Source organism: Grammomys surdaster, unplaced genomic scaffold (assembly GCF_004785775.1).
Source record: "Grammomys surdaster isolate TR1022 unplaced genomic scaffold, NIH_TR_1.0 242, whole genome shotgun sequence".
NCBI lineage: Eukaryota > Metazoa > Chordata > Mammalia > Rodentia > Muridae > Grammomys > Grammomys surdaster.
Window position 1 is genome coordinate 8,587,842 of NW_021604687.1, and position 70,513 is coordinate 8,658,354.

General features: G+C 47.2%; 1 protein-coding gene across 1 annotated transcript; it reads right to left on the bottom strand.

Moving 5' to 3' along the window:
• Window positions 1-25,764: 25,764 nt before the first annotated feature.
• Window positions 25,765-60,735, bottom strand: Cnpy1 (canopy FGF signaling regulator 1). Its single transcript, XM_028774779.1, has 4 exons — window positions 60,661-60,735; window positions 34,008-34,211; window positions 32,222-32,318; window positions 25,765-28,421 (listed from the first exon to the last, which is right to left on the bottom strand). Exons 2-4 carry the CDS (start codon window positions 34,149-34,151, stop codon window positions 28,384-28,386), a joined length of 279 nt encoding a protein of 92 aa, XP_028630612.1. The 5' UTR covers window positions 34,152-34,211; window positions 60,661-60,735; the 3' UTR covers window positions 25,765-28,383.
• Between the last annotated feature and the right edge of the window lie 9,778 nt (window positions 60,736-70,513).

The following is a 70,513-nucleotide window of genomic DNA, read 5'->3' on the forward strand; positions in this document are numbered from 1 at the left end:
TGGGAACCCCTTCTTTTGCGCCTTGGTTCCATCCCTGCGGAGGGCTAGGCTGTATTTAGGCCCGGAAGTAGTGGAGGGGGCGGTGAGCCACAGAGGGGTGCAGCTTGAGGTCCCTAGGACTTAGGGGCAGCAAGGGGAACGGCAGGGAGTGCTGGTGCGCAAGTTTGCAAGCAAAGCCCTTAGCGGCTCACAGTTGTACGGCTGGAACCCTGAGACGACCATGCCTGTTTTTATTAATAACCTCAAATACCTCATTATGCTTATGCTGCCTGCCCATAGAAAAGAAAAGGGCATTCTTGAAATCACCGGAAATGTAATAATATTCATTAAAGTAATTCCTAATTATATGATTTAATCAAGCGTGGTGAGCCTGCGCTTTGCTCTTTCCTGAAAGAAAAGGATGGTGTTATTGTTGGTGGTGGTAGTGGCCTCGTCCTGGCCGCCAGTAAAACTGCCAGCTCCTCAGCAGAGGCCCAGTCCCCTCGGATGAATTTAAGGGCACCCCTCTGGAAGCAAGGTTCCCTGGAAGGTCTGCATAGTTTCGAGGACCCGGTAAGGCTCAGGCCTAGTCCCAAGCAAGGCCTGGGCTCTCCTAAAGAAGAGCAGAGCTTTCTTTTGGCTCTAGGGACCATTTGTGTTCCCAGGGGAACACCAGGGAAGCTTTCTGGGAAAGCAGAACTTCGGGTCCCGCCCCCTCCAGGATTGAGTATGGGGCCGTGCCTGGAGCAGAAACAAAGAGTAGCAGAGAGAGATCCTGCCTCCCGGCTGGCTTTTTACCCCCTCAGCCTGGAAAGCGTCCCAGAGAGCCCTTTCCCCCGTCCCCACCCCCAAGATACAGAGAAGAGCTGAAGGCCCAGTGGCCTGCGTGGCTGTCGGGCCCCACACTTGTTCTTTAGAGAGACGGTTAGATGGGCAGCTCAGGCAGGAAGGGTCAGGCCCCACCCAGCCTTGGGTCGTCTGTGGGGTTCAGGAATGGTGGCAGTCACTGTTTGCAGGACCGTCTGGGGGCGGCGGAAACCCAGACATGGCCGCTGCTTGCTGCTTGACTCGTCTGCCCAGACCTGAAACTTGGCCGCGTGGTCCCAGCGCGTTGCCTGCGGGAGGGGCCGGCTTTTCCCCTTTCTGCAGGCTCATTGGGGTTCTCGCCTCCCGCCAAGTCCTTTGTCTGGATGGGGGCTGTCAGGCTCTGTCATCTTGGCTTGCCCTCCTCCTTTCTCCAACCTCTACCCCCTCCACTAACTTCCTTTTCTCTTTTCTCTCCTCCTTGGATGGATAGTCACAGGCCCCAGCTGCAGCGCAAGGAGCTTCTGTCCCTCCCGATGAGTCCTCCTGCTTCCCCGCGGGTCGCTAGGACACCCCTTAGTGCCCCGGAGTTTTGCTTCTTTAGACTAAAACTTGTCTTATGGTTTTGGAGAGCTTTGCTTTCCATTCTCAACAACAGCAATACACCGAATTAAGGAAGTTGGAGGCGTTAAGAGAAAGGGCACAATTACAAACTCTTTGCAAAATTCTGCTCCTGAACCATCCCGCTATTTCTATGGACTCCCCCAATTTTTATTGCAGCAAAATGACAACATCTTAACCAGTTTTCTGCATATGTTTCCTATGTTTCAAATACCCACAATGCCGTGCAGTCATCACCACTGCCCATCTCCAGAACTCCTGTGGCAAAAAGAAAACCAGTCCTTGTTTCCAGCTGTCCTTCCCTTTGTCACCCTCTCTTTCCCTTCAGTCTCTGTTCCATTGCTGTCCGAGCACCTAGAAGGTGGGGTGGTAAGGTATCCTGCATACCACTGCCTACAGGGGCTTCCAGGGCTAAGACCTCCACCCACCCCAGTAATGCTTGCTTGTTGGCATCTGTTCACATAGGGAAAGATTGAAACCTACAAAGAAAACATAAGGCTGGGCTCCTACATGTGCCCTGGGGACCACTTGGTTCTGCTTCTCATGCAAATACTTCTATCATGTCCCTAGTGTTACAAGAAAGGTGGTTCTAAGGAAAGCAACAGGGTTTTGTTTTATTGTGACTTTGTTGTTGCTGTTTTGAAGACAGGGACCAAGCAAATTGTGTGTGTGTGTGTTGCACACATGTACACACGCATGCTATTCCTGTGCTCTGCCACTGAGCTACACCTCTATCCCCAAGTTTTGACAGCAGATACCCCTGTGTTCAAACCCCAGCCCCAATGCTTACTTTCTGAGGCTAGTGTGTTATAGACTCCCGGGGAGTAGAGTCATTCTTTCTCAAACGGAGAGAACATCTACCTAATGGGTTCCCTGCAAGGGCTTTTTGTGAGCTAATGAGCACAAAGGCCTGGTGTTGAATAGGCACGGCAAGCAGGAGGCTTACCGGCTTACCGTCCTCTGCTGGTGAGTCCCTGGGCTTGCTCACAGCTGCGCCCTTCCAGCGCAGGTGCCTTGGTGCTTCAGGCACCCACTTTTGCTTGCTTTTGCTAACCAATTCGACATCTGTGCAGTCGTCTAGGCAAAAATGGAGAAAGGATAGAGACAAGATGTAACAGCCAGGAGAGGCATGTTTGAGGATAGTCTGAGCTAGTCAATAAAAACTTTCTCACAGAGGAAGAGGCAGAAAGGGGGAAGGAGGAGGAAGAGGAGGAGGACAGGGGGAAGAAAAGGAGAAAAGAAAAAATAAAATGGAAAGAAAAGCCCACTTGGTCATAGAAAGCGGGACAGGGACAGAAAGTACAGGAATATGGTAGGACTTTCTAGCACTTTCCAGAAATATTTTTTTCCACACACAGTTTGGGAAACTGCTATTTGTTTTCTGTGTGTTTTTTGTATAGAGTATGCTCTTCCTTCTGGGGCATTATTTATTTTTGAGCCAGGCCTTCAGGTATCCCAGGCTGTCCTCACAATCTCTATATAGTCGAAGAGGACTTTGGACATTTGATCCCCTCCCTCTATTTTCCAGTGCTAGAATCAGGACCACCACAGCTAGGCTATTTGGTGCTGGGGATGGAACCCAGGGCTGTGAATGTAGGTAAATGTGTCTCTTGAGCTACACTCGAACCTCTACCCTAGGTTTTTGTTTTGTTGTTTGTGTCGAGGGAACCTATGACTTTCCTAGTGTTCTAAGAACCTCCACCCATTTAGCACACACTAGTGCCATCTCAGCATACATATTTCCAACACACACACACACACACACACACACACACACACACTGGTCTTGACTTCAGAATAGGTAAGACACTCTGGGCTTCTATAGCAAACATATAACTTTTTATGCACCTTGTTTTATGGTCCAAATGATATTTTCTTCCTTGAATAGAGGTTGCTATGGTAATGAGATCAACTTCACCCCAAACACAGAAAAGAGAACCTCCCATTCCTAAGCCCCAAACCAAGGTTCCTGACTGAAGGTCATATCTAACCCTTGCTTGTGGATGGTAGTCTGAGCACACCCCTTGCATCAGGCCGTTCCACCATGTGACTCTTCCCACAAGAATGAATGGGCATCCTTCTGACATGATGAGTGAAGGCTCTAACCCTTTTCAATTAATTGATGTTCCTACAGCTAAAAGCATAACAGGCTTTGATTACATGCTAACTAGAATGGAGCATAATCCTGAGTTAATTACGTGGAGATAATTTTATAATTATATCATTCTGTTTAAGAAGCAATGTGTTGTTAACTTCCAATTTTAACAGGAGTGACTACTCAAAAGAAAATAAACTTAAGCCCACAGCTGTCGAAGACTTCTCAGGCTGGGTCTTGGCTAAAAGCAAGCAGTGGTCACCTGTGCGAGAGAGAAGATAAAATCACTCCCCCAAGGAACCACAGAAGAGGCTTGTCTAAGAAGAGTACTGCCCAGTACTGCCTTTGCCTGCTCCTCAGAGCTCACACTGCCTTCTCTTCTCTTCTCAGCAGGTTGGATGTGAATCTCCCAAAGGGATGTTGAGTCCTGGGAGAAGAGCAGGTCTTTGAGGCACTCCAATGAGCTATCAATGGGATCTGAGCAAGGACTAAAGGTTAGGGTCCAGGCACCCCACAGATGCTCCATCTCCATTTCTTGCAGAAAGTAGCTGCCACAAACTGTTAGACCAGGCATGAAGGGCATACCTGAGACATCCATCTGTCCTCCTTCCCACCCTCTAGACATACCAGAAGAGGCTTTGAGTTGTATTGGAGGAAGGTGACTATATCAAGTGTCATCCTCCTCGGTTGACTTTGGGCTTCCTCTGATGACTGGCTGACCTTTCCAAGCAGTTCTATGGGACATGAAACAAACTGCCACAATATGGTAGGTGTGGTCACTTGTGAATGAGGGAGATTGGAAAGTACTCCCTGGGAGATTTTCCACTCAAGCTCAAGGCTTGTGTGAGCATAGTTCAGTACCACCCTGCTCCCCAGTGCTAAGCTGCTCATCTTTGTTTGTATTCTGGCAGAGAGAGAGAGAGAGAGAGAGAGAGAGGGAGGGAGGGGGAGAGAGAGAGAGAGAGAGAGAAAGAGAGAGAGAGAGAGAGAGAGAGAGAGAGAGAGAGAGAGAGAGAGAGAGCGAGTGCACCTGGCTTAGTTGTAATGTTTTGATTTTTCTTTTAAGGTGATCAAAGACCAATTAGACTCAAGAATTTTTCTTTACACTTTCTTTACACTTCCTGCTCATCTTGTGTGTGGAGAAAGTGAGTGAAGAGGTGGGGGTGCCCTGTGAAAATGAGAATAAGCTTGTAACATCAACCCACAGAAGTCGCAGGCCCGAGCCGCTCACGGACCTTACACCCAAGGCCCTTATGCATGGTTCCAGAAGGGACATGGTATCCATCTCCTGGGCTTGGTAGAGGTCACACACACCCCTCCACACAGGTAAGAACAGTTATGTAGCCAAAGCCAGAGCCGTCCTCGTCGTCTGTTGCTTTCCCTCCCTGAGGATTTGTAACTTCCCCATCCCTTCCCCCAACAGGGATATTTCCATTCGTACTTTTTTAAAGAAATGCTTCCTGGTCAAACTTGAATATGCAATGAGGTGCTGAGGCTTTGTGGCGGAAATATAATTAAACTGGTGAAAGATGTAAAAGATGAAGAATAGGATGACATCAGACTGATTTCACACTTGGCAGTCCGATAGCTGGGCCCAAGCCCGGCTTGCCACGCAAGGCAGATCAAAGTGCTCTGCCACCACTAAAAAGGCAAAGGGAGACTTAAGTATGCTAATCCCCAGGACAAATATATTTTAATCTTGTTAGAATACAAGTTAATGCCGCAGTGCAGCGGCTGAACTTGGTCAGGCAGTAGAGACCCATTTTTATCTTAGCTATGAATGAGGTGAAGCTCTTGGTTTTATTCATCAGTAATAAAAGTACATTTACAAAATGAACCTCTCTTTGGACTGTGTCACCCCCAACTTAAGCTTCCCTGGCCAGGGGCTCGGTTCCTGGATCTCCTGGACAGGTCTAGTCCTTAAATGGGATCACCTCTCCACAGTCTTTCTGCACAGAGTCCTGACAGCTCAGCTCATTTGGTGGAAGAGAAACAGGGAAACTCTGAAATTAATTAAAAGATCTTCCTACGCCATCCGTTTCCCTTTAGGCCTGTGGTTTGACAACCAGACCAGTTCCTCCTCTCAGCTCTCACTTTAATTTTTACAACGTCAATTTTCATTACTATTAATTATTTGCTGAGCTCCGACTGTATATTTGGCGTGGCCTGATTATAGCACGACGCTCTTAGGTTTAACCTACCCATGATGGTGAGTGTGATGGTCTATGTGTGTGTGTGTGTATATACTCTCAGTCACACAAAAGAGGGGAAAAAAATCTCCTATAATGCTCCCTTTGACACACAACCACGAGTAAATGACTGTACAGAGTACAGATGTATCTAACAGCTTGTCTGTGAGGCTGAGAGAGGGCGGCGCTGGAGCTGAGCTGTGAGGTCACGGAAGGTTAAACTGCCCTGCAGAACCTGCCTGCTGAATATTGCTAATGGCAGCCGTCTAAAAGGCAATTTCTGTCTCTCTGCTCAGGGGTGTGTTAGAATTCCATCCGCCTCAGGCAGAAACCTGGCTTCCCCGACTGGGAGCCTCTCCTCCCCACAGCCCACAGCAGTGGAGTGGGGAAGGCAAAGCAGAGACAGGAAATCTCCTGGACCTGCTGCAAAGAGGCTGTCTAGCTGCAGGGAGAGGTGTCAACCCCCACCCATGCCAGGTGTCCACAAAGCACAGGGCATAGAATTATCTAACGGCAGCACTGGAGAGCAGATTTCAAAGTGCTTGGGGAGGGACACTTAAAGGAACCAGCAAGCAGAGATCTAAGAGAAACCCACAGCCCTGGTCCTGTCTGTCACCTTTAAAGATATCCCAATGCTTGCTTCTGGTGTCTGCTCCCCACACCAGCATTTCCAGATACTTTTTAAAAACATCTGACTGGTTTGTTTTTGTTTTTTGTTTGCTTGTTTGTTTTTGATTTTTTGGTTTTTCGAGACAGGGTTTCTCTGTGTAGCCCTGGCTGTCCTGGAACTCACTCTGTAGACCAGGCTGGCCTGGAACTCAGAAATCCGCCTGCCTCTGCCTCCCAAGTGCTGGGATTAAAGGCGTGCACCACCACCGCCCGGCTCCGACTGATAGCTTTGTTGTTTGCTTGCCATACTAGGGTTATAAGCCAGAGCATCACACATGCTAAGTGTTCTGTATCTGAGCCACAGCCCAGCCCTCCTGTCTTAAGTAGTTATGGTACCTAAATTGTACTGAGTTCTTGCTACGTGCCTGGGTACTCATTCACCAGAACTCCTATAAACAGTGCTATGGGTTAGAAGACTTGAACATCAATAATTCATGCCCTTGTTCTGGAGGCTGAGGTCTGCCTCTCCTCCTGAGTTCCGCTCGCTGTTGCTGGCAGCCCTGTGTCCTTGGCTATGAGACTCATCATTCTAGGCTACCTATGCCTCTGTGGCCATGTGGCCTTGTACCCAACGGGTCTCCTTCATCTGAGAACACCTTCTTAGGAGACCACCCATTTTAGATTTACTGTCCCTTCTAACTCCACATGACCAGCTCATGTGCAGCTGCCTGCTGTGTGACATCACTCTTAGACTCTAGCTGGAGTAGCGAGGAGTTATGTCACCAGTGATATGTTTGGGCCCAGCTACGCTACATACATGAGTTCTGCAAGAGAAACTGTCCCAAATTGTCTGGAAGAACAGCCAGTGCTGTTAACTCTCTCCAGGTCCCATTGAGCATCCTTTTTCATTTCCTGGGATAGTAAGAAAATATGGGCTAAGGCACGTTCCTGTGTGCCTGTCCAGGTGACTAGTTAAAAATCTAGCCCTTGGTAGGTTTGCCAAGCTATGTCCTTGTCCATGGCTGTGCCCACCCCAATAAAGAAATGTATTCTGCTTTGCACTGAAATCCAACTCAGTCACCAAGATTTGTCCTAGCTGTGACTACCCAAAGGAGGAGACTTCCACTCATTTGCACAGAAACTATGCAGGATGCCAGAGAAGGCTAGGAGAACTCAGTAGAGGAGGCAGAGAAGATGCAGGCTCTGCGCTGAAGAGAAGGGAGGACCAGTGCCTACTTATTGAAGACAGAACCAGAGCACATTGTGACTGGGCTGGAGAGACAGCTCAGTGGTTAAGACCACTCACTGCTTTCGAAGAGAACCGGGGTTGGGTTCCCAACACCACACCAAATGCTCACAGCCATCTCTTATTCCAGCTCTAGGGGGGGGTCCTACAGCCTCTTCCGGCCTCTGTAGGAACCTGGACTCATGTGCACATACTCAGCCTCTCTTCCTCATACAAACACACGTGTAATTTTTAAAAATAAAGCTTGAATGATGTAAATGTCTAAAGCTGTCTATTGACAGTTATTTTTTTACACAATTTAAAATAGTGTATGTGCAAAATTGTGTCTGTGTGGCTGTGTGTGTGTGTGTGTATTTTTCTCTTCTTTTTCTTCCCACTTCCCCTTTTTGAGATTGGTCTCATTATGAAGCTCTGTCTGACATACAAATTTCTATATAGACTAGGCTGGCCCCCAAACTTAGAAATCCTCCTGCCTTTGCTTCCTTAGTGCTGGGATACAAGCCCTGTGCTACCAAGTTCAGCTTACACACCTGATCACCGTCCATCATAGAGAGAAGTCAAGGCAGAGGTAGAGACTGAAGCCGAAGCCAGGGAGGGGCGCTGCTGACTGGCTTACTCCTCATGGCTTGCCCAGTCTGCTTTCTCATACCACCCAGGGCCATCTGCTCATGAGCGGTACCTCCCACAGTGGCCTGGGCACCACTACATCAATCACTAATCATGAAAATACCCAACAAACTTGCCTTCGGGTGATCTGATGGCGGCAATTCCTCAGCTAACGTTTCCAATGTCCTGTGTCACATTGACAAACAAACCTGAGCTGCACAAATTTTTGTGTTTTGGTGAGCAGTATCGGACAGAGGCAGTGCTTGGGTGGCCCAGATGCCAGGGTGATTTTTGTGACACACACTTTAGCCTGCCTGCACACAGGCCACCCAGCTATTCCCTTACAGGTGAAGCAGCCCCCCTACCCTCCCTGGTGCTCAGCTCTGAGGGCATTGGATGCTGAGTCTTCCTCTAAAAAAAAAATTTTTTTTTATGCTTCTGGGATTTGGAGGGTTTGAAATGGTCACATGACATGGTTGTTTCTGCCATGAACACACTACAGATGTGGCTGCCTATGCAAGACCTGACATATACAAGAAAGTCATGACTGTAGGAGGGACCTGGGTGGGAGTCGGGAGATGAGGTAGGGGAATGAGGTTGCGTGTGAAGACAGTACATGTTATACATGTATGAAGAGCATGACAACACGTGTCATACATGCATGAAGAGGACAGAATCTGAAATATTAAAAATGACAAGAAATGAACCCTGCTCTGGCTTCTATTTAAGGTCCCATGGAAGTCTGATGCTTGATATTTTGAATATTCTGATTTCCCTTATACTCTTGGCCAGTCACGAGAGCTCCCGGGCAGGTTTCCTATCGTCTTTCTCTACTGGAGGCAGTGGGTTCTCTCAGGATGTACTATGAGAGGAGCCAGATGCCAGGGGTCTCAGCAGAAGGTCAGAGAGATCTGGGCTGCCAGGGACAGGACCTAGAGCCATGCCCAGGAAGGACCAGGGGAGGCTCCTTCCTGGTCACTTCAAGACAGAAAAGGATATTGTCCTGCATGTGTCACTCAAACTGAAGCTCCTAGGTTCCTTGGTTTCTATGAAGCCCAGATTTGAAATGTAGGGCTGGTTTCCTTGTCACTTCCTTGTGTGACTCGCTACCTCACCCTACCCTGTTCTGGGCCCTGTGGCATCTTTTCCTCTTCAACGTATGGATTTTCCTCTTGGTTAGGACTTACAGGTCTTCAACATGTTCCCAGTGGAGGATGCTAATGGCAGCTCCTTCTGAGAAGCTGAGGCTGGGCCAGAAGGCATCGTCAGGATGGACTTTTTGCTCTGTGAGTCTGGCTTCAAGCTGATCTCTCTTAGGACCAGATCTAATAGGGAGGTGACTTCTGTCTTCCCTCCGTGTAGCGTTTTGTATCTAGTGATTGTTATCCCTGAATGGGACCAAGAACATGGCATGTTTGTGACTAAGGTCTGCCTCTCCCCTCCACCAGCCCAGCTCATGGACATGCACAATGGACAGCCCTCCTGAGACCTCAGTGAGCAGGCATGGTGATACTCAACATGACTGTGCCACCAGAGATCCCCCTGATCTGCACAGAACATGTCACTTACAATATGCTGCCTGGAGTATGTCATCCCAACATGCCACCTCTCACTTAAAAGAGGATGACTTTACTGGGTCACTCATATGACCTAGGCCACACACTGGACTTCAGAAATGCTAAAAGAGGCCAACCACAGCAGAGGCCTGGGCACCAGGGAAGAGCTGAAGCAGGACAGCTCCCTGGGACCTGGTAACCTGTGAGCTCACAGTTCACACACAGACTTATCCTGGGCTTCTAGCATAGATGATGTCTCCCCTGTGAGCAAGAAGCTTTAGGAAACCCCACCGTACAGAGAAAGAGAATCCTGGGAGCTTCTGAGACATCTGCTGAGATACAGAAAGCCTCCTGCCCCCACTCTGAAAGTCCTTTTCTTGAGAGGCAGATTAAAGGGGTTCGGATGAAGCAGATGGGCCTTAAGGGCTCTGCCCCAGGGTGCTGTAGGCTGCACCCAGGCTAAGGAGTGAGGTTGGTGGAGAACCACTAAGCCAGATTAGGCACCCTGAGTGCTCCATCTCTGAACTGGTGGTCAGCTATGCATGAGTCAGGAGGTATACAGAGGACTAGTAGCTCACCCAGGACCCTCTTAAGCTGGAGGCAGAGACACTTGCAGGTTTTAGAAAGAGGCCATACAAGGAAGCTGACATAGGCCAGGTGGCTGACAATGACTGCCATATTGTCAGGGTCTTTTGACTTGTTAGGCCTTAATCCCTGGAGGCCCAGATAGACACTGGAAGGAGTAACACCTCTTTGCCTCATGGCCAGCATCTGTATTTGGGCTCAGATTAAATGAACATGTGCTGATCTGTGAAATTCTTCTAGCCAGCACCCTCTGTGACCGTACCTGTGACTTGGCTTTATGAAGCCAGTGGATCAGTAATTATTCCTGAGGCTGGCTTTCCCTCCCAAGCAGTGTAATTACAAAAACTGACCTTCCCCGAGCCTAGAACCTGCCTGCAGGATGGCCCTCCCTCTCCAGAAGCACCTCCAAGTTTTACCTATACCCAAGCCGTCCAGACTCCTCTGTCCCTCAAACTATGACTGCTCAAGATAGCTCACATGGGTTTCCAGCACAGGATGCAACCTGGAGGGGACCTGAGTTCTTTTCTACTTATTAAACCCATCAGACAGACACTGGGTCTGTTTCTGGTGTGCCCAGCACTGAGGATCAAGAATGAGTTATTGTTCCTTAGCAAAGGAGCTTTATTCACCTTTATAAAACTAATTTCTTGGCTGTTGCTGTGAATTCCCAGGACATGTGTTCACACCATTGCCAAGCAAGAGCTACTGGGGGACTGGCTGGGTGTCTGGGTGGAGGGGACTCTTCCCAGTGAGGTGCTAAATCTCTGAGAGACAATACAAGCATCTGTTCACTGCCCTTCCCTGTACCCCATCTGATGCTAGGGAGACTGAGAGGGGTTACTAGGGCCAGAATCTGAAGAATAGCTGTGCGACTCTGGGAATGTTCCTTAGCCTCTCTGAGTCTGTTTTCCCATGTGTAAAATGGGAGGAGTATTCATGTTAGGGGTGTGTGTGTGTGTGTGTGTGTGTGTGTGCGTGCGCATGCGTGCGTGCATGCACGCGCACCAGAAGACACCCTTGGGTAATCTTGTTCAGATACATTCCTCTGTAGGAAAAAAAAAAAAGACTGCCCCAAACTCACCAAGTAGGCTAGTTTGACTAGTTACTAAGCTCAAGGGACTCTCCTCCCTCCCCAGGGGGACATGCCACATGCCCAGCTTTTTGTTTCACATGGGTTTCGTGGTATCTGGAGATTCTTTGCCCTTGTACAACACATACTGTACTCACTGAGCCATCTCTCCGAACCTCATTTTTCATTGCTATGACAAATACTTGAGAAAACAACTTAAAGGAAGTGTATGTTTGGCACATGGTCCATAGTCTTGGCTCCACTGATTCTGGTAAGGTATGGATCTATCTCATAGCCAGTGGTGCCAGAAGCATGTGGAGAGAGAGGCTACTTATTACTTCATGGCAGAGGGGAAGCAGATTGGGGTAGGAAAGCTCCCTCCACCCACAGACCCTCCCTAAGGCACCTATTTCCAGTATCCAGAGCTCGCCTCTGAGAATACCCTGCACTGCCCACAATAGTGCCAAGCGTTATTCTTGACAAGTAACCTACATCCATGAGCTTGCAGCTCATATCCTAACCAAAGTGAGAGCTTTTCAGCCATGGGAGGAGGGGCTACCCCAGGTCAGCCGACCTGCTTCAGAGATCTGCCTCCAAGCCAGGCTGGGACTCTTGCCTGACCCAGATCTGAAGCCAGCTGCATCCAAAGACACCTCCATCCCGCCCCACCCCTTCTGTGCTCTCTTACCTGGGTCTTCTACTTCCTCTCCTGCAGGTCATCTCATGGCTCCTGGCTGGTTCAGTGAGTTCCTCCATTCCCCGTGACAATGCCTGAGACCCATCTCTGCTTGGCAATCAGTTCACTGCTTTCTAAGAAAACATAGGAAGATGAAGACAAGCTCTAACAGCCCTGGAGCTTTTGGATGGCTTTGTGTCTGTGGATCACAGTGGTAGCCGCGTAGGTCTGAAGCATGAGGATGGCACACTGTGGAGCAATCCAGTGACGCCAGCATTCTCAGCCTCTGTATGAACAGAGTGACTCTTGTTCATTGGTAGGGCCTCACGGCCATCTACCAGCTCTACCAGAGCCACTTCATCTAGACACAACAAGAGGACAAGCCCAGGGCCCATGGTGTGGAACACTGTGTCTGCCAACCTTCTAGGTGATCTAGCCACCCACAACTCTATAGCCTACTAAGCAGCTCCACTCCATAGTCCAGCTCCTAAGGCCAGAGAGAAGACTGTAACTTTAAGTTTTGCAAAGTCTACTTTTAATGATGGTTCTTAAATGCTTTAATCTTCCTCTAGCTCACCACCCACAAGAGGTAGTGGGAAAGAAAGGATACAGGGGAAGTAGATCTGTTTAGAAACGGTTCTTTGGAGTAAATCCTAGCTCTGTTGTCAGGAAATCAGACATTCATTTCATAGGTCAGCAGAGGTAGCTCGGTCTACTCGCTAAACACTTCACGGATATACCAACGGTCCAATTAAGTAGTGTCATGATAGCAGCAGATGGCATGACCTAGCAGGAACAGCCAGGCAGGATTTAGACCAGCAAGGATGTCAGGAACAGTTCTAGGCTGTTCCTTTCTCTCAGTGAAGCGAAGATCAGGGAAGACTCGAGACCAACAAGCACTGCACAGCTAGCTCTACTGGCAAGCCAAGCTCAGCTTCCTTCACTGGCCATCGAGTCCTATTTATAGTCCCTCCAAACTCATGTGTCCTTCATGGACGGGTCTTGCCTCAGCACATGAGTCTGTCTCAGCTGACATCACTCTTCCAATCAGCCCAAGTCCAGGGAAGCAACAAGAATCTGCAGCACATTACCAGTTTTGTTTTGTTTTGTTTTTGTTTTTGTTTTTGCTTTTTTTGTTTTGTTTGTTTTGTTTTGTTTGGTGTATTTCTCTTTATGGAGTCCTGACAAACAGCCCTGGACTACAAAATGTAAGGCAGACCAACACATGTGTGTCATTAGCAAAGAATCCTTCATCATGTGTCCTTACACATGCTTGCTTTAGCAGAATATTCTTTCAACTGTGTCTGCTTCATTGAAGCATTCCTTCACCTGTTTGCTTTAGAAAAATATCCTTTCACTTGTGTCCACTTCAGGAAGACACTCCTTCACACGCTTGCCCCAGCAAAACACCATTCAACACTTTCCAAAGAACCCTTAAATTTCCACTTGAGAAGGCATCAGGGCAGACCTATACAATACCATGTAAGACCACCAAGAATAAATTTGCAGGACTTTTGCCCAACCCTAAACCCCCAGGGGCCTGTGGGCTACAGCGGGAAGAGGGAGGAACCACCTCCCTGATCTACTCCTCGCTTTGTCCTTATTCACTGACATAATTTACCCACACTGTGAGCCAGCCAGAGTGAGTGTGAAGGCAAGTCCCCACCTGTGTGGGTGTCACTGTCTTCTCACTGCTGAGCTGTGTGCTTCTCATGTCAAAATCCACACACTACCAAGCCTACCATTGTAGTGATTTTAAAGAGAGCACCTTGGTAATTTCAAACTGTGACCATCATTGCCACCCAGACTGAAGCTCTCCGCTTTCCACCTCAGCCTGACACCCAGCCACTCCAGGGCCCTCTGTGAGTGGAGTTATGCTGGCTGTCCTTTGAATCCAATCCAACCAACTTCACTAAGCAGTGCAGATGGACTGGAATCCAGTTCCAGCAGAGCCCAGGTAGCAGCCACTGGCATGTGTCTAAGGACGGAGCACTCCATACCCAGGTGTGCCTCAGCTTCCTTGTGTGTGCAGGAGGGATGATGAGACCTACCTGTGGAGACTAGAGGGGTGTTCTCACTCTCTCTGTCTCGGTGTGTATGTGTGTGTCTGTGTGTATATGTATCTGCATATATGTATGTCTCTCTCTCTCTCTCTCTCTCTCTCTCTCTCTCTCTCTCTCTCTGTGTGTGTGTGTGTGTGTGTGTGTGTGTGTGGGCCAGAGACTGATATTCTGACCTCTCCCTTTATCACTCTCCATCTTGGTTTTTGAGATCACATATCTTACTGAGGGTAAGCTCCCCAATTTGACTATATCAGCTGCCCCGGGAGCCCACTTGTCTCTGCTTTTCCAGCACTGGAACCACAGGACAAGCCTGCTTTTTACACAGATGCTGGGAATCTGAACTCAGGTTCTCACTAAACAGCAAACACTTCACTGATTGAGCCATCTCCCCAGCTCCTAGAGGAAAACTCCCTCCCTTTCCTTAGAAGACTGTCCTGCAGCCCCCACCTTCCCTGGGCTAGGAGAATATGACCCACCGCCTGCACCCCCATCCATGTCTCTGGATGCGCATTACCAGGACACTCAGAGTGGAGGACTCACCTGGACTTGAGCCTCAGTTTGTTTCCCAGGGGTTCATAGAGGCCAGCGAGGGGCCGGGCCCCATTCTGCATATTCTCCTTTGCACTACCAAGGGCAGTGTTTGCGTAGGAATTGGTCTTGGGTAAAGTACACTGGTCATCAGGTGAACCGGTCTCCTTTCCCCCTGAAAACTAATCTTTTGGTCCAGGGACATGCTGCTCCAGGGAGGCAGTGGGTGGCCTGTGGCTCCGACAGGTATCACCAAAGCTCTTGCCCATCTGAGCACAATTCCCATACTGTCACCAGGTGCTCACCCATCTGAGCCTAGGCTTCCTGCCGTGGGGTCCAGTTGCTTTGGGTCTTATCATGAGTCCTGTGGACCGCATCCTCCTAAGGCCTGCGGGACATCTCCCCAGATCCACGCTATGGCTTCACTGAGATCTGCCCATCGGGTTGGTCTTCTCATTGCTCTCCTTCCTCCCCACTACTCTTCCCACAAGCCCCAAACAGATGCCTATCCCCTTCCTGATGAGGGTGCAGTGAATGGCTGCCTAGACAGTGCAGGCTGCACCCTTTGGAACTGTCCTGGACCCCCAATGCTCCTCAGGTATGTTTCTCCTTCTGATGACCCACCCTCACAATCCCACATCCACTCCCTGGCTGTGTACCATCTCTGGTTCTCAAACACTAGCACAGAGGCATTGGGATACTCCCCACCCCAGAACCAGGTCAGACAGACCTAAGGAAGATCCTGGCCATGGTCTGTGTTATAGCCTGGTTGTAGCATCAGGTCAGTTCCTTGGCTTGGGTAGGGAGTCTCATGGGCACCATAACACCAGCTTTGTGGTTCCTCTGGGCTAAGTGTTCAGCTCCTTGGGATGGAATTTGCTTCTGCCCTTCTAAGGCCTGTTCCACCAGTGTGGAAGCAGGACCCAGTCCCTAGAGGGACTTAAGAGACTCTTGTACTTAAGCAAAGCATGCAGGGTGCAGCGACTGATTAGAACTTCTCTGAGATTCTAAGTGTATACATTCCTGTTTGGGATCCTCTCATCAGGGACCTGGACCTTACAACATCATTACAGCAGAGCTTGGGGACCCTCGTCTGTCCTGGCAAGCTCCTGAGAAATCTCTTGAAACCATGGCGAGGGTCTGCAAGTAGAAGCAGCTGTGAGCCGGGGGTGGGGGTGGGGCACCTGTGCACTTAAGGAGTCATTTGGACCGGAATACCAGATGACCAAAGGTGATGGAAAATGTCTTATTTGGGTGACATCCAGAACCACAGGCTGTGTTAGGTTAGGACAGGGGCCTGCTTCTGGGGACCATAGTAGCAGATGGAAGGAAGGTGGTAAAGCAGGATCCTGGGAGGGAAGAGCTAAAACAAAGCATGGTGGTTGAATTTGGAAACATCTGGGCTCTTTGGCTATGTCCTGCTCCTCGGTGGGGGTTGGGGGGAGGCTGTGACCCTTTTCATTTGCTCAGGGAGCAGCATGGGGCACTGGGCACCCTGGCAATGAGCAAGAATGGCATTTTGGGCTGTGTCACTGGTGTTCAGAGCTCCATAGGAGCAGGTTCTTCCCAGTCACAGTCCTGACTGGTTGGGAGACTGAGGGCTAGGGTGGGGTGGGGTGGAGGCAGAATCTGTGGGGATGAGGAGCTAAAAGCTGGGGCTCCTTTCCCATCCTCTGCTAAGACAGCACTGTCAGTACTCGTGGCTAAGAAGTCCTCAAGGAGGAGCAAGCTGTGCATGGATGCTGTGCAGAACCCTGAAAAAAATCAGTGCTGAATGGCTGCTAGGCCTGCATGCATGGCTGCGTCTTCTGTGCTGAGTGTGACTTTAACAGGGGAAATGCCACCACCCAAAGAGAAAGGGAGGCCATCTCTGGAAGAAATTGCATCCGGTCTCACAGGAATTGGGGCCGGACTGTCCCCCCTGCCTGCATGCTCAGTGGGGACAGTGAGACTCAGGAGAGCAGGGTAGGGGAAGGCTAGGGCATCAGAGCAGAGAAGGCCTGGGAAGCAGTCTAATCAGAAAGGCTAAGTTACACTCATGGGCAGAGGCTAGCACTCTCCCATACGCTCAGGATCAGGCAAACTGTTTTTCATTCAGACATCAATATCTGGCATCTGTGTCACCCACAATCCTAGCTCCAAGTGTCACTAATGGCAAGAAGGGGTTGTTCCATGTATCTGAAGCTCCCAGTCACCCGTTGGGTCTGCCCAGCTTTACAGTCTCTGGCAGCTCAGTACCTAGGACTCGGTTTGGTCTTGGTCGCTGAAATAGTTTTCCTTTGTCTCCTGGGAGCCCCAGGCTGCTCCTTGTTGCCCCTTCCCTAAGGAGGGAAGCTGAGGCAGAGCTACAGACACAGAGCCCCGCTTCCACGCCTACTGTTGCCATGGCTGGCTTCAGGCATCTGGCACTCACGGAAACACGGCTGTGGGCTCTGTGCAGAGGCCAGAATGGCTAAGGTGAAAGACAGAGATTGCTTAAAGTGAGCAAACAGTGTAGCGAGCGCTGTGGAAACAAAAGGAGAGTAGGGACTGGAGACACTCCATCAAAGGCTGGAGAAGGAGGGGGCAAGACTCGGGACAGTGAGGAGTAAGCAGTGAGAAGGGGGAGGCTGAACGGCTTCTAGAAAGGGCTCCTGGGACTGGTGTGAGCTCCACGAGAGGATGCAAAGAGGTAAGGTAGGAGCAGAGCCTGGGGACAGGATACCCAGAGCTGAGGCAGGAACATAGAAGTCGGAGTGTGAAGGGCAGCTGGTACAATGTTTACATAGATTATGAGTAACTATGTATCTATTGATGATAGATAGATAGATAGATAGATAGATAGATAGATAGATTGTGAGTAATTATGTATCTATAGATAAATAGATAGATAGATAGATAGATAGATAGATAGATAGATAGATAGATAGATAGTGAGGGCTAGAGTCCCAGAAAACCCATCATTGCTAGCTCTCTACCTAACCATGGACAACAAGGTATTGTGATAAAGACACCTGGAGGAGAAAGGGATGGTGCAGAGAGAGGAGAGAGCTGATGGGGTTGGGGTGGGGTGAGGGAGCAGTCCAGTTGGACACAAGAAGCAATCCGAGCTTCAGGTCTCTGCATGCTTACCCTCTCCTCACCCTGAAGGTGTGGCTACACATCTAGGGTAGGCAAGGAAGAGGCCATTCCACCACTGGTAGGAAGACAAATAGAGTCACACACAGTAGGACCACAGCAAGGCTCCCCTGGGAACCGGGAAGAGTAGGAAGGTATAGCTGGTCCTTGCTACTTTGTGTGTTCTTCTTTTTTTCTACCCTTTATCTCCCACCCCTAGTTTCACCCCTATTACTAGATAGGAGAGAAAGAAGGATAGAGGGGAGGGAAGGGGAAGGGGAAAGGGGGAGAGAGAGAGATCCCTGAATCTAATTTCTTTTCTGTTTCTTCTTTGAGTCGGACTACTAACAAACTGCAACCAACCCCCTGAATGACAACTACTCACCCTGCCTCTCAGGTCCCTAGTATTTACATATTTTCCGAAAGTTGCCAGAACTACACATGTCACACAATTGCAGAAACGATCTGCAGTTGGCAAAACCAGGCTTCTGCTAGAGCACAAGATAAATCATAGTCAGCTGCTGCAGATAGCCAGAAGCAACCCCACATCTCCACACCTGGGATTAAAATGAAAACACATTCTTATCATAATTCTGTTTTTTAAAGAAACAGAAATTCTAAAATTGTCACTTCAGGAAGGAACCCTCACAGTACAGAGGCTGCAGAGCAAAGTGCTTGGGGTGGGGGTGGGGGACTCTCCTAGAAAAGAGAGAGGAGGGCTGCCCACCCCAGCACCAGATCAACTGGACTTGTAAAGTACTCAGGAAGTGGGGGTAGAAAGGTCAGAAATTCAAGGCCATCCTTGGCTACATAGTGTCAAGTTATTGGCTGAGGGAGAAACCATTCTTCTTGCAGACCTTTCTAAAACTCTGTGTTAAATCTGTGTTACAGTAGCCTCCTTTCCTCAAATCCTCTTGTTTTGTTTGTTGTGTGTTTGAATTTTTGGTTTTTGTTTCTTTGAATTTTTGTTTTGTTGTTGTTTTTGGTTAACATATGATTTCAGGACCCAGAGTCACACCCCCCTTTTCCATGGGACTGTCATAAGTGGCACCCACTGTTCATGGTCATATAGAACATTTTCTTTCCCAGCTGGTTGCTGGTCCAAGACATTTCTTCCAGCAATCCATTATTTATTGCCCTCCCAGAAAGGAGCCCTGGGACGGCATTTGCGGGGGCTTGCTTAGCTAAGAGGCGGTTTCAGAGCCCTTGTGATTAGATAGGTTTGTGTGCCGAGTAGATGTTATCAGTTATTTTTGTGTTTCCTGAGAGTCTCTCTAGAACAGTGCACGGTCTTTCTAGAATAGTGCACTTCACCAGCAACACTTGTCGCGGCAGCGAGAGTATTGTTAAATCTGTCGGTAACTTTTGGGAGCAGTCCCACTACACTGCTGTTTGTTTTAGGGCAGGGAGCTCCTCAGAACTCATCAGAGACATTTCTTTTAACAAAGAAACTGCACAGAGAGCAAGCATCTGTGGAGAACTCAGCCACAAGTGGGACACCTGTCTTGTCACTTCCTCCCAAGGATCAGGGACCACTGTAGGAGATGGGACAGAAAGACTGTAAGAGCCACTTAGATACTGGGGAGGACCAGAGTAAAGTGTCTTCTGGACATCACAAGATGGCTTCGTTCATTACCTCACGGCAGCTAGAGTTGCCTACATGAGAGACCAGGCCAGTCAACCTTCCAGCATAGACAGGAGAGGGCTCATGAGCTGCCAGCCCTAGCTGAAAAGCTTTGGACAGTTGATGGGTTCTGGGTGAGAGCAATTTTTTAAGGATGTGGCCCCTGAGAGGTGGACCATGCCCTAGCAGATGGTCCCACACCTAGGAGTTTATGGGCAGCACAAACATACTCAACGGGCTATAGAAAGAGAAAGAAGAGGAGGAGGAGGAAGAGGAGGCAGAAAAAGAGGAGGAGGAGTTGGGAAGAGTAAGGGGGCAGAGGGTAGATGTAGGAAGAAGTGGGGAAAGAGTGAGAGTGATTATGCCCAGAATACATTATATACAAGTATGAGATTCTCAATGAACTAATAAAAACATATTTTAAAATGAAAACGAAAATAAATGAGGTATGAAGCTTAGGGAGGGGAAATCTAAGGACTGCAGGACTGAGCGTATACAGAAGCTTGCCTGGCTGTGTTACCCTGGACAGCAACAGATGGCCTCTGTGTTTTAGGGCACGACACAGAACCCCTAACTTCTATCAACTCAGGACAGGCCTTTTCTTATCAACCAGCCCTTTTCTTGTGAAAGACACCAGACGGGAGAAGGACTACTCGCAGTATCCGTGACCCTGACCAAGTTACTTGCAGTGTATGTCTTCATGCTCCATTGCAGGTGTCTCAGAGGCTGTGTTTACTCAGCACTGCTTAGAAGTTTGTTAAGGACAGCAGCCTTAGCACTCAGAAGGGCTGAGAAGGTTGGGTGGGTGTAAGCGACTACTGGGAGGTTTGCTGAAGGGATGGCAGGCTCTCCAGTGTAGTGAAAGGAAAAAAGCTAGTTCACAGGAAAGTGCCACCGTGTAAGCGGAACAAACAATAAACAGAGACACCTGACCTGTGGAAGATTCTATTTTATTCGGAGTGGTCTGTCTCCATGGGGGTCTGCTCTTTGGAAGATGTGGCACTGGGCCTGCTTACCACCATCTGGCCACATCTGGTCCCAGTGACTCTAGCCCTCCTGTACATCCCAACCAATCGTGAAGGGCTGGCCTTCCTCTGGTCAACAGACAGGCTCATGTTGTTGTCTTCAAGGGTGGTCACCTGTGAACAAACCCCGCCTGATCTGCTTTAGTGACTGTCGGCTGCACTGCAGATGCCCTTTCGTTCTTAAGGAAAACTACAGCACCAACATGATGCCTCTTGATGTCACAGTGTGGGTATCCTGGCATCCACAAGCCCCAGGGACACCAGCATGCCACTACACTTACAGGGCTGGGACCCTGGAGGCAAAGAAAGGGACCCCAAGCCTGAAGTCTCTTTCTGAGAAAGGATGTCCAGCTTTGACTTTAGCTTCTTATCTGGATTTAGACCCTGGCCTCCATAGCCACAAGATGATTTTAGTGGTGTTTCCACACAATGTTGTCATGGAGATGAACTGGGATGGTACCATGGAAGAATCTGACTGTTCATAGCCATCATGAAACACTGAGAGCCTGAGTACTTTAAGACACTCAGGACCACCTAGTGGGGGCTCAGGACTCTGTGGTACCTTGTCCTTGGGCTGAGGACAGGAGACCTCTCAAACAGATTTGTCTGGCTATCCTCTTATCATGGTGTTCTTCACTTACAGGCATGCCAGGTACTCGTGGGGGACTGCAATGACGTCATGGTTTGCCCTCAGGCTGGATCTCCTGAGATCCTGAACAGGACTGCAGCATCTCACCTACCACGCACTCCCAGGCAGCATCTGCTCCTTTGCAATGACATCGGAGGGGAGCTTCTGGAACTTGCAAAAAAAAAAAAAATGAGGGAACAAAACATTAATCCCTTTATTGTTTATAAGAAGGAAACATTGAAAGCAGCCACAGTAAACGAAGTCAGAATGCCAGAGCCGTTGACGGTTGTGTTGTGAGGCACTGAGAATTAATTTACACACGCTGAAGAGATGGTAGAAAAGGCAGTCTAATACACACAAGCACATGTGTGTGCTCCTATATGAGAACAAGTTGAAATAGTCCTCTGGGTTATGGGATTTAGGAAATATTTTGTCTGCTTTTTAAAATCTACATTTTCTAAATATATGTGCTCCTCTTTGCTTCTAACAAAAATACACAAGTGTTTGCTTTTACGTTTTTTTTTTTCATTTTGTTCGGTCTGGTTCTGTTCACTTTTATTTGTTTGGGTTTTTTTTGGGGGGGGGGTCTAGGGTCTCACTATACTTCTAAGGTTTCTCTCAATCTTGAAATGCCCCTGCCCCAGCTTCCCAAGTGCTAGGACTACAAGTGTGCATCATGCCTTACTCTAGGCTTTATTATTATTATTATTATTATTATTATTATTATTTGTCTAAGATTTGATTATTGCTTTAAACATTTTAGATCTATTTTATGTGTATGAGTGTTTTTGCCTATAAGTGTGTGTGTGTGTGTGTGTGTGTGTGTGTGTGTGCATTATGTATGTACCTAGTGCCTGTGGAGGTCAGAGGGGGTGTCACAGTCCCCGGAACTAGAGTTTCAAATGGTTGCAAGCCACCATGTAGGTTCTGGAACCTGTACTCAGGTCCTATACAAGAACCCACTCACCATAGTAGATACTCCCATGGCCTAAAGGGGACAGAATGACCAGAGGTCAACTGGCTACAGGCCCCGAGTCAGACAGCCATACATGGCAGACCAGCTAGTCAAGGGGTTTTGCTTCTCTTCTGTGCTCTACCCCGTCAGGCTGTGAGAGTCTTAGATCAGGAAGGAAACAGCCTCTTCATTCACAACTGGCAGAAAGGGACCCACCCTCCCAACATGGAGCTTATGCTGTTCTGTGTGATTCCTTCGAGAGGCCTGGAACCCAACACTTCTCATCTTCCTGGAACCCAGACTTACCTGGGGTTGGGGAGCCTGCCATGGAGCCCAGAGGCATACATGTAACTTGACGTTTCAACCAGTATGAAGCCCAGCAAGGACAAAGCCTGAATAAGGCATTCAGGGTTAAAAGACAGGATTAAGGCAACCTCTCTTCTGCCTGCAGCCCCTGCTCTCTCTGGTCTCATTCTCTGCTTCTTGTCAGAACCAGAGATGCCAAGGGTTTGTCACCTCCTCATACTGGGGTGCTCAGTAAGCTGTTGGTCACTTACCCCTGATGCCTGCATCCCGAGAGGGACCAGGGCTTCTCTGGAGGCTTCTCACAGCATTCCAGCTGGCCATCCTTCTTGCTACAACCCAATCTCCACCTACCTCTCTCTGCCACATCACTATGGATCTGGATCAAGTCCATCTCAGCGGAGTTCCTCATTGCTGAGTCTCTCCCCCGAACTCTGCTCCTGCCTGCCCTCACCTCCCACAGCAAGGCTAGCATACTTGGGTTAACCAGAAGACTCCCGACCCCTGGAGATCTTTTCTCATCCTGGACCTAGCATGGACATTACAAGACTGGCTGCTTTTGTGATCAAGTAGCTGTTGGGACAAAGGGTACATTTTATGTTTTTGAATGGTGGACACCTGAGATCTGTGTAGAGGATTGGGTGAAGAGAGGAGAGGCGGCTATTCTGAACCAATCATCTACCACGCAGTAACCCAAAGTGAGCTGTCTACCTTGAGATGCGGATCCCCTTCATCCCATAGTTTTGGGGAGAAGCCCTTCTCCAGATGTGGCACAGTGAATCTTGGATTTACAGTGCAGCCTATGAGAGGCGCCAGAGGTGTGCACTGGGGATTTGAGGTGTAAATCAATAAGAAAGTAATGGGAAGGGACCCAGCCCCCAACTCATCACTCTTCCTTCAGATAAGGCTTTGTCTGAGCCACGATGCTCCCTTGGGACCCTTATTGACCGTCCAGAATAGCCCCTGCTCAAGGACACAGGCTGCTCAGAGGGGGCTGAGGGTTGGTAAGGAAATCCAGATGACCCAGAGAACAAATAGGCAGACCTAACTCCTTGTCCACTGTCCCCATCTCTGCCTGTCGCCGCCCTTGACTCCACTGTGTAGAAGGCATGGCTGTGACAGACCTCCACCTCTTCCAGCTTCTTGCCCTGACAGGAGAGTAGAGCACAGGAGGAAGTGGTTTTGTCTGGGAGTCAATCATCGGGAACCATACAGAAAGAATGGGAGTGGAGATTTGCCTGGAGACCCACTCACTGGGAGAGAGAAGGGCAAGACTCGGAAACAATGTGAACCTGTATTCAGGCTTTCAGTTCCATGCTTCCCCCCACACAGCCCCTCCCCTGAGCTCTGCCCCCTCTCTGCTGGGTCCCTGCTAGAGGGCCTGGGGCCAGCATCCACTCACTCACCTCTTCCCTCCATCCCAGTGCTGCTCAGCTGAAGAAGGACTTTTCGATCCCACTGGTGGGTACTCACAAGAAGCTTGAGCCTCCTGGTTGGCTAAGAGAGATGCACCACTGGTCCGTGATTAGGTATGGCATGAGCCTTAGTCCAGGCCAGGTATGGGTTCCCAGGCTAGGACCCACTAGGCGAATGATAGTACTAACTGGCCATCTCTTCTCCCCACCATTTGGAGTGTCACTTTACAAAGTATGCATTCACACTGGACACATTAATGTTAGGCTATTCTTAATCAGGGTTTTGATTACATTTAAGGCAGTTGAAGCATCTGTTTTTTATTCTAATTATCTGTTACCCTGTGTGGGACCTGCTTTTGTATCAGAGTTCCCATCTTAATAGACCTTTTGTTAACTAGGAGCAAAGAGTCTATTTCCTAGTGTTGTGCTTTCTTCCGAAACCCAGGGGTGTGGGAGTGCTTCAGCCGTGTCTTCCGGTGAAGAACAGCAGAGCCATAGCGAGGACTCCCACAAGCTTGGTGACTGAAATCTGTTACTGCAGTGTCACTTTGGGATTACAGTCTCCCTTTATCGGCTGATTTCAGACAATGCACTGTGGAGAAATCCCCACTCACTCTGAAAGCTGCTGAGGCAAACCATCACAGAAAATGCCAGGGGTACGTTGTGCTGCTTGAAGTGCCAGCCTTGCTATCATGATGTTTAAAGTTAGCAACAATCGTTTAACTTCTGCCTTATAGGATCTGAGTCCTAGCCATGCTCAACTGGCTGACATTAGATGTTCATCCCTCACCAGGGGGAGATGAGCTTCCCCTAGAGGACACGTCAGCCCCTCAGCAGCTCTTTGGGAGGAATATGCACCAGCCAGGTCCCTGCTCTTTCTCACTCAGTGGCTGGAGGGAACAGGGCCATCCACTGTGCCATTTACTTTTCTGGTCAGGCTTCTGTTTTGTGCTATGTTTGGAGGACACAAAAGATCTGATAGGATCTGTGTCCCATGATCCTGATGCAGTACAAGATTCTACCTTCCACAGAACTTTTGTTATTTAGCAAGTTAATGTTTGAAAATATTTTTGTAGCTATCTTACTGTTGAGATGGGATCATTTCTGTTGTAATTTAAAGTATTTTTCTCTTTGCAAAATGATCTTGAAGACAATTCTTCAAGATGAGAAGTATAGGAATGCTGTGTTTTCTGCATGGACTTACCTTTCCAAGATACCATTTCTCCAGGATCTTTCTAGGGTCATCAAAGATCCAAATATGCTTCCCCTCTCCCAGTTTTATTTATTTCTCTGTGTATTTTAACCTTTATATCTAAGATTCTTTCTACTTATGCATTTATCTACCCATCTACCCACTAATCTATGCATTTGTCTACACTTCCACCCACTAATCCATCCATTTATCTACCTACCCACCGACCTATACGTCTGTCCATTTAACTCACCCACTGACCCATCTATTTATCCATTCACCATCCAGTTACCTACCCACTGACCCATCCATCCATCCATCCATCCATCCATCCATCCATCCATCCATCCAGTTACCTACCCACTGACCCATCCATCCATCCAACTACTCATCCACTCATCCATCCATCCATCCATCCATCCATCCATCCATCCACCATCCAGTTACCCACTCACTGACCCATCCATCCATTCATCTACCAAGCATCTATCCACTACCCATTCTTCCACTCACTTCTGGACTTCTCAGAGAATCAGAAGAGGAGCAAGACTGTCTCCACACACTGCCCTTCTAAGGCAAACCTCCTGCCAGTGATGAAGAAACAACAGGAAGTAAATTAACCAACATTACACAAAGATCATCACCTTTCCCACAAGACAGACGATGACAAAGAATGACTGTAACCCCTGCCTCACACATGTCTAGGACAGGGCAGGAAGCACTCTAGCAAGACCATGCCATATACTGCAACTTTTCCCAGATGATTCTCAGGCCATATTTCAGCTTCCTTTGTTGCATTTGATCTTTTCTATTCACCGTTTTCCTTGGTCTAAAAACAAATCAACTTATAAAGAGAATTATACTGCAGTCAGGAAGTTATAACAAAACCACACTGGTCTCTTATAAGTATAGTTTTATTGCAATAATTTAATGTTCTTCACTGTATGTAGGTACCAAATGATGCCGTGTTCTATTGATTGGCCTTTTACATTTCTAAGATTAGCTCACAAGTTTGTATCAAGTTTAAGAGCAGACCGACAAACATATACAAGATTGACTTCCCCCAATTCCCTACCATAATCTGAATGCTGAGACTGATACACAGTTAAACTTTTGTTGTTGTTACATGGAACTATGCGTCAGACTAAGGATGGGAGCCGAGAAACATGTCAGAGCTCCTGCTTTGGCTGTGTCTTAGGACTTGCCTCAGTAAAGGTAGATGTTTTCTGTTGGTACTTTGGCTCAGTTCTCCTCTGTACTCTCCAGTGAAATGGGTTCAGCAGTCTTGACTTGTTCTGAGCAAACAGCAACTTGCAAAACGAAGATGTTGTTTTGGCCAGTTTGGTGTGTGGATTGTGAGAATCCAGGCTCAAGCATGGAAATGCAGCCTTTAACGCAGGTTTCCTCTTCCTGACTTTCATTACTCACCCTGTCTTCCCAGGAACTTTAATGTTTCTGTTGTTATTGTGTTATTATTAATTTTTTGACCCAGATCTAGGTTGATTTTTGTTAACTCTAAGAAATGTTCATCTTGTTGCTTAGAGGTTTCTTTCATTTGCTTGCTTTCAGTGGTGAGTGGTTTTCTCTGGCTTTTCATCTTACTTTGTATTATTTGGTATCATTTTAAAGTCAGGAGAATGGCAGCCAGTACAGCTTCTCTCTCCTATGGCTACTTCCCATCAAAGCAGGCATCTCACAGGAAGCAGGCAGAGAGACAGTGGTTCCAGGTAATTCTCAATCGAACCAAGATTTAATCAGCAACTCAGTAAGCTATAGGCATTTACACGAGCTCAACAAGCTAGATATGGAAAATAATTTCAAAAAATATGAGACATGAGACACCCAAACCACTGTAAGATCTAAGACCCTGCTTGGTGAGAAATCCAGGACAATTTGGGAAGCCGAGTGTCTGACGATCTATCTGCACAAAGGTTCCTGCAGGTGAAAAGCAGCCTGATACCGGAAGCTTCTTCACAGTCCACCTTCTCAGCCTTGTTCCCATAAGGGCAAATCTGAAGAAATGGGACCCTAGTGTGCATTTCCTAATAAAGCCCAAGTAAGACAATGCTAAAAAGACTTCCTACCTCAAATGCCGAGTTAATCTTACAGGTTACAGAAATAAGACACAGGGACCATGTCTCCCCTCTCTTTTTGTGATATCTCCCACTATAGCTCAGAATATGCTTTAAATAATGTTTTTCTTCCCTTCTGGGAGGCTTTGCCTGTCCTTGTATCTCTTCTTCCTTGTCTGTTTGGAGCACAGAATCTCAGGGTTACAGAGGACTTGTAATACAACTAGCCACAGACACATTGCAAAAGCACACGCTTTCTCAGATTCCCAGATAAACAAGTGACATTAGGAGTTAAGACTAAGGGGAAGGAAAACAATAGAAATCTCTTCCTTTAATTTGGTAAAATTTTACAAATATAAGGAGATATATATATTATATCTGGCTGAGGAGCCCAATGCATGACCTGAAAATAGTGTCATTTCTGGATGGTTTAGTAAATAACCATTTTAGCTCTTCTGGTAAAATATTTGCCTATTACTCATGCAAGTTTCAATGACAATTTCTTTAATTAAACAGATGTAACCTGTACCCACACACACTGAATAATTAAAGTTCAATTCCACTGAATGCAAATTTAGCAGAGACAATGAGAACACCCAGGAGAAACTGTTATTACATTTTGTTACAGTAAGTATGGTAAAGGTGGATTTCCCTCCACATCCAAATATAAATACATAAATAAAAGTCCCATAGAAGAGAGATAAATCAGCCAGTAGGAAAATCTACACACTATGATCAGTGAGGAGAAAACCAAGAGAGATTCAAGCAAGACAAAAAATATGTTCAGTGTCACATGTTTTGAAACCCACTATGCAATACCCTTCAGAATCATCTGAGCTCAGGGCATGGCCAGGAAACTCTGATGTGATGGCCATTCCACTGTGAGAAGTATTCACACTCTTTTATCTGTTCTATTGAATCTTAGGGATAAAGTTCTAAATTTTAAGAGTTTCCAGATCTGTAAATCCCATTCCTGATTGAGAGGGGTGGCTTTAAAAGCACCACACAGAAGCTTCTGGAATAACCAACCCATGGCATTAGTTGCAACCAAATGCCTAAAATTTGTGGCTGGTCAAGAATTTGAGAAATCAAACTGAGTTCTTCTGAAACTGCAAACCGTGTATGGACGTGTCAGGCACATTTGCTTGGACCCACCCTTAATTCCCTACTGACTTCAAGAAATAGCTTCACCCTTTTCCCACGGCCAGATTTAATGCTCTATTGCCAACTCAGCTTCCATCCAAATATGCAAAGGGGTGTTCTGTCTTATAAACTTCTCTTCACCTAGAGAAGACCTGGGGGTTGTCACAATGCCAAGCAAGAGATTTTCAAACCAATATCACGCATGAGACAAGTACAGCAGAGGGAGATGAACTTCCTTATCACGGCAGTCACGCGATGTGGAGGCGCACAGTGGCCTGTCGGGCTGACTCCACTCCTCTCACCCCTAGGGTTCAGGATTGTTGGTAGGAGTGCCACACAGATCTGGAAAAAGAGTAACGCTGTCACTAACCAGTAAATCCCAGGCCACTGAGCCATTTTCTCTTCACAGAAAAGTCCATGACAGCAGCAGCATGTTTTAAAGGTTTTTCTTATTAAAAAATGTAATTATATGGAAAATTAGAAAGGAACACATTTCCAACACCTGCCTGGATCCCAAGCCCAGTTTCCAGAACGATTCATGAACCAACCCTACTGTTCTCATCCAATCTTCCAGTCTTTTTTGAGCAAGCATCATTCCAGGCCTCCACAGAATTGGGGGCATTAAGGGAGATGTACACAGGGCATTTCACAATCAGAATGGGTGAGGATGCTGGTGTGGAACTCGGGAGGCACTAGCTACTTTGATTCACATTGCTTTCCTTTTGAAAGCATGGGTAGCAGTTCTATTTAAGAAAGGCTGTTACATAGTCCTTTATGTGTTAGAGTCTATATCTACCCTCTTGGGTTGAGAAGTCAGACAAAACTGAAGATTCTCGCTCACTTAAATGTCAGCTAGCCATTTCTAGATATTTGCTATCTTACACCAGGAGTTCTCTTAATATGTTTCTAAAGGTTGTGATTGGATATTAGCACAGAGTGATCAATATAGAATATATTTATTTATGTTTCCAAATAGACCCTTTCATCTCTAGGATACAGTGTAGCCACTCACAGTCCACAGCCTCATGTTCTCCACCTTTATGGACACAGGTGTATTTTTGAGTCATAATCTGTATTATATCATGGTTTTAGTCATTTTGATTTAAGATATCAAAGTGACTCTCTGGAGATGCTGGGGTTGCCACAGAAGATACCATGGGGAAACCTTGTGAAGTTACTTCCCCCTCCCCCTTTTCCTTTGTCTATGAAAAAGAAATGGGAAGAAATAGCCTGACTCTCCGGCCATATACCATGAATTGAGTGTGCTGAGTGGTCCTTCTGCCTACTGCATGACACCACAGTGGTACCCACAGATTCAGGCAGTGCCCACCCATCAGATGACAGCAGTGTTTATGAGAATCTCCCTGCTATTGCACTTCATAATTCAAACATGGCCACCCTGAGATGTTGATGGGTCCTCTCCAGCATTCCCCATATATATCTGTGTGTGAGGATGAATGGCTGAGGCTTGGTGTGTTGAAGAGCCAGACTAGCCTCATCTGCTACAAAGAAAGGGAGCCAAGCTAGACAAAGTGGGAAAAAGAAAAGCTCATATAGACAGTGTGTTTGTTAGATATGGAAAGTAAGTGTCCAGAAAATCTCTAGTTATGAAAACATCTATTTTCTAAATAATTATTTACCTCCCTGTGACTAATAGACAAGCACTCCCCCAGTTCTCAGGATGGCAACTTAATCCTACATACCCTATGCCCGCATACACATATATATACAGGACACAGCCCTGAGATAGAGTTTACATTGCTGAGATAAGACAGCGGCAAAGCTGTAATGTAACATAAGACACACTGAATCTCTTAAATCCAGGTGGTACTCTGCTCTGGTAGGAAGGCCACTGTACTGTGTCGTAAATGGCACGTCAAGGCACCAAGAGTTTTTCTGTGACATGAGAGTCACATTTCATGCCATGGGTGTCTGAAGCCATTCTGTGTTAAATCACAGAAGTAGTAAACCTTTACTACTCTTCCAGTCATTAGAATTTGTCAATTTGTTTTTCTTGAGATAGAGCCCATATGACCCAAGTTAGTGCTCTCTCTCTTCTCTCTCTCTCTCTCTCTCTCTCTCTCTCTCTCTCTCTCTCTCTCCCTCTCTCTCTCTCTGTGTGTGTGTGTGTGTGTCTGTGTCTGTGTGTGTATATATGTGTGTGTGTCTGTGTGTATGTTAGAGGTCAGACACAGGTAATTGTATATTAACCAATAACTACTTCATAAATAACTACTTCATAAATATACGTTACATACTCTCAAGATGCTATCTTGAGAATAGGAAAAATATTCACCTATTGGTTTTAGAAAGACAAAAAATTATTTAGAGAATAAACATTTCTAGAACTAGAGACTTGTCTGGTATCATTGTGTTTTATTTTAATTTCTTTTCTGGCAATAATAGGTCAGAGAGCTTCATCTCTGTTAAACACTAATTTGCCTCCAGTTTTTGATTTACATATAAGCTGCTATATCCATCACAAGCTCTGTGAAGGAGCACAGCCTGAGAGAATTCTGTCCACCATGCTGGGGCACAGCACTGCCGTTGACTCTGAGTAGCCCAGCTGGTGCGAGGAAGAGTTGAAAAGCAATGAAATGCAGAGTTATTTAGTGTCCCCACTTTCACGTTAGCAGTTCTACACAGCTCTTCGATTTATTCTCCAGGGCTATAGTTTCCATTCTTATTTCCAGTTACACTTATACAGAAACTGGAGAGGGGGTGCTAACATTACTGAAGCTGAGTCATATTGCTGAACTGGGAACAGTCCTCCCCAAGAAGCTTAAGTGAGAGGCAGTGACTCCCAGAGACAGAGGCTAACACCCCACCCCCCAGGTCTTTCTGAAATGCTTGGGTGTTCATGTGGTCATCTCTGGTGTCTATCACAGGTGACTATGGCTGGTTCGGGTGTTTACAAGGAAGACTAGCAGACAGATTTTAAACCCTGCCCATCATATATGTATTAATATCTGACATACACTTATCTCAGCAGAATTGTTTGAAAAACCTTTAAAAAATTTCTTTGGGAAGTATGGCTATGAACTTATGTGAATGTCATGCTTCTGTAATTAAATAACTATATAAAACATCTCAGGCTTTTAAACAATCTTCTCTATCATTTTCCTGAATTTTTCTACAAGCTCCCACTGGAATGGAATTTTAAATAGAAAGCAACCTTATTGTCTACCCAGAGTAAGAAAACTTGAACTATCTTGTTAGTGGGTTTGTGGCCCTCTTATCTAGAAACTTCTAACGGTATCAATAAGTAGCTACAAGCACACAGTAATATCCCTTTAAGGACTTGAGCACCATATTTGATGTTGGCTTGTATATACTTTGCTGAATTTGACCTCAAGCGTCCCCATGGCTTCCAGAGCACTACACTGGGTTAAACCACCGTCTCCATATAAACATACTCATTGTCTTAAAGATGTCTGAGAAACCCCGCTCAACAGACTCAGCCCATTCTTATCTCTGTACAGATATGTGTGAAAATAGAGCAGAGGTGTGCTCAAGGCCACTGAGGAGAGGCTAGCTAGTAGTCACCGGCTTTACTTTGGCATATAGTAGATAACCTTCTGTTCATTATTTTCCTATCTTCTAAGTGGGCATTCATGTGCCAAAAAAATATAAAGCAAGTATTATTTAAACGTGTTAGGACAGAAAAAAAAACATTTTAGATGAAGATACTTTAGGGGAAAAGAATCTGGAAAAACTATCCAAATAACCCCCAACCCAAACAAGCAACAAACTTAATGACTATTCTTTCAAAATAAAAATCCTACCTTCGGTTGTTAGGACAAATACTTAAGCTATTAAAGACACATTCCTTTCTGGATCAGGATATAAAAATCTAACATTTGTGGCTTTGGGGTCACTCAGCACTGAAAATCAGTGGTAAAGTCAAGCCTAAAATATTTGAAAACAAAACAAAACAAAAACAGAGAAGTAAAGTCAGCAGGGAAGGCTCTGGCTTGGGCTTCTGTAGCTCTCCTTTCTGGCACAGTGCTCTGATCCCCAGAAGCCTGTGTTAGAGCCGGGCTGGCAGTGAGATAGCCAGGCTACCCTGTAGATGAGCTATGCAAGGTTGAGTGAGAGGCGGCAAGCGAGGCTGGGAGCACGTGTTACATCAGACACAGTACCTGATTTTTCACTGCACAGCATATCAGCTAGATGGTGTGCCTCCTGGGCGATCAGTGCGAATATCTCATCCTCATACTTTTCAATGATGGCTTCGCACTGCAGAAACACAATAGCAACACGTGTGAGCAGAGACACATGGGCAGGGCCCCTTATTAGCACAGACTTAGTGACATTTTAGTAGCTGAGCACAGGAAAACATGTAACCAAGGAAGCCCATTTTCCTTGGCCCTTTTGGTTTGATACATCCTAAGAGTAACCTTCATCCAGAAATGCTAATTGTATCATTTTCCTGAGACTTAACTAAATGATCACTGTGTTGCAAGACCTAGGAGGAGGAGGATGATGATGATGATGATGATGATGAGGAGGAGGAGGAGGAGGAGGAGGAGGAGGAGGAGGAGGAAGGAAAATGGCTGTTTTTCTTCCTAAAGTCTGGAGTGCAGCAGGCAGGAAGTAACAGAAAGCTTTTCTTTCCGGTGCTTCAGCATTTTAAAGACCACATTTCCCAGAAATGTTTAAACCAGTTCCCTTCCAATTGAACATAGTAATCCACTTTGTGGTTTGAAAATTTGAAACAACTGAGGTGCCTCTACCTTCATAACAGCACCTGCCAGGTTAGCTGCAGAGACCGGTGGGAGCCTTGCTGGTCAAAGGAAGTTTCTCTGTAAACCCTTTAGGAACTTAGCTTAAATCTTGGGTTTGCTTTCCACAGCAAATAAAAAATTAAAAAAAAAAACAAGATGACACTTCAGGCAGGAGGAAGTACAAAGTTATCATAGGATCTGAAAGTGTTAAATTTTATGTGTAGTGTTATTTCTCAAGAACTACCAGGCAGCCTATTTTGGAATTGTGAGGTTACTTACTGATGGCCATCCACTGGAGACATCTCTAAGTTCATTAAGCAAGACTCTAAGATTTTAAAATGGCATTTAAAATATTTAAATTTCACTATAATGTGTTTATTTAAAACCTGTGAAAGACAAACATGCTCGCATCCGCATCCAGGTTCCATGGGGCTTTTAGCCCTGAATCGTTGCCCTCAGTTTTTAATTAAAATGAAATCTCCAAATGTCAGCTACATCCCCATGTTGGGGCTGAAGCAAGCCTGACATTTTGGCCACTGTGTGAACTTAATAAATTTTTTTAACAAGGCCTGCCCATCTCTGTGTGAGTCTACAGCGTTAAGGGAAAATACATTGCAATGTATTTTTGCAAGGCACACCCTAGTAAGACAGAACAGAGGTCAACTTTTTGTAAAATTGGCTTTAACTCTTGACCCCCAGGCCTTGGTGTAGCCTAACCTAAACTACAAAACTTTAATTAACCCTAGGAAAACACTCTCCCTGAGAAGCCTGTGGGGGTGAGAGAAAGGATTTGGGGGCCACTGTTCCAACATTTATCTATACATATTTGTCGCCTCCATACGGATTTCAGCCTAGAAACCACAACCCTTGCTTCCTTAGGCAACAAGAAAGGCCGTGTTCAGTCCACACCAGCAGAATACCCAGAAAAGCAATGTGCAAACGGTGTCCATGTCCCCAGGACAGGGGACATAAGGTGCCTTCCATAAAACTCCCTTCAGCCTCCCCACTGACTGAAGCATGCTATGATCCCTGAGATGTCTCACAAGCCAAGGCACCAAGTATTTAGTGAAGACTAAGCAGTAGGGCAGCACAGGACACCAGAGCTTGTGAGCGTGCCTGACTGTCCACTGCTCATCAACAACTCAAGAGTAACTACAGGCAGGAAAAAGGGACCCCAACAGGCTCTTTGAAGGGGGCTTACCGCGAATTTCAAAGGTCTGAAGGCATCAGAATAAAAGAAGAACTTTTTATATTCTTTGTATATTTTGTCTCCCTTTCTCGGAGCATATCTCCTGAAATACTTCTGCTTGGTCACTGGGTCGTCCTCCAGCTGGTAATCGTTCATTCGCACACACACTTTATCCAAAAGGTCGATGAGGAACGCCTCGGACTGGGCCAGGGGAACCTACAAGAAGAACAGAACCAGCCAGGACACTTGCCCACGCCCACGCGGGTCCAATGAACGAGTGAAAGGATGGCTTCCCAGTGGAAGCAGCCGCATCGTTCTTTATACAGCTTAAAGCGAGCTTAAATTCTAGAGTAAATAACGTGCTTGACAGTGGACAGTAAGAGAAAAAAAATCTAGAAGCGGCACTTGTGGATATCATTGTAAAAAGTTGTTGAGTAGAGGCTCAAGCACAGAAAATGGGAGGAGAGGGGAGCGTCCAGAGCGCGTCAGTTCTGTGGGGAAGCCACACTTCTGCCCATCCCGCGTCGCGCTGCCCCCCTCGCCTTCCGGACTTCTCGAGGTGGCTATGCGGGGTCCACGTTGAGGTGGTCATGGGCAGCGGGGCCCGGGGCACCCCTCATTGGCCCGGCTTGCACTGGGAACAGCTGGCGCGCGTCCCGGGCGCCCCTCTCTCTCCGGGACCTGCCGGGGCGTGCTGGGCTCCGTGCCACCACCTCCGCCCCGGGCGCGGGTCAAAGAGCACCCCGCGCCCTTGGAAACTGAGACAAAACCTCGTGCGGCGTCTAGACGGGTCAAGGTGCAGGAGGCCGGGTCCCCGCGGCTCCTTCCGGAAGGGGCGTGGAGCCGCCAAGGGCGCCCGGCCGGGCCCGCAGCTTTGCGCGCTTTCTCTCTCTCCACCCTCTGCTGATCAAAGAAGGAAGTTTGCATGACAACTGCACTGAAAGGGGCTGCATGACAAATGAACTCGGTTTCTGCAGTGTTGATATATCCAGCCCCCTTTGTCCCCTTTCACACGCAGTGTGAACCCTTCCGGTGCCAACGACTGCGCGACATTCACTGGCGCGCTCAGGGCGCACAAAGGGTCCCGGCGCTTCCCCGCCATCTGGCTGCAAAGTCGATCCGCAATTAATATGAAAGCGCAGGCGGCGGAGCCCGCGAGGAACACCCCCAGATCGCCGCCGCCCCCAGCGTCCACCAGGAACCGACCCCAGGCGCGTACTTTACGCCGAGCGCTGGGACAGAGCGCGAGGACCGCGCCCGGTCACCGCCCCGCACCTGCTGCGGCCCAGGCGAACCTCAGGCCACCGGGAACTGTCAAGGCCCTGGCTTCACGAGAGCAGTTAATTAAATGCGTCTGCGAACTAGAATGAGAACACTCCACCGCAGGTGTCAAGTTCTTTTTTCCAAATTCACTAAATTAAAAATAAATATCTACAGATGAAAAACCAAGATTCTACAATGCCACTTTCAAACACAAGTGGCATTTTTATTTGTGCTTTTCAAGCTTTATAAGTTGCAAAGAAGAAATTCACAGATTTCCTGACACAACTCAAAATCGGAGAGCTGATAGACTCTGGTAAACTCCCAGGGACCACTGGGAAAGGCGCGAGATCGCAAAGGCGAACTCTTACGTGAAAGACTCAACGCAGGCCTTTAACACAACGAGGGCCCGCATTTTCTGGGATGCCGGAGTGTTGAGCAACTTTCCTTAACTGTTACATATAAGTGTCAGTTCATAGTTGTCCATAAAGCAGGATTTTAAGTCACAGCGAAAGTCGGGCCGTTCATAAAAAAACCTAATAGCAACTAGGAAATTCACTCCCTCCTTCCCTCATCCATTAAAAAAGCAAACCGGCTACGTGGGGGTGGGGATGGGGTGGGGGGCAGGGCCTTGAGTGGGAGGGCCTAGGCATAGGAAAGAGGGCCCCTGGAAGACCAGTCCGGTTACCAGGTCAAGAACGTCCTCACCCACTAAGCATTTCTTCCCCTCCCTAGAAACTGTTGTGGTTTTCTTCCCTTTTCAAGTTGACCTAACACTCAGAGCTGTGTGCAGAAGACTGCTGAGCCATCTAAGTTTGAGGCAAAATCATGAAACGTTACTTTTGAAAGCTTTTACTTAAAAAACAAAAATCTGGGTTTGCACTTTTTGAAAACAGTCCTTCACTTTAAAATCATCAGTGGGCTTAAGGGTGAGTTGTTTTAAAGTAAAACCTCACACCTTTGGACAGGGAGGCAGTGTGCCCTGCTTTAAGCACAAATAGTTGTGCGTGTGCATGCGTGTGTGCATGTGTGTGTGTGTGTGTGTGTGAATTTCTACAGGTTTTGTTTTGCCGTTTTTAAGTCTGAAGATTGACAGCTTTTGAATGGCTAGCTAGCCTTTTTGCAGGAGTCTTTAAAATCAGGCGCAGTTGCCGCTGAAGGCTTACAGGATGCTAGATAAGCATCTCCGGAAGGGGAAAGGGAACCCTCCCAACGTGATGCTGCTGAGGTCATTTCACAAAATTTTGATCTTAAAATCCCCGAGCATCGTGTATTGGGAAAATATTTTTAAAAGACGTTTTCCATCACAGCTCTTTACACGTGTATTAACCTTACATTACTATGACTGTTCTCAGCTGAACCACCTTTGGTATATTTAAAGACTGTTCATAGAATAATTGACCCCCCCCCCCAATTGTTCGGATTCTAAGAGTGCAGTAAGTAGTGAGACAAGTGGAATAAGAACCAAGTCTTTCTTTGTACACAGTGAAGGTTTTGAATAGGACTTGTCAATAAAGCGACTCCCTTTGTGATCTTCCAGGAACCTCGCCTCCACGGGCAAGGACTGTCTCAGAGATACTGGCCTCATTAAAATATGAATGGAACAGGCCGCCGTCACTCCGGCTGTGTCGGTAGAGAACGGGTTCATGCTTCTGGAACAGTTTTCTTCCTGTTTTACAGAGCTCCTATAGCGTATTAGAAATGTAAAAGTGATCTGGGATCTTTTCCTCACTATTCTGGGGCATCACAATCGAAGTAAGCCAGCATCTCCCAGTTTTGAAGCCCTCCTACACTCATAAATCACATGTAGCATATGCAGTATCCACCCCTGCCCCCTTCTCCTGACCACTGGCTTGTGAAGTGAGCCAGGGGAACTGGGGTGGGAGGTACCCAGACCACAACTTAGAAACTGAAGGAAAGTACCCGAAAATTCTGGTTTGGATTTGTCCACGAGTCTGCAGCTAGGGAGTTCGGTATAAACCACTATGATTACACTTTAGTACCAGCCAATTACAGCATGCTCCATGTTTTTTCATTACTGTGTCTCTGTTAATCTTGTAGCAAATTTCTTGCTTGATAGCTATCACAACCAGGCAGGAATACAATTATGTCACAGCACAATGGACGTGTAGACGCTCGTTGTGATGGATTCCTCTTTGCCATCACAGCCTGACAGTCGCCAATAAACTTCATTCATCTTCATGGTTGTTTTGTACTTTTCCTTCAGACAGGAAGGTGGCATTTAACCTGCTTAGTGGCTGATAATTTCATATTGTTGCAAAGGTTTTCCTTTCTTGAGGGATGGTTAATGTTGCAATTATTAGTGTGTCTTTACAGCAAATACTGGATACAGTTTAACAGGAAACTTTCCATTTGAAAAGAATGGAGGCATCACTGATACTGGTTAAAAGTCAATATTTAGATTCGAAAAGTTACAGGACCTTACCTCACTCAGACTTGGATTCAGAAATTCTTGTAGGCTGATGAGACATAATTAGCCTATGTGTTAATTGACTATGAGTTTGTTGTATAACACTCCTTCATTTAGTATGCAAATTGCATTGACTATTTGGTTTTATAAGACATTATGATTACTATTCTAAAGGAAATCATTTTGATTAGAAGTAATAAAAGTTGATGGATTTCCAGTATCGTACATAGCAGGGGAAAAAAATTAGTCACTTCTGAACCAAACCAATAAGAGACTTTTTCTGGTACTATATTTAGAAAGCAGCTGGAGCAACACAAAATTCTCATTACTGGTGTATCAAGATTCCACAAATTTCCTGTTTGTACAGGTAGGTCTGTGGGCTACACAGGCTCGGCAGTCACTACAGTATCCTTGCCTTTAAAGAAAAAACATACCTTACAATCTGAACAATGGAAACAAGCCTTTCTGATTTGAAAGACTATCTTTGCAAGTGTTTTCTGTCCTCGTCATTGGAGTATGAGGTTATCGATCAGTAACATGCATTTCTTAGGGAGTTGCAAAATAGTAGCAAAAGGAGAACACTGTGATTTAGGGAATTTCCCCCCAGACTCCAGCTACATTTACTGTTGTTATTATTATTATTATTATTGTTATTATTATTATTATTGAAGTTATCTTCAACTTAACAATGGCAGAAGAGAGTTTTAAAAACACATATTGTGGAACAGCCTTGGCGATCTCTGAATGGCAGCAGCCACCTGACTCGATTTGATTTCTACAGTTACAAAGGTTATGTATCTTTTTCTCACTATCAAGTACTAAGTTGGCACTGTTATTAGGTTTCTCATTCAAAAATACCCTGCTACTTTTTTAAACCTATTAAGTTTTGAACATATGACAAAAAAATGATATGCACAGCTACCCATGTTAAAAACAGGGCCAGTTTCCAAGCTATGTGAGATCCTGAAAGCCAGGTATACTGTCATCATGTGCTTAGCTTTGTCCTGTACCTAGCAGTGAAGATCCCTTCTAGGAGAAAGTCAGAGTGTCCAGTTGCAGACCAGCGGAAGACAAAACTGTGTACTTAAGGCTGAGCAAAGTTGGAGACTAGCCTGAGCTACATAGTAAGTTTCTGAGTAGCCTGAGCTACAGTACTCGGTCTTAAACGGTCAAAATTTAAATAAAAATAAAAAGAATTTGCTTATTCATTCACCAAACAATTACTGGGCCTTATCTATACTGCAGACAAATGCATTTTACAAATACAAACTTTTAAAAATTATATTATTATTTTATTTTATATGTATGGGTATATACATGTGTGCCCACAGAGGGCAAAATTATGAGCTGCCATGTGGGTCCTGGAAAATGAACCCAGCCCCGAGAAAGAGCATCCAGTGCTGTTGACTGCTGAGCCATCACTCCAGCCCCAAATGCATATTTTCCTAAAGACTCTTCGTGATTCTAAGTTAACACTGAAATCAAATGTTTTAATGAGGCTATGTTCCCAGTGGGCGTTGGATGGTGGTAATGTGGCCATGTTTATGTGTGGCTGCCCAAGATTGCCAAGTACTAATGCCACCCCCTCAGCTTGCAGATTCTTCCCAGCCCAGCCTTGCCTTTCAGTGTCACTGCAGACCTCTCAGTGGCTGCCTGAGCCATCTGCTGAGCCAGTCAGGCCAAACATGGTCCAGCGTAGGAAATGGGTAGCTGCATAGCTACTTTGTCTTTTCTGTGCCATGGGCACGTGGCAAGGATGTGGTGAGATTGCCCGGTGAAGCCTGTTAATCTAAGAGGAAGATGGTCTGGGACCTGAGTAACAAGTAAAGGTGTATCATATCCACAGAGGGAAAGCACATGCAAACATCTATTCCCAAATCCACAGACATGCTTTCACACACATGTAGGCATGTTACACACCCATATACAGCTGCTCAGACACAGTCAACACATGCACACATAAAACACACTCACACACACACTTGCACACACACAGACACTTGAACACACATACAGACAAATTATGCAGAGAGCACCAACTGGCCTCTTAGCTGACAATAAACCTGAAGGCGTTGTGTGGCTGGCTTCTGGGTGGGGCTATTGACATCTGCAGGCAGCATGCCTACTGGGCTCCCATCCCTCATGAGAATGCTGGAGTCTCTCATGAGAGTCCCTGATCACCTGGCCTCCTTACCCCCATCCCAGTCTAAAGCCCCCAGCTCAGGAGGCTCTTTCACAGCCAGCCTAAGAACAAGCTCCTGTTTTGTGAATGAGTGGCTAGCTCCTAGCCCCACCCCCAGCTGAGCCTGACAACACCCTGGAGAGTTAGCACAGGCCTTATACCTTTCTCTGATGTATTCCTGCACTGTTCATTTCCCTGTTCAAAGAATCTGTGGACAGCAGAGCTTCTGAACTCAGGTCACTGACTTGAGGCCTGATCCCCATCACATGATAGGAGTCTTGGTGAGCAGAGAGGCTGATCTACTCCCTGGGTCACCCACACGATCCTGCTTCTGGGCAAGCTATCTTCATAACTACAAGCAGGGGGAGAAAAGGCCTCAGACTGGGCTGAACTGAGACCTTCCTACAGGATAATGGAGTCAGCCTCCTTCCAAAGGCCAGCCATGTGTCCTGATTCCTGGAGATCACAGAGAGAAAGCTCTTCTTTCCGTCTGTCTGTCTGTCTGTCTGTCTGTCTATCTATCCAGCTATCTATCTATCTATCTATCTATCTATCATCTATTTATCTATCTCATCTATCATCTATCTATTTTTATCTTTTAAAATCTGTCTTTATATCCTGGCTGCCTCAGCCTCCCAAGGGCTTCCATACAGTTGTATCTACTGTGCCTATCTGAGACAACTTTCTTTAAAAACATTTCTCAGTACAAAGAATAACACTTGCATTTTATTTCTCTTTAAAAATCCAAAAGGATCAAAGGAGTAAAATAAATAAGGAAAGTAAAGTTCACACCTACACCAGACCTCAGAGACACCTCTAGGGTTTTCTGGGAACTGATTGAAACAGCTATGACCTTAAGCAAAGCCATGGCTGTCTGGGGGCTCTCCTGTTCAGCCCACAGTGTGGCCAGCCATGTCTGCCTCGGGACAGTCTCAGCAGGCTTGGTCCTTCCAGACTGGAGTTGAGACATGGGCTTGATGTTTAACGTTAGGCTGCTGTGCTTCTTCCTAACTCAGAAGTTTGTCTCAGAAATACCAGGTCATGACGGGACAGGTTCAATCACAAATAGGAAAGGGTAGGTGAGCCCCTAGGGATCCTACTGGTGGATTATTTGGATTCTCTTGGCTCTCTTATACTAGGGAGCATCTCCTCAGGTTTAAGGTGAGTGTAAAATATAAGGCAGACATCTTAGATCTCAGCACTAGGGAGATAGAGGAAAGCAAACCTTTATGAATTCAAGGCCAACCTGGTCTACCTAGTGGTTTCCAGGCCAGCCAAGGCTACATAATGAGAACTTATCTCAAAAATAAATGAACAAGCAAAGGAAAAAAACAACAGGGACAAACCCGGTCTATGTCTGTGTCCCCAACAAAAGGCAGCTGTATGAGTAGACCCATCTGTCCTCATTAAATAACTTCTGACCTTGTTGTTGACCTCTTCTGGAACCATTAGCAGTTGTATGTCACATAGTTAATGTCTTAACGTCTTCACCACCCAAGAATTTAATAAAACACATGTGTTTACTCCAGCGATGGGATCCAGACACGAAGAGGAAAGTCCACTCAAATCATCAACATCCAAGGAAACAACCTGCTCCTTCCAAGGCTGTAATCCCAAGGCTCCGCTCTGCATCCCACAGGGAAGCAGTGAGCCAGACACTTGTGTCATTCCACAGTCTGCAACTGTGTTAGCAGAACACTCCATGAGGTGAAGCTCATGGCCTGGCGAGGTAGCTCAATGGGTGAAGGTGCTTGCTACCAAGCCTAAGGACCTGAGTTCAATCCTCCAGACCCACAGTGTGGAAGGAGAAAACAGAGGTCTTTGACTTCTTTATGTGTGCTGTGACAAGTGTGTGCTGAGACATAGATACACAGACAGACAGACAGACAGACAGATAGACAGACATACACACACACACACACACACACACACACACACACATACACACACACACAAAGCGAAGCAAAACAAAAACCCTATGAGTTCCCTCCCTCAAAGTTCAGGGTTCATTACCCAGTACCTTGACTTGGAGATTTTTAGAGTGATGATAACATTTAAAACTTATCAATAACGGTGCTCTGAGTGTTCTTGTGCATGTGATATGTTCTCCTGGTAGGTTCTTTTCTCCTGGCATATTGCTAGCTGTAGATACCAGGAACAGGGATCCTCAGTATTACATGCATGTCCCCATGTGCTGCCTTGAATGCTGTCACTCTAGGTAAAGACTCAAAAGGGAACTTGGCTAACAGATGTCAGAATGCAAATATAAACTAAAACAGTGATCAGGTCCTTTCTGGTGGCTTCCTCCACTCTGGAGAGGGATAGCCACCAGCAAGTCACTAACTGGGACTTCCTAGTCCTCCACCTATGCTGACTCTCTTTAATCAAGCTGAGAAGGAGTGAGAAGGTAGGGAAGGGATAGAGAGACAGAGACAGAGAGACAGAGAAAGACAGAGTTAGGTACTTACTGCCTTCTGTGCTGTCTGAGTAGTTGCATGGGCTCCCCTGAAGACCTGTCTCAGTATCTCTGGGAAGTAGCCAGTGGTCACCATATTTGCCCTTCACACAATTCATTACCATGCTTATTTGTATGTTGGTCTCTTCGCAATCACAGCTGATTCTTCAGCCCTAGTGACAGTATCCATTGTCCCAGCAAACCAGATGGTTCACCTTAGTGATTTATTTCAGGTAACAGATGTGAAGCCTATTCAAATGTCTCTATCCATATACACTTCCTGCACTATTTAAGGTAGTAACTCCAAGAGAAAACATCGACATAAACCTAGACATACCTGGAAAGAGGAACTTCTAATTGAGAAAATGCTTCCTTAGATTGGCTGGTAGGCATTTCTGTAGGGGCATTTTATTGCTTTATTAATTGATATGGAAGGGTCCATCCCATTGTTGGTGGTTATACTCTTGGCCAGGTGGTCCTGGGGGATGTAAAAAAGTAAACTGAGCAAGCCCGGAGGAGCAAGCCCGGAGGAGCAAGCCAGGAGGAGCAAGCCAGGAGGAGCATCCTCCATGGTTTTCTGTTTAAGTTCCTGCCTTGAGTTCCTGTCCACACTTCATCCAGTGATGAACTGGGATGTGGAACTGTGAGCTGAAATAAACCTTTCCTGCCCACGTTGCTTTTGCACACCATGCGTTAACACAGCAACAGAGACCCAAGATAACCTTCCTTCTTGATACTGCATCGGGACAGTACAATCTCCCCAGAGACCTAAGATAACCTTCCTTCTTGATACTGCATTGGGACAGTACAATCTCCCCAGAGACCCAAGATAACCTTCCTTCTTGACACTGCATTGGGACAGTACAATCTCCCCAGAGACCTAAGATAACCTTCCTTCTTGATACCGCATTGGGACAGTACACTCCCCCTGCCAGCTCGTACTGAGCTAATTTATTCCAGGTGAGAGGACTCTTGATTGTGTGAGGGACCATGATTGGTAAAGGCCAAGTACACTGGATACATCTCTATTTGGGCTAGGGATGATGGAGACAAAGACCAGTGGCGCATTTCTATTGATGAGACCAAGCTTCTTACTATGACAGGGACCAAAGAATGATGGGAAAAGATCTAGTCTGGATAGAAAGTCAATTGAAATGGGCCTGGAGGTCCCACCTGGTCACTATGTCCCAAGAAGGGTAGACATGGAGTTAGGCAGATGTCATGGCAGTGAGCAAAATGAAGGGGACCCTGTCCCGAGAACCATGGCCTGGGCCTGAAATCACATGCAGAGCGCATAGCCTTGAGGGTGTTCTTCCCTGCTGCAGGGCCCTGGCCACAGACTTCTTATGGGGAGTTCTGAGCTAAGAGCAGCTTTTTGTATTTATGAAGAGTAGAAAAAGTCACCTAGTGCTGTGGAAGAGATACTTTTACAGTAGGGGAGGGTGTAAAGCTTACATTTCAGCATCTAAAAGTTCTTTTTTGTGGTACTGGGTGTTAAACCCAGGGCAAGAGCTCTACACCAAGATACATCTTCAGTCCACTTAAGTACAGCTCTGCTCACTTACATACTGTCTGAAGCTAAGAGATGCAGTTGGGTGCACCTTGGAGCTGGTGACACCCTCAGTCTTTACAGGTTATACTACACAACCCTGCTCTGATGCCATGCTCCTCTTCAGCTGATTTCACACTCTGCTCCTCAGCATGCTCCTGTACCAAGTATAACATGCCTTACCCCAACTGTGATGTCACCCTATCTTCCTGCTGCATTTTCCTCTCTCCTCTGGAAACCAAACAGCACTGCTATCCTGGAAGACACACCTGTCGCTCCACACCTGTGCAGCATGCATATGCATGCACATGGCTGTGCACACACATGTGCACACAGACACACTTGTGCACATGCATGCACACACACAAACACACACGTACTTACATACTCACAAATGCTCACGTATGCACATGCATGCATGCGCATGTATTCATGCACACACGGATGCCTGAGAGCACCAAGTTGCTTATCTTGGCATGGCCTAAGGAATTTTTCCCATCAGTTCATGGGCATACTTGAAGAAGTGAGGGTCACATGTAATATGGGCCAAGAAACCAGAGTCATATGAAGAGCTTTTTAGGTATGATGATATCCTACTTGTCACTCACTCCACTGGGTGGACCCTTGAGAAAACTCTCAGTGGTTTTATTCCCCTGGACTCCTCCCTTGCTAAAGTCCCCTGACTGTCTTGGGGGTGCAATGGGGAGACAACAGGATCAGGCACCTCTGAAAGTCTCCACCCTAATCATTCATTTTTTTTTCTCCACAGAGGGGAAACAGCCTCTGGAAACAGATTTCTTGTCCAGGGTCACAGGCCTAGTTTACATACTGAAGGCAGAAGATAAGCCAGGTCAATCAGATGCTAAAGGTTCTGAGCATCGGAGGAGAGCACCTCTTTAGATTATTGGAGGGTACCAGGTACTTCTGAAGAGTATGACACTGCCCCGTACCCTCCCTTGGCCATTCACACAGCAAGCCAGTTCCAACCATCTCTGGGCACTTGTCCAATGGCCACAACTCCAGAACAGCATGCTGGATTCATTCTTCTTCCAAAATAATTGGCACCCTTGATTTCCTTCAAAGAAACAACTCAAAGCCAAAGCACATCCGTTCTAGCTGCTTCTGTGCCAGGGCATGGTATTGCCCATTGTGCCACACAGCTCCCTTTTGTCCCCGGGGAAACGGGCAATCCTTTAAGCATTTCCCTCATTATCCTCCATTCTTCTCATGATTTGTGGAGCCACACAATTCTTATGACGAGGGATTTATTAAGGATAAGTCATGCCAGACGGTTTTGACAGCTTGTTTTGAGTGTGACAGAATTACCAAATCCAAGGTTTGATGCATTGTGTATTTAGACTTTAGCGCAATGTCTGATGCCAGACTTGTAGAAGTAAGTAGTCCTGCCAAATGGCAAGAGACAGTCATGTGCCAGAAACATACTCAAAGGTCAGTCAGAGATAAAGGACACATGACATGCAACCACACACCCAGACAGGTTGGGGATGGTAGGGAAGAGCATGGCGTTTCATGAGGAGCCATCAGGGCACATGTTAAGGCCTGTTCTCATAGGGACATCATGCAGAAGGAGGAAGAGGGTGCCTCTGGCCAATAGGGATGGCGGGAAACCTCAGCTCCAGCCCTCATGAGACAGTGCTTACCCCAGAATTACTCAACCTCAGGAGAGACTGAGCAGCAATGAGACTGGGCTCAGCCCCACCTACCTCCCACTCAAGAATACCTTGCAAGAAGGCACAATGGAAGATGAGCCCACTTACCCCATGGAACCACTGTAGTGTCCGGCTCATCCAGCTCTTTCTGCTTGATGGTAGAGTCGTGTCCATAAAGCATATACTCAGGTCCTGATGTTAACCTCCATGTGTGGACTTGGTTGGAAAAAGGTCTTACAGGCATGGTTAGGCTAAGGTCCTATGTTAGGATGGGTTTTAAAGCCCATGTGATGGGTACCCTTATAGCAAGAGGGGAGAAGCATGGGCACACAAGGCCACAACTATGTGATCCCAGGAATGGACTAAGATGTTACATTCAGCAGGCAAGAATCCTTCCTATTGAGTAGGGAAACACCTTGAGAGACTGAGAGATCCCAGACTGGACTTTCCTTCCTCCTGAGTCCCCAGGAGAGCCACCCTGCCATCCTCAGTGCTGAACTTCTGGTCCCTGATGTGCTATGAGAAGGTACAGCTTGCTTTATTCCCCTTTGCTGTACAGCCCTGGAGGACAGAAGGCTGTCATGTCCCACATACCTCCTCCACAAGGTACAAGTCACTGAAAAGCCACACCTTCCTGGACAGTGACACGGAAGGGGGTTGTTCTCTCCAGGGCCCCAGAGATTTAGGCTGGTGGTGCTGAGCCTTTCACACATGCAGGAATCAGTCACAGCTTTTGTTTGTCTTTATAAATGAGTGACATGCACCGCCACCATTTGGCTAGTTAGCCCTAATTCTGTGCTAAGCTATGATAATCTTTCATTCTCTCTCACTGCTTTGTACCTGCTGGTCATTGCTATTTTTATCTGTTCAGGATGAAATCATTTGTCTTTTCCTCCTGCCCAAGGGCAGCAGAGCATCTAGTCTTTCTACATGTCCAAGAAGTAATGCCAGGTTTTGTTCCTTAACAGAAGTCTTTGGTTAATGAGGTCTTTGTATCCCCACTGTATCATAAACATTGTTATCAGATTTTAAACTCAGGCTAACTGGTCTGATTCTGATTAGCTAGCGTATGAGTGGATGTGCAGAAGAGGGTGGTTGCCCTAAGGTCCTCCTCAGACCTACCATCTGACCATCAGGCCTCACTATAAGGCAGAATCCCTTTCAGGGAACAACAGGGCTCCCACAAGACCACTCCACTGTACCTTGCCCTTGAAATGACAGTTCTAATCTCACAGATGGCTCTCTCTCTCTCTACACTGGACATCACCAGCTAAATCCTCACAGTATGGATTTATAGCAGCAAGTGAAACAGCTAGCCACTGGGATGGTTAATAGCCCTCTCCTTCCCTGTGACTTTGTTGCTTTCCTGGACTTCACAGCAGAGCTGGAGAGGTGGTTCAGAAGTTAAGAGCACTGTCTGCTCTTGGACAGGACCTGGGTTCAGTTCCCAGCACCCACATGGCAGCTCACAGCCATCTGTAACTCCAGCTCCAGGGGACCTGACACTCTCTTCTGATCTCCTGGGGCACAAGGAACACACATGATGCATAGACATACACACAGGTAAAACACCCATACACACAAAATAGAAAATAAAAAAGTAAAACCCAGGCTTCACAACACAGTGGATGTAGCCAGTCCCAAAGGATAAAGTAACAGGGCCACATGAACCATTCTTCCTTCATTGATTTATCTGACAGAACCAGGGGTGTACTGTGAGCAAAACATTGTGGTGCCTAACATATAAGAAGTCACCTAAAAATCAGTTTAGTAGGGCTGACACATAGTTCAGCAGCTAAGGACATTTTTGGCTCTTCTTGATGACCCAAGTTTGATTCCCAACAACTACATGGGGTTGCATCCAACCAGATGGGCTGTAGAGATGGCTCAGCAGTTAAGAGCACTGGCTGTTCTTCCAGAGAATCCTGATTTGATTCCCAGCACTCATATGGTAGCTTACAACCATTTGTAACTTCAGTCCTAGGAAATCTGTCCTCTGGGTGCTATGTACACAAGTTTTGCACAGACATACATGCAAATAAGACGTTCATACATTGTAGCTGTCTTTGGCTACTTTGTTGGTTTTTTTTTTGTTTTTCCATCCTCCTCCACTCCTTTTTCTACCCCCCTCAAACCCCTAACACTAAATAAGAGGGAAAAAAAGGATAAGGAAGAAAGGAAAGAGATCTCTGAATAAAGTCGGGGGTCGGAAAGGTGTGACGTTATCATTAGACTACTTCCCTCTGATTAGGGACATCAGATTTCTTGGGGCAGGTTTGATCTTCACTGTCAGGATATCTAATTTCTTCTTGTTTCTCCTTTGGGCATGACCACTTTACAAATGACAACAAACCTCGGCCAACAATAACCAACAATATACCACTGCCTCTCGGGACCCTAGGATTTATGTGCCCTCTGAAAAGTCTTCAAACATCACACAATCATGGAAACTATCTGCAGCTGGTAAAACTCCGTGCTAGAGCACGAGGCACATCATAGTCAGCTGCTATGAAGCACCCCCATATCCCACACCTGGGATTAAAATGAAAATATATTCTTATATGTCTACATTTTTTAAAGAAACCAAAATTCCAGAATTCTCACTGCAATACAAAGTCAATAACTGTATTTCTTAAGGTGGTAGACACAACCGCTTTCCAGGTCAGTTGGGGAGAAAGGCTTGTTTAGGAAATAGTGCTAGCACAGGGAACTTACTGTTCACCAGGAAGAGAGAGCTGAGTTTGAGACTCATAGTACGCAGCATCGTTAAAAGATATGTTCAACACAGACACTACAGGAAAGCCTAGAAAAGAAGCAGGGACCAAGAAAACTCAGAAACCATTTGCATGACAAAGCCAGGCCCCAGATGCACAATGAAAGGGGAGGAGTCTGTGTGCGGGAGAAGCCCAACTGGTGGACATCACAGCCCAGGAAGCACGCAGGGCAGCAGTGCACAGAGATACAAAGTAACAAAATACAAATCATAATCTGATGGAAAAATGGGAGAAGCTACAAATAAGCCAGCAGATGCAGGAACTCCAGACAAAAGAGACTGCCCCTGCCAGACCAGGAAGGGGAATTAAAAGAAGACTGAAATGATATTTTCTGCTGTTTACTGTGTCACCACAGAGAAGACAAATGGTATTTTCCGTAATAGGCAGAAGTAAAACAGCATATTCTTTCATACATTGCCAGTTGGATTACAAAATGCTGAGGCCTCGGAGAGGTTATCCAGGGACACAGACGAAAGTTAAAAATGTATACAACTTATGTGGTTTGACCCCAAACCACTGAAGAATCTAGAATTTATTCTATAGAAATCAAGTGAACAAGGCTGGGGTAAACTAGTGGCAATGTGTTTGCTACCAAGTGCAAGGTCCTGGATCACCAAGCACTGAAAAGATAAGATTCTGAGGATCCTTGTTTGATTCCCAGCACCAATTTGGTAGCTTACAACCACTTGTAACTCCAGTCCAAGAGGCTTACTGCAATGGTGCTAGATGGAAAAAATCTGGAAGGGTCCAGAAAGTTTACCTGCAAGAAAAGGGTCTGAATTACTGGGGCCCATTTTAAAGATCTCCACTCACTGCTGCGGAACTCTCTCTCTCTCTCTCTCTCTCTCTCTCTCTCTCTCTCTCTCTCTCCCTCTCTCCCATCCCCCTCCTCCCAGGCTACAGCATGTCATTGTCTTCACTCCCACAGCGTACCTTGTGGTGTGGTTTTAATTTTTGAAGTCACCTTGCCTTTCACACTTTCCCTCTTCTATTAAAGGCCTGATGATGGCCAGACACTCCATCTATGAGGGCACCTCTGGGTGAGGAGAATGTGATCATGGGACCAGAGACCAGATAGGTCAGAGGCTCCTGAGCATGCCAAAAATTCTGTTGTTGTTGTTTTGTTTTGTTTTGCTTGAAACAGGGTTTCTCTGTGTGGACCTGGCTGTCCTGGAGCTCACTCTGTAGACTGGATCTGCCTCCTTCCGTCTCCTGAGTGGTAGGATTGAAGGCGTGCACTACCACACCCCTGCCAAAAATTCTTGTAGGAAATACTTGAAAATGCATTTGCACACGCTTCTCACGGCATAGGTAGCTGAACCTCAGAGCTCGTACCTCAAAGGCTCACTCACCCCAGGTCTCACAGAATAGAATTAGATGTTTTCTACTGTCCTTGTTTCCTGGACTGCCTCTCACAAATGGAGACTCCACACTAGAGAAATGCATTCTTTTTTAGTTCCTAAGGCCAGAAGTCCAAAAGTGAGGTGTCAGCAGACTGTCCTCTCTCTCCCTCTCCCTTTCCCCTGTCATTTACACACACACACACACACACACACACACACACACACACACCCCACAACATGTATATGAAGGTCAGGGGACAACTTGAAGGAGTGGCTTCTCCTCTCCCACCTTTATTCAGGTTCCAGGGATTGAATTCAGGTCATCAGGTTTGTTGGCCTCTACTCACTGAGCCATTTTACCAGCCATGAACAGATAGACCTTCTAAAAAGGAAAAACTTGGGTTCATTTTATGCATAAACTCTGGATAATCGCTCTTTCTATGCTGAGTGCTTTCGTTGTTAAAATGATATTTCAAAGATCTGGACCTATATTTGCTGCAAGGCTTTGTTAGAATACTAACCTAAATTATAGGACTTCTTCATCTCAGATTATATATTGTAAACAATTAGACCAGTCTTGACATTTTCATTTGGGAGGGTAAGACAAGCAACTCAGACGTTTAAAAGAAATTAATGCAGGCTGGTAAGCTGTCTCAGCACTTGCCCAGTGAGCCCTGGGCAGCCTGAGTTTGATCCCTGGAAGCTCTGGTGGCTGAATTCCACATGCCTAAACCCACTCCCCAACACTCAGGTCTTGAGCTCTTCCACCCAGGGTTTGCTGGGCCTGAGGTTGAAACACTACCTCCCTCTCTGCACCCGCCTAATTTCCATCTGCCTTCTTTCATCAGGCCCTCCTCCCGCTTGCTCTAAGCACAGGATGACAGCACTTCCCCCACAAATGCGAGTATAGAGCAGGGCAGAGCTGGCATTCAGCGGGGATAATTCCTTATTTGTCCTTCTGCTTCCTGAGAGCTGCTCAGTTGACCCTTTGGGAGCTCTGGCCTCTTTCAGACACGTACAATCACACAGGCAGACAGTGGACAGGAAATCCTTGCAGGAATGTTAGACTCTAGAGGGCAGGCCCAGGGCCAGGGCTCCATGGGGAGAGGCCCTGTGACCACCACATCCCAGAATGTCCAAGAGCAATGGCAAGAATCTGGCCAAAGACAGGCTTCTTGTTGTGGCTGCTTCTAGCCCCTATATGTGTTCCAATTTGTATGAGATCCAGACAAACTTGCGGTCCAGAAGGACCATGGAGCATGCACTGCGGAATGTCTGATCAACCTGTTAAGCAGGAGTCAGCTTCCATTGAAGTCTGGGGATGTGCTCTGCAGAGTTTAGACAGCTTCTGAATGAAATTCCTGACAAAGAGAGTTCTATCTATGCCTCTGCCAGAGCACAGTCAGTGAGGTCCCTGTGGGCTCTAAGTCTGCCTCTAGGGCTTTTTGAAACAGGGTCTTTCTATGTAGCCCTGGCTGTCCTGAAATTCCTATGCAGACCGAGCTGGCCTTGAATTCACAGAGATCTGCTTGCCTCTGTCTGCCAAGTGCTGGGATTAAAACCCTGTACCATCATGAACAGTTTAAGGCTGTTTTGTTTTGTTTGTTTTTTGTTTTTTTTTTAAAGATTAATCAAAGGCTTTATATGTTTGGTAATGATTAATAACAAGATGCCCACTCAATCAGAAGTGTAACCCAATACCCAACCTAGATATACCAACTACCTTTGACTGCGGGAGACACGTGAACATCCACTTCCATTTTTCCCTTCTCTCCCATTCCTCTCCCCAAGCTCCTCCCCTTCCTTTTCCTCTTCCTCCTTAAGGCTGTTTTATGATTCATTTTTTTAAATTTTTAGTTATGCATATGTGTGTGTGGTAGGGGTGTGTGCGCATGGGTTCCCATAGAGGCAGAAGAAGATATTGCGTTTCTAGGAGCTGGAGTTACACATAGTTTTGAGCCACCTGACATAGGTGGAATTTGGGTCCTCTGTAAAAGCAGTACATGCCCTTAACCACCCAGTCATCCTCTGGGCCCCTTCCTCTAGGTCCTAGCCTTTAAACCACTCTTGTAGAACGGCTTTTCTTCTTCTCAGACTGAACAGTTTGTGTGACATCTGCCGTCCCTCATCGTTCAAACCTTGATTTCTGACACAGTGTCTCCCTGAACCTGGAGCTCATGGGTTTGCCTAGACTAGCTGGCAGCAAGCCCAAGGGATTCTCTGTGCTTTCCCAGCACCAGCTCACAGGCCCTGCTGCTGTACACGGCTTTAATGTGGTGCTGAGGACCTCTTGTGTATGTACGACAAGCGCTTTGCCCATCGAGCAGCTCTGCAGCCCCCAGGACTCTGTTTGACTTTATGATGCCTTTTGCTTGCCTCTCAGAAGCATTCTGGATTTTAAAAAAACCCTAGCTGAACAATTTGAATTATAAACCCTTTTATTATATTTTATTTATTTATATTATATTTTTGAACTATATACCACCTTTAGGAGAGCATCCCACGCTACCCTGGGATGCAGCCTGCGGCAGTAAGGAAGGTCCAGCTCAGGGAAGCAGCGCCTCCAAGCATACCTACCTCACTTCATCTTCACAAAACAGAAACTGTTCCTCTCTCCTTTACTCCTCTATCAACTCCCCGTCATTCAAATCAGCACCACTCACATTCCTGCTCACAAGGATGAGATGCTGTCTGTAAAGAATGTCCAGGGCAGGTCCAATAGCCAAGAATAAGTGGGACAGGGGCGGCCTTCTCAGGCACACAGTGTGACAGCTGACTCAGAAACTCTGTCTCCAGGAGGCTTCCCTTGCCTGCTGCAGCCATCCTGCAAACTCAGGAAGTTTCACACAGGAAGCCCATGGCAGCGGATGCGGGGAGAAGGAAAGAGCCAGATACCCAACAGGGCCTGACATTTTTAGCGGGCCAACAAATGAGGCTGTTTGAGTCTTGGAGTGTGCCATTCTCCAAAAGGGGGAAGGTTTGGACCATTTTTAGGATGGAACAGAGTAATTGTATGCATTCAAGAGAGGCCATGGATGGAGTTTGCAAAATCAGACAGTACAGATAGAGGAAACAAGCACCTTTGAGCAGAGAACAGTATCTGGGGATTAGGAGGTTTTCTTGAGAAGTCTGTAATTACCTGTTTCTGATAGGGAAACTCTTCCTTTCTTCAAATGGCCAAACTTTAGGATCTGGCTGCTCCTGCGTTGCCTCCATGCCCACGAGGAGGGTTAAGATACCCTTTCTCCCCTTTTTAATTCAAAGCCCCTCCCCATACTGGATAGAGAAGGCACAAACGTTAGATTCCCTAAGCTTGGGGAGGGGGAAGAGCTTATTAACCCTTTGAGAGGGTCTGGGAGGATGAAAGGCACTGGGGGAAAGATCCACCTGCTGGCTCTTCCTGGAACAGCACAAGTCCCACAGGACTGCAGTGGAACAACACCCTGTGAGTCCTGCTGAGAAAAAGTGATTTATCTCCCCTTCCCAGCTCTAGGATATAAACAGCTTCCTAATCAACCAGGGTGTCATCATTGTAGTTAAGACAGAGTGTCACACCATCCACAGTCCTGCCCAGGCTGTCTCTGCTCTGAGAGGCAAATAAGAGCTGTGTTTCTGATAGCCACCCACTTATTCACATGTGTACATGCACACATGCACATGTGCACACACGGATTCACTTATACACGTGTGCAGACATGCAGATGTGCATACACACACTTACACAGGTGTGCACACACATACACACACATGCTCATACATATAACTGAGCATTCACACCCGGGCACACACATACACTCATACAGACTTGGACAAGTCACTGCCTGGAACCCTTGCTCTCACCAACTCTGGTTCTCATAATGGTCTGCCTGGTGACTTCAGACTTGCTAGCAAGAAGCTGATCAGGAAGGGAGGCTGGCTGCTGGGACCATGGCTAAGCCTATTCCCAGTTCAGTGTGCAGTCCGGCTGCACTGGCCTTGAAAGAGCCCTGATGGAAGAACCTAAGCACTTTGGAGGTCACCTCTGCTAGATAGCAAGGAATTGGCATGGAGACTTGCAAATGACAAGACTTTAGGAGCACATGTGAAGGTGACAGACATCCTACAGCTAAGATGCAGGGGAGGTGCACAGGGCTGTAGGCACCGTGTCAGCAAGCGCTGGATGCTCCTAAGTCACAGAGGGCTGCTGAGGGATGGAAGCTGTAGTGCATGGCCTCCATCTCTTCAGGTACTCTCTGGATGTGGACATGTGGGTTCTTCCAGGGGTGTGGGAGATGAGAAACCCTGAGGCAGCCCTAGTGATCAAGGTGCCAGGCTAACCTAAACAAAGGGATTAGAGGTGAGCTCCCTGTGTTGGTATCAGGCATCACACAGACACAGGTGTTGGTCTTGCCCATCACCCTGTTGAACATCTGGGCCACTGCAGCAGATTGAAGAAGAACTTCCTGCTGCTGCTTCTGTTCCTAGTGTGACTGCACTGGAGAAGAGAGGACCGATCAGAGGTACATCTCCGTGAGGTGGGAACTGGAGCCTCCAGCCCCCACAGCCCAAAATAAAAGCCCTATTATGTCTTGCATAGGGTGGACACTCAGGGTGGTGATAGAGAGGTTCTCCCAAAGGGTAAATTAACAGCACAAACTGGAAGTCAATTCTGCCATCTCTGGGTAGTGCAGCCCCTTTCCTGACATTGACGGCCATCTTTGTTCTTGAAGGTTAATGAGTGTGGAGGTGACATTTGGCTCTTGTACTCTCCAGACTTCAGGTGGAGCTCAGGTGCAGCTACTTGAACTGACCACCCGTGTCTCTTCTTTCCCTATCCTGTGAGCTCTGGCTGCCTCTGACTCATCCTGGAGCTGTCCACCGCACTAGGCCTACTGTATGTGAAGAGAACAGGTGTGAACTGAGGAGAGAGGCAGGCTTTAATTTGGGTTTGAGTTTGTTTCTGTTTTCTGTTTTGTTTTGTTTTGTTTTGTTTTGGTTTGTTTTGTTTTGGTTTGTTTTGGTTTGTTTTGGTTTGGTTTGGTTTGGTTTGGTTTGGTTTTTGCAGACCCAGTGACTAGAGCATAGCTCCAAGACAGACATATGAGCCTAAGCTCACTGCCCTGGCTAAGGTAGGCTGACACCTCCTGACCCACCTTTCCCATGGTCAGTGAGCAGGGCCTCTCAGGGTCAGGTGGTGCTGGATGAAGTGCCTCACCGCCCCTGCACTCCTATGCCTTTCTGCTTGTGGAGTGCTGTATTTCCATTGAGACCTGCCCAGGCAGCCTTTGGGGCAGAACTGGCTGGCTGAGGTTTGAGTTTGCTCTTTGGGATATACATGGCAGAAAGAGAGAACTGAGTCCTACAAATTGACCTGCACATATGTGCTGTGTACACTCTTTCTTGTTCTCATTAAAAGAGCAAACAAATTAGAAATTAAAAAAAAATGGTTTCTATATAGAAGCCAAGCCGAGGAAACAGAAGCTTTACAATAAAATCCAGTGAAATATTGTCAAATAAATTCTTTTTAAAATTTGTGTATAGACAAAGTTATATAGTCTTGGAAACCAGGAGTATTCATCCATTAGCCCATCTAACTACTCATCCCTCTATGTATCCATCCATTCATTCTTTCATCTGTCTAGTCATCCTATTCATTCATCTATCCATTTGCCTATCCATAAATTTATCCATCCATCCATTCATCTACCCACCTACCCATCTATTCATCTATCTATCTATCTATCCCATCCATCCACCCCATCTATCTATCTATCTATCTATCTATCTATCTATCTATCATCCATCCATGTATCTACCATCCATCCACCATCATCTACCCATCCACCCATACATCCAACCTTCCATCCACTCATCTACAATCCATCCATCAGTCTATCTACCATCCATCCATCCATCCATCCATCCATCTATCCATCCATCCATCCACTGGTGTTTGTCCTCTGTGAAGTGATCTGGAGATGCAGAGTTGGAGAAAGGGATGAACTATCTTATTGTCCCTGGCCACAGAGAGACTTGCTCATGCCTTGGTAGGTAGCTGAGAGGTCATGGAAAGGAAAGAGATATCCTGACGTCAAGGAAGGTCCCACCCTCTGTTTTCTTCATAGGACTCCTTATAGGACAAGTACAACCCATGTTCCACTGGCCTCTGTATCCCCTGAGTGGCACACTTGCATGGGATGTGACACAGAATGGGCACTAACTTCTATCTTCATTCTGTAGTTGAGACAGGCCAGCACCCAGCCTTGGCTTGAGTTTGGGTATCTCTGAGAGGGTCATAGCAGGTTCCACACCCATGGGTCGAGATGTGGGAGTGAGGCCTTCTTGGCTGAGGTGGAAGGGTCTGGACGTGGAAAATGGGCTGAAACTTCCCATAATTATAAAAAGGGGTATAATGAGATACTGTTTATTTTTCCATAACGCTAGTGTCCACTAAACTGTCTGTCCTCTTGCTAGGCTAGTCTAAGACCCCTCCAGAGCCTGCTGTGGCCTTCTGCAGCATGCATTCACACTGGGAGCCAGAGTTTCCATCTCAGTGGCTGGTAGGAATTCTTTATCTGATCTACAATTCCCAGTCTAGGCATCAACTCATGAAGGCTGTGAGTGCAACACCAAGGATACAGTCACCGGAGCTTGGCCCTTCGTGTGGGTGCCCAGTCTAGGCTCCATCTGTATAAAAATATATTACAGGCCTTTAAACCCCGAGCCATGACCGCCAGAGCCTCTGCACTCAGAGAAACTTGGCATTTTCTTCACAGGCAGCCATGAATGAGCACGGCTGCCTACCAGGTTGAGTGAATAGTCTTCTCAAACAAAGTGTCTTCAGGCTACTCTCCCTTGCTGGGGGCAGCCACCTGCTATGGTGGCGTTTGGATTTTTAGACATGGCCTACTTCTTATGTTAATGTTTTATATAAAATAACACCGCTTAGAGTTCTCCTTCTCTAGAAGATGACTTCTGGCATTTATATTTTCTTACAAATACCCCATTATGCTGATTTAGAGGTCACTAACAGCTGCTAAAGTTCCTGACAAATTTTTGCCTTCTGGCTGGCTGGGACAATGACCTAACACCCTTCTTTTGTTAGCAGACAGGACCCCAAGTGCAGAAGCATATGTTGGACCTGCAGAGCTTCAGGATGCCTGAGCACTCTGACGTTGCAGAGTACACAACATGACACAGTGGCTCTGCCAGCAGCAAATGACAATGAGGTTTGTCTTGCTTCCCGAGAAATCAAATGAATGCCATTAAAAAAAAAAAAACAAGAACAGAAAACAAAACAAAACAAAAAAACCCAAGTCACTAACTAATGATTCCTGAATCAATCTTCTGTCTGTAGAAGGAACCATTCAAGTGGGTTGCTTACTTCCAAGATAACTGTTAAAAACAGAAAAGGAACCAAAGACATAAGTGTCTGGACTTGGCAAAATGTTGGCCCCTGTAGTACCAGCCCTGGCTGGTGGCATTTGTCTGTTCCAATGCCTTCTTATGGATAGTATGTGTCTTGATTTTTCTCTGGGCAGAGGAACCCTCCAGTCAAAATCATACAACATACTTCCCAGCCTCATAGACAACTAGTATAGAGAATTACAACCTGTGTCCAGTGACTGAGCTAGGGCATCAACATACAAAACTGTGAGTCCATGACCTGTGCCACTGGCTCCACCTGAGGACATCATTCCTGATACCACACCTCCAAGGTGACTCTGACTTCTGAATTACCTAATCTATATTGCAAATTCCAGACATGGCTTTGGAACGTACTGGGAGATGTATTAAGATCCCCCATGGAGGAAGCTCACAGGTGTGGTCTCTCACCTGTCCCCAGCCTCCAGTGCTGGAAGACAGTTCTCCAAGGTCAGCTTGTTTCTTCCTACAAACAAAACGAAAGGGGCTGGGTGTGGTGGTGCTCCTTTTGGATGTGGTGGTGCTCCCTTTGGGTGTGGTGGTGCTCCCTTTGGGTGTGGTGGTGCTCCCTTTGGCTGTAGGAGATCTTGTTTACATGCAAAACAAGGCGAATGGAACAGACTCCCTTGGAAGAGAAGAGTATTTCTGACCAAGCCAGGTAGGTAGTCTGTGCATGCATGATAGCTGAGGCAATACACAGCACTTGTAACTGAACACGCCTTTCTTATCCACTCCTTCACGAATGTCTGGAAAATTGGCCAAGAACACCCTGCTTGCTGGGAGATGATGTCAAAGGATATTCAAATGAAACCTGTTTTCTAAAACTCCATCCTGCCTGCTTGCTTAGTAAGAAGGTGCTGAGCTGTAGGGGAAGAATCTGGCTTTGTGCTTCCCTCCCCTCTGAGGACATTCAAGTTACCAGGTGGAACAATTCTTGAGTAAGGACTCTTCCTAAGAGATAGTGTCCACTGTAGCATCCCAGTACTTCAATGGGTCTGTTTGCCACTAGAAAGCCTCTGGGACACCTGGTCTTACTAGATGCCGTAAGAACACCCCCCCTTTGGCAGTGCTCTCACCCTTATTGGCTAAAGTTCCTGATGGACTGAACCACCCTTTCGCACCCTGGCTGACTGGGTCAATGGCCATCACCCTTCATTTGTTAGGAGGCAGGGTCTCCTAAGTACAGTATATCCCTGGGGGTCCTGGTGTTGCACAGTACATAAAAGGAAAAGTATCTTTTAGAGAAGTGATGGCTCTAGGAAATGGCTTCCCCTTGCCTATGGTAGCTTTTACTCAGGAACATGTGGTATATGGTGCCCAGGAGGAAAGAACAGGACAGGGGCTGAGAGTAGCCATCCAGGACCCAGAGAGAGACAAGGTGGGAAGGCCAAATCAAACACTGAGGGAAGAGGAGGGGGGAGGAGACCTGCGGAATTCTGATTCCTGTGGTTGGCTGTGGTCCTTGGTTCCTGACGGCTCAAGGAACTTATCCAGGCTATCTGGCTGCCTGCCGGGAGCTTCGTTACTTACTGGAGAGTCAGGAAGAGTGTTGGAGCGGGCAGGTTTCTCTGAAGGCCACAAATGATACCGGTGACCAAAAAGGTAGTGTGGGAGAAAAGTTTGTGCCAGAGGGGTGCCAGATTGAGGGTGCAGGATAGACCGATGCAAGGAAGCAACTTGAGAGAGGGAATTTTTTCCAAAGAAGAGATGTAGGGAAAAGAATGGAGCATGAGAGAGGTATGTGAGAAAGCCAGTGTCCAGCCATGTAACGAAACACCTTATTTCGTTTCCTGAGTCCCATGCTGAGCTCCAGGAAGGACACAGGGATGCCTTTATATCTGCACCACTGGCAAGGCTATGTGGCCCAGACCTGGTCCAAGCTGACTAGGCCTGACCTGAGCTGCTGTCTCTTCTGTGGTACATTATGTAAACTCCTGTGGTTAAGGTTTGGCCAAGTAGTTTAGGATTGAAGCAAATTCCTGGGGGGGGGGCTCTGAATCCTAGAGAGAAGAGCTCCCTAAGAGGCAAAGATGTGGAACGCTCCAGTCAGTTTCCTCTGAAACTAGTGGAAGTTTTTTTGATTGGTGCTATGGAGATCACTCCATTGTGAGGCAGCCAGAGGCAGAAAACTGATCACCAGACCGCCCCAAAGCCAGTTCTCCCAGCAATAGAACTGCAACTGATGAGTGTACAGGATATGCCACACAGGCAGGAGCCCAGGACAATCCCTGAGCCACTGTCACCTTGAGTTTGGCCCGTGTCTAATGTTCTAAGATTCATGTGGCAGAGCGGGCTCTTTGAAGTTACCGTGTGTCCTGTGAAATCAGAAAAACTCTTTGGACTAAGCTTGCCAAGGTGGGTCATGCAGGAGAAGGGGGTGGTAAATGTAACTCCTTTTTTTTTTTTTGGATTGGACCCCAGGAAAGGTGGAGGATTCATACGTGGACAGCCCTTGGTGATGTCACTGCAGGATGTTGCAGGAGGGTGAGAAGGGAGATACTCAAGTCGGTTCATCTAACTCCCTGAGCAGCTGTGTGCCTGGCTCTTCCACAGTGCTCAGTACCACAGGGTCTTACTTCTTCTGCAAGGTCATTTCTAGGATTAGAAATTGCTTAAGGCCTGGGGTACTACGGCTCCCAGCAAACAGCCACCCACTTCCTTCTGACCCCTCTGGACCCTTTCCGTGCCCTTCCATGGGATGGTATTTGCTTCCTCTATTTTCCCTATTGCCCCAATTACTCAATAAAATTACTCTTTTAAAGCAATACTGCCAGATGTGAACACACACACACACACACACACGCACAAAGTCAACCTCCATACAGGCCTGGGCTCTTCCCCTCTCCTCAATGCATGAGAATACCATGTCAGGAAGAAGATGATGTACAGACAAATTGTTTCCGTGTTTGCTTTCACGTGAGATAAGACAGCAAGAATCTAGTTTCTGTGGCTGTTCAGCTCTGCCTAGGCTGGACACCATGGAGGACAGTGTCACTATCTGTGCTTAGAAGGAACAATGTTTCCTAAAATGTCTGACTTCCTCTCAGCTGGCCAGCCCTCCTGCCTGCAGGCTGAGCCAATCTTTCTTTGTAGCAACTGCCACTGTGAACTCTTGGAGCAAGTCCCCTTTGAACACTCCTGAAGGAGAAGCCACTCTCTAGCCTTGGGCCTGTCTATCCTGAGAAGAGCTTACCCTCTGCTTGTGCTCCACACTGGAAATCTGTAACATCGGGAAGGAGGAGGGGTGGAGTACCCAAGAGGGGCTCTGCACAGCCTTTGAGCATCTGCCCTGTCACCTCCCTGGGCTCCCTGCTGGTCTTGCCCAGGAACCATGGACTCGTTATTTTTTATTCTGATGAACTACGGGGCCGAAATGTCTTCCAACTTGACAAAACACAAAATTTAGGTGCTGAGAGAGATACTTCAATTTCAAGCTTAAAGATTACTTTGGGTCCCCCAGGACTCAGAAGCAATTTAGAGCTGACACCCTGAACAAGAGCAAGGTTAGAAGATTAAGACCAACTGCTGTTTGGATAAATGGCTGGTAATTGCCCATATCCGCAATTATACACTGGCACATAATTCCTTTTCCGCTACCTTTTTCCTTTCCTGTGTCCCGTCAGGCCGGATTCGGTAGGAGCCCACCTTGGTTTTCTTCTGTCGGGCCTTTGTGATGTCATACTCCACCTCGTCCATCAGGGCCCTGCATGCTAAACAAGACAGATGGTGTGGTCAGAAGGAGGAGCAGGGTGGGTGGAGGTAGTGCGTGCCTTACCCTCCGGCACAGAGCTCCTGCAACCACAGATGTGTGTGGACTCTCCCTGCTCTACAGTGTCCAAAGACAAAAGGACCAAGACCTGTACAGTAGTCTTTAAATTTCTAAAAACAAAAACCATTTGTTTGTATTTATATATATTAGTATTTGTCTGTGTACCGTGTACATGCCTGGTGGACATGGACGCCAGAATAGGGCATTGACTGGATGAGGTGACAGATTCTGGGAACTATACCTAGGTCCTCTGTACCGTTCTGTTATTGTGTTCTGTATGTTTCAACTGACAATTCAATTCTTCACCTAAGATTTTCCCCTCCAAGGTCTGCATTTAAGAAACAATCTTTCCCTATAATAGCTAAAACCAAACCCAGGTCCTCTGCAAGAGTAGAAAGTGCATTTAACCTCACCCCCCCCCCACCCCCCGTCCCCAGCCATCTCTCCAGTCCCTCTATTCCGGTCTTTCAAACCGTATGTTTTCCTTTGCATGTAGATGCAGTGTTGTAACTGAGGAAGGCTGCTGCTGGTGCCAGCTCATCAGATATCCCAGAGCCCCTCTGGTGGCTTCGCTTTGACCTAAGTAGCCTCCTGCACCACAGGAAAGTGTGTTGGCCAAAGTTGCCCCCTGCTCTTAAAAGTCCATTTCCGTGGACTCTGAAACATAATCTAGGGCCTAACTCCGTGATCTGGTAGACCTGCCTAAAATCTTTCTCCCGTCCTCTCAGGTGCTCACTGTGAAGTCTGAGCAAGTAGAGCTGTTCCCTTAATAAAGCCTTTGATACCTCCAACCTGCTCAGCTGTACCGGAAGTTGACTCTGGATTCCTTGCCTCATCTATCTGTGGGACAAAAGGCCAGCACCAGGCGGCAGCATTTGTGCAGACATAGCTGCATGTCAGTCAAGATGGCTCACCAGGCTGGTGAGCGACCCAGAGAGGTCTCTTTCCACCCTGAATCTCTAACCTGGAGCCTCCTTGCTAGAGCAGTGTAACCTCACATGCCCAGAGCTAGCCTTTGCCACTGACATCTGACTACAGATTAGGTATTCTTCTGATTTTGTACCAGGGTGTAGCAACTGGTGGCACAGGCTGGGTTATGGCTGGGAGCAGTGTGTTTGCTCTTTCCAGGCACTTGCTAGGTAGATGTTGCTCTGGTTCTATGGTGGCATTGCTGCTGTCCTGTGGCTAATGCTAGAGCTTCCCTCTCTGTGGGCCTAGCTGGGAGGGACAGAACCACTTCCCTGGTACCTGCTTCACATGCACATCCAGCTCAGCAGCTCTGAGTTAGCCTCAGCTACAGATTTGGAACTAAAGCCTTAGTGTCATGCAAACCCAGCTATGATCTTGAGGCTGTTGATGACAGCCAGGTCAGAATCAGCTATTGCCAGCCATTGTTACATCACTGGGCCGGCTCCATTATTCCGGGAACAGCTCCACTTTCTCAGTCTTATCTGGTCTCAGAAGGTTGAGAAGCTAAGCAGGGTTGAGCCTGGTTAGCACTTGGATGTGAAACTGTTATTGGATGGTAAATCCAGTGCATGCAGCCTAAGGCCTCCAGAGGAACAGCTGGGGTTTCTCCTTAACCATGGTCTTGGGAATGGAAGATTTGCTTGGCCTTAGTCATGGTGTAACTGGCCATGATTCCATTGTCACTATGCTGACATGACCTCTGAGGCTGAGAGGCTGCTATCATCAGATCTCTCAGGTCATGGAAAGCAAGCATTCCTCCCACTGGTGACTGTTGGCTCCAAAACTGCTTATTCTGGAGTCTTCCAATAGGGCCGGCTCACCCTTGGCCTTTCTTGTCCTACTTCTAGAGTGAAGATGTTGGCTGGAGCTGGTCTTTGGCGGTCAGTAGCAGGACACTATAAGATGTCTGGTGAGGAACACTGAGTCCAGTGCCTCGCAGTGGGCCTCCATACCCCTCAACCTGAGTAGCTGAGGGGAAGAGAAGGCATTTGCGGTGGGAATAAATGAGCATGGGAAAGCAGGGTGGAAGAACCCTTGAGATGAGGGATGACTTTGTACTTCAAGGTCCCTCCTGGGAAGTACTGTGTCTGGAACCTTTCTAGCCAGCAAGTCTCAGGTCATGGTCACCCTCCCTGGGGTGGACTGTAGCTGGAGAGGTGGTGGGGACAACTGTGGTGTCCTCTGTGGAATTTCCTTTCCCACCTGTCCTGCCTCCGTTTCTCCCATCCCAGAGACTTGCTGGGTGCTATTCCTATGCATATCACATTACAACCTCATCTAGGGTCTTAGGATCTCAGGGTTGCTTCTGCATTTAAGCCTGATCATAAGCCCAGAGACTCAGTCAGTCTGGGGCAGGGTCATTGAGGGGCTACTCAGAAGTCTATGGCCCCCAGGGAGGACCCATAGGCATAGTTGAGGGAGCTTCTCAAAGTCAAAAGGCCATCATTAGCCTCTGTAAGGGACCGGGTGAATGGGAGGGGTACTTGCAGCACTGCCACACCATCCTTGGCCTCCCCAAGGAGGAAGAGCTCTTTGAGAAAAGATCATTTTAAATTTCTGCCCCAGGTCACAGAACATGTTAAAGGAGAGTCACATCAGCGACCTGGGCTCCATATTTCAAGTCCAGCATTAATTTAAATGTTAATCTGAAATCTTCACGTAAGCCACTGGAGTTTCGAGTTTATTAGAGCAGGCGGCAGGAATGGAGCCTCATGGGGGCACTGGCAGGTCACATTGCCTGCCAGAGGGCAAGCCACCCGCCCAGCTGGGTCTCCCAATTCCTTCCCTGCTGCGCTTCCTCCTCTCCTCCTGCCTTCCTTTCTCTCTCTCTCTCAGAGGAGACTTTGAAAATGGGGACAGAAAATTCAGGTGACCCCTGGTACTAAGGTGATGGGCCATCTCTAGACACAGGCGCCAGAGCAGACCCCGTTACTAAGATAATAGGCCATCTCCAGACATGCATCACTGTGTATCACTTTCCAGTGCCAGCATGGAACAAAGCCTGCACTGGACATGGCAGGAGAATTGGCACAATAAGATTAGGTGGGCGCTGGCCTCCAGGGGCTGTGTGCTCTTTGGTGCCGTATCTTCTGGTGGCAAAAGAATCTGATGCTCGACACTGGCTATCTTTGAGGTACAAAGAAGTCACTGAGCACAAATCACATCCCTGCCTGGATAGGAGGAGTATACATCTGCCTGGAATATCATTGAGCTCAATCCCAGAGGAGAAGCCATATGGTAAGAAACATCCAAAGGACATCACTCGTGCCCAGTGACATCTGACCCATCTGAGAACAGGACCCGCAGAACTTTCTACAGCCCTCTAGGACAAGCAGAGCATGGGTTGTTTGTGGGGATGGGCTACTAACCTCTGCATGATCAATTACTTTAAAATTGTAATGTAATATTCCAACAAGCAGGTGTACTGCAGACTCCATTCCTTTGCAGACCATTTCAAAGATGGATGGTCTAGCCTGGGGTCAACCTCTATGTCATCACACCCTGAGTACCTTCACTTAGGCTGAAACTGCCTCTCAGAGGGTTGGGATCACAGTTCAGAATGTGTACACTCAGAGGCTCTGCAACTCGGTGAGAAGGGCTTACAGGTAGGGCTTACAGAAGGGCTCTGCTGTCTTTCAGAAAGGGGGAATTACACAGCAGGAGAACAGGGTGGATGGCACAGGTCAGAAGAGTACCACACAGACTCAGCCTCTTCCACCCTGGGGTACTGAGGTGTTTGTTTTGGTTGAGTCCAGGACTGTACTTGTTTGATGTACCTGGCAGAATGGTACTGTACTGAATGTGGGGTCCAAGAGGTCACCAATTCCTCTAAGCTTCACCATGGCCCTCTGAGAGGGCACTGGCTACTGTGTAAGCCGTCATACCGGTCACCTCACAGTGAAAGGGCTGCATGAGAATGAAAGCAAATGACAGTCAGTGCCAGGACCCCAGTCACCGAGACCCCGAGAATCAGGCATCATTGACTAGTAGAAGAATTAGAGAAACTGTGTATACAAACACTGTGATGGAAAAGTACAAGGCAAGACTGAAGAGTGAGAAAAAAACAGGAGCCCAGATCCCTGGAGAAGAGGAGGGACTGCGTGTTATGTGCTGAGGTGGCAGGGTGGGTGGGGCCGCAAGGAACGATGTCTTCACTCTGAGGCAAGAGAGACCTGTCTTCTGACTTTACTGACACTTGAGATTTCTATGTCATGCAGACCCTTAGCCCAAGATGGAGGAGAAAGGGCCAGGATGTATATAGTGATAGCTGATGGGCTGCCACAGCAGTCCAGGTAAGAGATGACCATGGTACAATGCTAAGAAGTTGGTGAATCTGAGAATCAAGAGCACTGGTGACAAGGTGGACACTCAGGGCAGGGCAGTGCACTGGCTGCTCCCCATATTGTGGCTACACATTTTCTTCCTTTATCAGTAACTGCATCCTGGCCAGCTCCTGGTACGGAGATGAGTGTACATCACAACCATGGAGATGAGGGGGGAGGGAAAGCTGCTGCAGATCTTCTGGAAGCTTCTCCTTTTCACAAAAGCAGAGAGCTGTAGGGACACGTCGCAGAGAGAAGGGAGAAACTGGAGTTCTGCAGACACGGCTGAGACCTCCGTGGGCTCCCGACTTTGTGGGTGCGGCTTAAACCATCCCCCTGGTGCCGAAGCCACTTTGTTCAGTATGACGCTACTTGTTCCCGAAGCTGATGGCCTTCCGTGGTGTGTGAGGGCTGAAGTCTCTCTCACAGCTCTGGAGCTGACTGTGGGATGAAGATGTCGGGAACAGGGCAGTGCCTCCCAGGGCTTTCCTTCTCAGCGGCCTGCCAACACTGTGTCTTACCCTGTGTCCTTCCATGGCCATCCCTCTGCTTATGTGTGCCCTGATCATTTTATCAGGAACCAGCCATATGGGCAAAGCATGCCCCACAGACACTGCTCACTCTAACCCTGGGTTTAAAGAACCTGTCTCCCAAAACAGCCATGTGCATAGTTATGGTCTTAGGATATGAATGGACAGGGGCACAATTTCACTCCAACATGCCATAAAAAGGGAAACTGCCTTCTGTAATAAGGAAGTCCATAGGCTGACCATTCCTAGTTACTTGCCATAGTCCTCACTGCCTGTCTGGTCCATACCTAGGCAATACTCTTGGCTCTCCCTGTGGAGTACCCAGTGTCATCCATGATTCCAGGCCTTAAACTCTAAGCCCTGCATCTGGGTCTCCCAAGCCTGTCCACTTGTCGTTTTAAAGGAATGTTTTCCATCTCCGAAGGCCTGCTGCCTTGGCCAGAGTCATCCTGTGGCCTGGCCTCACCTTGTCTCCTGCATGGAAGCAGTCAGGGTGCCTGGCGGAGGCAGACTGTGGCCACCCTTCAGGGCTAGGGAAGGTCTGGCCCATTCTCCAAAGCTTTTGACTGCTCATTAGCTGAACAAGATCAGGGTTCAGCTAGCAAGTATGTGTCTAGCCAGAGAGCAGCATCCCACTCTGTGAGGGTCAGGCACTGGGCAGAGATTCAGGAGGCAGCAGGTGGGGGTGGGGGTCTGCAAAGATGAGGCTCCACCAGCTGGTGTGGACAAAACTGGAGCCCGGGGCTCCTGCAAGTAGCAGCAGGTCTTGCATCCCCCCATCCCATCACCACGGCAACCCGGCTGAGGGAGGGGCTCCCCACTGAGTTTTAACCCAAATTATATTTTCCAGGTCTAAAATCAGAGCCACTGTAAGGGAAGAACTCATTTTCACAACTTTAAGATGCCCTGGCTGAGAGGCGAAGATGAGGGATGGATGCTGGGAAGGACAAAAAAACCTACTGAATACTGCTTTTAAAGGGACCAACTGCACAACAGCAGAAGCCGTTCCCTCCTGCTTCTGGGAAGAATGTGAGAATGTGTTGGAGTGTGGGGGTTCATTTTAGGAAATTGTCTAGTTTTTCTGTTTACCGCTAGCCACAATCATTTTTGATGCTCAAGATAATGGCTCTGTATGCCTAAGGAAACAGAGAACCATGATCAGAAAATGCTGTTTGCTTGGTAGAAATATGGGCAGACACATGGTAGGAAGACTTGGAGTGCTAACATCAAATGGAGCCATTGCAGCCAGCCTTCAGGTAGCTGGAAATGCACAGAGCCCAGCCAGATAACACCACTCAGACCTTGCTTCTGTACGCTTTTGGTTTAGGCCAGTCTTAGTCTGAGAGACTCTACTCCACCTTTCCTGCATGCTGAATTTCTTTCATAAAATATTTGATTACTTTAAGAGAAGTCTGGACCTGGATGTAGTGGTGCATGCTTGTGACTCCAGCCTCAAGCCACATGAGACTCTGTCTCAAAAAAACAAAGCAATGGAGGGAAGGAACGGAGGGAGGGAGGAGGAAAGCAGGAATAGAAAAAGCAACAGAGATTGCTTTGTTGTTTCACAAGACACAGGCAGGTGCTTCTGTGTTATTTCCTATCCCATGGGTCCTGTGGGTCTGTGTCAGTGAAAAGAAACCATTATATAATTAGAGGTGCTCTGGGGAAGCTACACCCTGACACTCCTGGGGGAGCTGGAGGCCACATGCAACAGTGGCAGCTACTGGCCTTGGGTGCTCTCAGTGGGCACTGCTCAGCACCCGAGGTGAGGCCCGTGGTCTGTGTCCCATTCTGTAATGGCCAAAGATTTAAAAGCTAGTTGAGCTCCCTAATCTGGATATCATCTTTCCTGAGCCCCCTCAGAAGCATGAGAGTAGGTGGCTGGTTGGGAGAGGGTGAGCATGTAGAACTTCTTCCAGGTATAGCCATAAAAGTGGTCCTAAGGCCAGACTCCAGCTAGAGCCACATTTCCAGAGGAAAGGAGGCTAAAGCATGAGGATTACTGTGAGTTGGAGGTCACCTTGGTCTGCACAGCAAGATCAAGCCTAGCCAGGAGCACATAGCAAGAACTTGTCTCAAAAGATGAAAACAAAAAAACAACAAACAAACAAACAAAAAACAACTAAGACAAAATAGTCCAGTTGTAGAAAGAATCTGAAAGGCACGGTTCGTGTGAGTTCTCATAAGGTGACAGAGACAGCACCCAGGCCAGCTTTGTCTGTTGACTTCTGAACCAGCCACCTCTGTGGATGGGTAGCACTATAACTAAACACGTGTAGTTCCATCCAAGGGCACTGGATCTACTCAAACAGGCTCAGAAACTTGTCCTATCCAGGAAGAAGGATGATGTCACAGTAAAGTCAGTTCAGAATACATTTCAACAAAGAGCCTGGTTCGCAGCCTGCAGAGCTCAGTCTGGGCAGTGTTTGGTGAGATAGCCAGTTCGTGCTAGCTCCTCCGATGGACATTTTGAGAGCAGTGGCCCATACTCACAGGAAGTTTGACTTCCTTATGGGCAAACACCCACCACCTCTCTAATGCTTCAGCTCTAACAAGGGTCCTGGGTGTCTTTTTGTCGTGACAGAGATGCAAGCAAGGCTGGAGAGCACCTGGGCCTAGTTAAACACACAGCTCAACTTCCTGTTGCCTCCTACCAGAAAACACTGAAGAGCCCCTAGTCTACCAATCACAGCCACAGTGGAAGCCAAGCCCTGTCCAGCCCCCAGTCCCTATATCCAGCCCCAAGTCTTCAGGTACAGAGAAGGAAATTTGGTCAACCCAGACTCTATTGTTTGGGAAGGATTAAAAGGTACTTTCCAGAAGAAAGTATGTCATGACGGCACACTCTCTGATTCCTGCTTGAGGTTCAGGATGTGAGCTCTCAGCTGGCTGCCCTAGCGGCCACAGTTGCTTGTTGCCACTTCCCTGCTGGGATAGTGACAGACTTTTGTCCTTCTGGAACCCCAAGCCACATGAATTGTTCCTTCTGTAAGGAGGACCAACCATGGTGTTTTATCACAACAATAGAAAGTACCTAACACACGTGGGAACCCAAAGGCAAGGGGTGAGGGTCAAAGGGTCTATGAACAGTACAAATGTGGATGGGTAGTATCAGGGGCAGCCCTGCTTATACACTGAAGGCCTAAAATCAGCAATAGGCCTGACATACATGCCTGCTAAACACAAAGTCTTGGGTCTCTGTGGAAAAACACTGAAACAGATGCTAGAAGCTATTGTAAACAAGCAGCTTTGGTGGAAAATTGCCAGGCTGAATAGCCATAGACCTTGTAGATAGATAACCTTGGTGGATAGTACCAACTTAGATAAGGACAAGTGAATCATAGTCAGAGTCATAGTGACCTGTCCCCTGAACCTTCATCCAGCTGATACTCTGTTCTGGAAGGTATCTGTACACCCCCTGAACACTTACGCTCCTGCATCATCCCCTTCCCCACATCCTGCCTTTTTGTGTATATAACCCCTGTGTGAGAAAAGAAAAATTGGCGATTTGATCAGACTATAGACAGATCGCCATTCTTTGTGTTGGCCTGTCCCCCACTTTCTCTTTCAGGTGATCTCCCCGGACCCCTGTTTAATGCCCTGCTGGCCCATAGAAAATGCCCAGAAGCCAGATGAGGAGGCTAAACATTCCTCAGACATGTAGTCCAGGCTGACTGCTGAAGAAGAGGAGGAAAAGGGGGACTCAGGGACATAAGGGTCATCTGGCCAGTGCTCCAGTGAGGCCGGAAATTCTAATGAGAAAGAAAGGAGGCGGAGCTCCTGAGTTGCAGGCTTCTCACTGGACGGTGTTCCATGGCGAGAAGGACACATACCTCTCTGTCACTGTGAGTAGTTTTCAGCTCAGGTTTCCAAAATGTCACCCTCCTTCAGCAAACACTACCCATTCCCTAAATCAGAATGAACTTGTTACAGTGTTTTCAGTGTAATGAAAACATTAGCTCAAGTCTCAGAGGAGCAGCTGTCATTAAATCAATAGCCTAGGCTGTCCATTATGCTGAGTGCTGATGGGCTGAGAGGTCTGTCAGCAACGAGAGGCAGAGTAGGAGATACAGAAAGCTGCTGTCTACAAGCTGCTTACACAGCACAGGTGTCCCCAGGAAAGTAGGACTGACCTTGGAATAACCTGCTGGGCTGCATCTGCACTGTGAGCCCAGGTGAGAAGACTGAAGAAACGCAACCACAGAGCCTGAGAATGGGCTGCTCAAAGCATGGAGGAAGGACTGTGGGCTCTGCTATCCAGTCAGGGCCAGCCCCACAGCAGCCAACACACCCACCACAAAGAATGATTTTAATCTTTCAATTCATTCAAACCACCGAACCACCCTGGGAGACTAAACATGCTACACAGCTTCACATGCCTGCTTGGCTTTCTCTCTCTCTCTTTCTTTCTCTCTCTCTCTCTCTCTCTCTCTCTCTCTCTCTCTCTCTCTCTCCTTCTGTCTCTCCTTCTGTCTCTCCCCCCCTCTTTCTTCCTTTTTCTTTCTTTCTCTGCCTTTCTAAAAAATTTGAGGGGGGGAACATACGTGTACCAAGACATGCATGTGGAAATCAGAGGACAGCTTTAGGGAGTCTGCTCTTGTCTTCCTCCTTATAGAGGCAGGGTCTCTCTTGTCCTTTCTGCTCCCTCCATCTTGCTGTAGAATAGTGGGGATTACAAACACACACCATCGTATCTGACTCTTTTACATGAGCTCTTAGGGTCAAATTCAGATTAGGCTGACTTGTTACCTGTTGAGTCATCTTCCTGGTCCATGATCTAGTTCTCTGAGAAGGGATTGATCATTAAGGGAAAGGGGGGTGTGCCCAAGAAGATAACCACAGGTTGCTCAATACAACAA

Bases quoted from the DNA above. Each gene is read 5' to 3' on its own strand.
- Cnpy1 (XM_028774779.1), bottom strand. From the start codon at position 34,151: ATGAACGATTACCAGCTGGAGGACGACCCAGTGACCAAGCAGAAGTAT. The intron at 32,319-34,007 runs GTAAGCCCCCTT...GTGTTTCTGCAG, and splicing joins TCAGACCTTTGAAATTCGCG to TGCGAAGCCATCATTGAAAA. The intron at 28,422-32,221 runs GTACTGTGTCTG...CTCTTTTTCCAG, and splicing joins GCTGTGCAGTGAAAAATCAG to ATCTGTGTGGCACTCCTACC.